General features: G+C 47.6%; 1 protein-coding gene and 1 pseudogene across 1 annotated transcript in view; one reads left to right on the top strand and one right to left on the bottom strand.

The window, feature by feature from the left end:
* Positions 1-339: 339 nt before the first annotated feature.
* LOC117438220 (putative sodium-coupled neutral amino acid transporter 7) lies at positions 340-33,372 on the bottom strand (annotated as a pseudogene).
* Positions 33,373-58,675: 25,303 nt separating this feature from the next.
* The window catches only part of LOC117438213 (putative sodium-coupled neutral amino acid transporter 7), a 9,193-nt gene continuing 6,920 nt past the window's right edge, over positions 58,676-60,948 (top strand). Inside the window, 4 exon segments of the mRNA XM_034073702.1 lie at positions 58,676-58,809; positions 59,993-60,413; positions 60,644-60,839; positions 60,925-60,948. The exon segment at positions 60,925-60,948 is cut by the window's right edge and continues 121 nt beyond it. Coding sequence (XP_033929593.1) covers positions 60,111-60,413; positions 60,644-60,839; positions 60,925-60,948 — 523 coding nt within the window. The 5' untranslated portion in view covers positions 58,676-58,809; positions 59,993-60,110.

Here is a 60,948-nt window from a genome sequence, read left to right as displayed (position 1 = left end):
GCATGCCTTGGCAAGCCCCAACTGTGACCCCTTAGTGATGTCTAAGGTAGTGATGTCTACCCTGGAGGGGCAGAAAGGGCTTGACCTAGACTACAGGTTTCCTTGTAGTGATGCTCTGGCTTCACCAGGGGAGTCAGGGCTGAGAGGAGAAGCCCAACTACCTGGTGTGTTAGGATGACAAGATACAAACCACCACAAGGCTCTCTCAGTCAAGCCCCAGATTACAACACTCCTCTTAGATCTTCCCAACATACCAATGGGTTTTCTTCCCACTTCCCTTTGGTCCTAGGGAAAATCTGCATCCCCTCAGCAGCAGCAGTGTGGTTCAGCCTGGAGGAATCAGGCTGTGAGATCCACAAAGATGGCATTGGCAGTAGTATGTCCAAGGGTAACCATGAACACCCTGTAGTCGACCTGGGCCCACCAGCTGTGGACACAGGAGGACAAGCCTTGTTTAGAGGGGACCTTCACCTCAGTATCCACAGGGGAAGAGGGGAGAAAGGAAGCACATTTTGGTTACCTGATTGTCCTGGTTTCTTGGATCTCAGAGAGCTTGGCTTGAATCAGGCAGAGCCCTGAAAGGCAGGGGAGGCAAATCAGACCTAGCTGAGGCCTGAGCAGACACCCCACAAGCCAGAGAGCCACACTGCCTGTTACGGAGCAGAGACTCCAGTCAAAATAGTTGGGCTGCTGACTGACCTCATGCCACACTTTTGTCCTCTAAAGACCTTCTGGTTCCTGTGTCTCCATCCAGCTCCCTCCCTCCTCAAGATACAAGGCCAAGAGATCTATGCTGGCCCCATAGCATCCCAGGATGCTCTAGCTGGAAAGATGAAGATGAAGCAGGCAGCCAAGCCCCCAATGACAGAGATGACTTTGCCAATGTCAAAGATGAAGAGAGCCAGGAGGAGTATCAGGAGGAACCAGCTAATGGTCTGAAGCAGGCACCTCCTCTGCTTCCAAACCATGTCCTCCTCCACTGTCACCCTGGTGTCAACAAAAGTCAGGAGAATAAAACTCCTTAATACCAATATAGCATTAAGAAGCAGGCATTGTGTTGCTGGATGCATGGGGGATAGCTCCTCCTAACGTGCATGCCAATTCTTACAGGTTTCTTGCTTATAAGCATTCATCTCATGTCGACACAGGAGTCCCAGACAATGCGGAGACGATTAATGTGATCAAGCGATTGCCAAAGTTTATTCAGATACAGTGCTCCTTTTATACCCTTACACCCTTAGGTTTCTTATGTAACAGCCCTGGATACTGAGCTCTAATTGGTTAGTCTAGAGGTTACTATCGTTTACAGAGCTAATGTGTATAACTTGTTATAATTGGGATTAAATACCTTACTCTAAAAATAAGTGGGAAACTACAACCTTGGCAGAGATCATTCTCTGCACGTTTTCAGTGGAAAATTACAGAGGCCTAACAAGACAATTGACCTTGCTTATGCCTGCCAAGAATCTTCTTCTTTACAGTAATAAGGCTCAGGGTATCGGGATCGCTCACTATATGGCCTTGGCTCTTTAAGAATTCCCACAAATCCCCCTCCTTGTTTTTGAGCGATCCAGATACTGAAACAAGGGGAACACAAAATCACAAAATGGAATATATAAACCTCTAGAATTAGTTTTAAGCAATGTTAAGTTCAATGGCTTTGTAACAGTAGCAGTGGAAAATTACTGAGGTGCATAATACATAGAAAAAAAATAGAGTACAGCTAGAGAACATACAGGCACAAGATAAATCCGTATAGTTGATGTGGTCTTAAGAAAAACAGTCTACAAGAACAGGACACAGGGATAAGGAGTATCTGGGGATGGCAGGTGTCCAGGATAGGCTACGGGTAAACTAACTGATAAGTAGGAGGATAGGACAGTTATTATGTCTTTGATGCTAACTAACCAATTAAACTGGTAGAAGCATCTACTGCGCATGCTTCAAAGGCTGCCTGAAGTGATGAAGATTGTTGGAAGAAGTAAACGACCCTCAGAGACCACCACCACAGTTCTGTACACATGCGGGGAGCTTTCTGGAAAATAACGTAATCCATACGTAGCCTCGTGAATATGTATGTGTGCCCAGGGACTATATAAGGATGACTTGTGTAGCAATAGAGAGACACATGTTAGGAGGAGCTATCCCCCGTGTCTCCCGGCGCCGCAATAAAGAATACCTGCTTGTCAGCTTGAAAACTTTGTTGGCAAGTTTGTTCCTGGAGTTTTCTCCGAATCCATTTGGCACCCCAGATGGGACCCTCTCTGCTCAGCTGCAGGACCTGCTGAGGGCAGGGCTCCCTAGGGCCCTCGGGAATTTTTCCCGGAGGGACCCCTCGACTCATTCGGATCACTGCGGGAGCAGACAAGGACCATCTTCATAAAAGGTATTCTTTTCTTTTGTATAGTCTGTAAGGTGCAGGGGGCATCTTGCATAAAGACTACATTGGTCATTGGGTTGGTTTGGTAAGCGTACGCAAGGTTTGGAAGCCTTCCATAAATCGAGATAAGAAATCTCGTAGGTAAAGGCGTATACCCGGCTGCTAGTGTCCATTTGGGATACACCCACAAGAAGCAGGGGGCTTCTTGTGGTTTGGGGCCTGCAAGATGCAGTGGGCGTCTTGTAGAAAAGGTTTTGGATTTTACTGGTATACACCCTCAAGAAGCAGGGGGCTTCTTGTGGTTTGGGTCCTGCAAGATGCAGGGGGTGTCTCGTGGAAATGGGTTTGGATCTTCTTGTGGCTTGTTACATTAAGGATTTTGGTCTTGTGATTTTGGTATTGGTGACAGGATGTTATAACTGTGTTATTAATTGTGGTTTGTTTGATAGAATTTTAGTCTCTGATTCAAGTGTTGTAACTGTGTGGAGTGTGTCTGTGGGATCCCGTGTGTGTGTGAGTGAGAGATTGATAATGGAAAATCAGCAGAGTGAAGAGATCATGCAAAAGAGTCCTTTAGGGTGCATTTTGGCACACTGGAAAGAACTGGGAGGGTCTCCTGGGGGCTCGGGAAATAAGAAAATGTTGTCCAGCTGTTTTGAAAAATATTGTAACCGATGGTGGCCTTTGTATACTTTGGAAAATCAGGAAAAATGGCCTAAAAATGGAAGCTGAACTATAATACATTGTTACAATTAATGTTGTTTTGAGGCTGCAAGGAAAATGGCATGAAGTAATGTATGCTGATATGTTCTTCACTTTAAGAGACCACATGGAGTGACAGACGCAATGCAAAATTAATATGGCTCCACCAGATCCCTTAATTTTGGCTTTGGAAAAGGACAGGGAAATCCTGAAAGTTAAGATGGAGAGATGTTGTTCAGCCTGTGATACTGGGGAAAGATGTTTAAAGTTAAAAAACAGTAATCAGGAAGATTGGCTGGAAAATTAGCTATCACAGGTACCTCCCAGAGGAGCACCCTCTGCATCTGTCCTATCTGATATTCATAAGGAGCAAGAGATCGCTGTCACTGGCACCAAGCGGCAGATGCACATTCCGAGTTCAGAAAGGGTTAAACCATCAGTGCTGTTGCAGAGGCATCTGCAGCCCCTGCAGAGCAGGGTGAGCAACTGTGAGGAAAAAAAAAAAGGAAAACCAAGGGGGAAAGGAGGGGAGCTCGCGCAGCTCCTGTGTCTGAGCATGGGATGGGTGCTGGGGCAGGCAAACAAGTGGGAACAGACATGTGCACGGACGGGACTGAGGGGTTGTTGAATAAATGTGGACAGGAGGAAGCATGGAGAGCGTATAGGAATCGGGAGCAGGTAGAAAAGAAAAAGCTGGGTCGTGCTATAGCCACAGCTGCGGTGGTTGCTTTGAAACTGGAGGGGGGAGAGTTCAGACGCTGGAAGTGAGACTGCCCTTGGGGGGGGTAGTGCCATGGTGTGGCTCCAGCGACTGAATTGGAACTAGACTGACTGGGACCTGGGGAATCTACCCTAGCAGATCCACTGGTTAAATTAAAAGCAAGGACTAGAGGAAATAAAGTGGAATTCTAGTGGATAGAGGAGCAACTTATTCAGTGTTAAATCTGAGAGAAAAGAATTTGTTACAGATGTGGGAGCTACTGGCCAACAAGAAAAAGAGGAAAAAAAACAACCCCAAACAAACAACCCGAGGCATTCTTTCTGAAACCCTTAAAGTACAAATTGGGAAAAAATAGGAATGCATAAATTTTTATGCATGCCAAATTCTCTAAAATCTTTCTTAGGGTGAGAAGCAACATTTAAAGAAGGCAGAATGGAATTTAGAGTTAAAAACAAGCAGTTAATTGCAGTTTTGAGTTTATCTTTAATTCAACAGAAAAGCAAACAGGAGGACCTCCCTGAAATAGAAGAAATCCTTAATCAGGTATATCTGGGAGTATGGGCATCTGAAGTTCCAGGTAAGGTGAAAAATGCTTTGCCTGTTAAAGTGGAAATAAAAAGGGGGGCCTGCCCAATTAGAATAAAACAATATCCCTGAAAATTAGAAGATCAAAGGGAATTAAAAAAAAAGTCATTGATAAATTTTAAAATATACATTATTAATTGAATGTGAATTGGAATATAATATTCTGGACAGTAAAGAAATAGGATGATAAAAGTTGCAGATTGATTCAAGATCTCAGAGCAGTCAACAAAACTGCAGAGGATATTTGTCCAGTAGTAGCTAATTTGTATGATTTATTGACTAAATTGAATAATAATCAGAAATGGTTTGCCATCTTGGATTTAAAGGATGCTTTCTTTTGCTTACCATTGGTCAAAGAAAGACAAAGTTTATTTGCTTTTGAATGGGAAAATACTGACACAGGAAGGGAAACTCAATTAACTTGGACAGTATTACCTAAAGGGTTTAAAACAGTCCAGCAATTTCTGGAAATCAGCGTGAGAACTAGGATCATGGAAGCCACCTGCTCAGATGGGGACTCTGTTACAATATGTGGATGACCTATTGATTGCTACAGAAATAAAGGAAGAATGTATCCAGTGGACAGTGGAATTATTAACTTTCCTGGGACTGAATGGTTATTGGGTATCCAGACAAAAGGCCCAACTAATCCAAACCCAAGTGTCCTACCTAGGATATGAAATAACAGGAGGACAGAGAGAACTTGGAGCTTCTAGAAAAGAAGCCATCTGTCAGACTCCACAACCATCAACTGGCAAGGAGCTCCGGACATTACTGGGAATGACTGGATGGTGCAGACTTTGGATCCATGATTACGGTGTTCTGGTAATACCACTATATGAACTGTTGAAGGGAAACCCTCCCTCTTTAGAATGGACTGATTCAGCAGAGGGGGCTTTTAGAAATATAAAATAGAGCTAATGAGAGCTGAAGCTCTGTGACTTCCGGATGGAACTAAATCCTTTTGGCTATATTCCTATGAAGAACAGGGAATAGCTTTGGGGGTCCTTGCTCGAAAACTAGGACCCTACAGAAGGGCAGTGACACGTTTTTCAAAACAGCTGGATGAAGCGAGCAAAGGATGGCCCAGAGGCCTAAGGGCTGTGGCAGCAGTTGTCATGAATATTGAAGAAGCTCGCAAATTCACCTTGGGACAAAAATTACTGTGCTAGTGTCCCACGTTGTATCAGCAGTCCTGGAACAGAAAGGAGCCCACTGGTTATCTCCTTCATGTTTTTTTAAATACCAGGCCACCCTTGTGGAACAAGATGATATAGAAAATGTGGTTACTAACGTTGTCAATCCAGCATCCTTTTGCAGGAACAATCGACAGAACCACTAACACAAGACTGCTTGGCCACCATAGAGACTGTATATTTGAGCCGACCACACTTGAAAGAAAAACCTCTGGAAGATGCTGATTCTTGGTTTACTGATGGTAGTAGCTTCATGAAAAATGGTAAACGAAAGGCAGGATATGCCATTAACACCACTTCACAGGTAACAGGGGCTAAACCTTTACCCTCAAACACCTCTGCCCAGAAGGCAGAAATAATAGCATTAACCAGAGCCCTGGAATTGGCTAAAGATAAAAGGATAAATATTTGGGCTGATGTCGTGGTTTAAACTAAATCTGCACAGTTCCCCCTTTGTTTCCCCTCCCCCCCCCCCCTCACCTTCCCACTCCCGGAGGGATGGGAAGGAGAGCCAGAGGAATACAACTCCCACGGATTGAGGTAAAATCAGTCCAGCAATCAAGGTATAACAGAAATAACTACCGGTACCAATAACAAATCAATGTTAGAGGAGACAAACAGGGAGAGAAAATACGATACCACCCGCCGCCACAAGGCCAGCCCCGAAAGAGAGAGAACTCCCCCCTCCCCTCCTGGCCAGCTTCCAGTTGCCTCCCCGAGCCCAGCCCGGAGTGTTAACCCCTTCCCTCCCGGCCAGCTTCCAGTCCCCTCCCCGAGCAGGACGTGCTGTGGTGTGGAATACCTCCCCGACTAGCCCAGACCAGGCGCCCTATCTCTCCCTCCTCCCTGGCAGAGCATGAGCTACTGCTGAACCCATGACATTATCCACCCCTTATTCCATACCATTCACGTCATGCTCAGATCCCACATTTTCAATATACCATCATATACATATACCATCATACACACACATATATATATACATCTGCGTACACCCAGACAGATAAAAAGAAATCATTTCTTAATACATGGACCAATCCCTATAATGCAATTGAGTCCATTTGGTCCATGATGTTAAGTTTGTAATAGTCTTTTGTAGCAGGAAAGTCTGTGTGCAGTGCTGGATTGTTGCCTGCCGATGTTGATCATCCCTTTACTGCAGAACTCATCTGGTTCTATCAAAGTTCATTCTCTGTTGGGACGATGGTTAGAGGGAAGTCAGGGCCAGTCGCTGGTGACCTGAAGACATCTAGTTGATGGACTATAAAAATATTACACAGCAAGCAACAACGTATAATTAAGTTCATTGGCTGTTTTCCCCTAAAATCAAATCCCCTTGAGGTATACATCGGACTTCCCCATCTTCCTGCATTACCCACCAAGTATATCCGGGTCCTTGAGCAAAAGCAATCCCACGAGTGGGTTTGCCTTGGCCTGAAACAGGAGTAACCCAGACTGTCTTCCCTAGCAAATTTCTCATGTGCACTACAGAAACCTTGTCCCCCTCTACAATATGTAAAAGTTCTGACTGGGCTGGGCCAGCCCTGTTAGCAGATCCTCTGGTGTTGACCAACCAGGTGGCCTTTGGTAAATGTGTATCCCAATGCTTGAAAGTTCCCCCACCCATTGCTCTCAGTGTAGTTTTTAACAGCCCATTGTACCGTTCAACTTTCCCAGAGGCTGGTGCATGGTAGGGGATGTGATATACCCACTCAATGCCATGTTCTTTGGCCCAAGTGCCTATAAGGTTGTTCCGAAAATGAGTCCCATTGTCTGACTCAATTCTCTCTGGGGTGCCATGTCGCCACAAAATCTGGTTCTCAAGGCCCAGGATAGTGTTCCGGGCAGTGGCGTGGGGCACAGCATATGTTTCCAGCCATCCTGTGGTTGTTTCCACCATGGTAAGCACATAGCGCTTGCCTCGGCGGGTTGGTGGGAGTGTGATATAGTCAATTTGCCAGGCCTCCCCATATTTATACTTCAGCCATCGTCCTCCATACCAAAGAGGTTTTAACCGTTTAGCTTGTTTAATTGCAGCACATGTCTCACACTCATGAATAACCTGGGCAATAGTGTCCATTGTTAAGTCCACCCCTCGGTCACGAGCCCATTTGTACGTTGCGTCTCTGCCCTGATGGCCTGAAGTGTCGTGGGCCCACCGGGCCAAAAATAATTTGACTTTATGTTGCCAATCTAAGTCCATCTGAGCTACTTCAATCTTAGCAGCTTTATCCACTTGTTGGTTATTGTGGTGTTCCTCAGTGGCCCGATTCTTAGGTATGTGGGCATCTACATGGCGTACCCTCACCACCAGCTTCTGCACCCGGGCAGCGATATCTTGCCATAATGCAGCAGCCCAAATGGGTTTACCTCTGCGTTGCCAGTTGCTCTGCTTCCATTGCTGCAACCACCCCCACAGGGCATTTGCCACCATCAATGAGTCAGTATAAAGATAGAGTACTGGCCACCTTTCTCGCTCAGCAATGTCCAGGGCCAGCTGGATGGCTTTCACCTCAGCAAACTAACTCGATTCACCCTCTCCTTCAGCAGTTTCAGCAACTTGTCGCTGAGGACTCCATACAGCTGCCTTCCATCTCCGATGCTTTCCCACAATACGGCAGGACCCATCAGTGAACAAGGCATACTGCTTTTCACTTTCTGACAATTTATTATATGGTGGTGCCTCTTCGGCACGCATCACCTCCTTCTCTGGTGACATTCAAAAATCTTTGCCCTCTGGCCAGTCTATGATGACTTCCAGAATGCCTGGACGACTGGGATTTCCTATCCGAGCTTGTTGTGTAATTAGTGCAGCCCATTTACTCCAAGTAGCATCATTTGCATGATGTGTAGAGGAGACCCTGCCTTTGAACATCCAGCCCAGCACTGGCAAGCGGGGTGCCAAAAGGAGCTGTGCATCAGTGCCAATCACCTCTGAAGCAGCTCAAACCCCTTCATAAGCTGCCAGTATCTCTTTCTCTGTTGGGGTATACCTGGCCTCCGAGCCTTTGTATCCCCGACTCCAAAAACCAAGGGGTCGACCTCGAGTCTCCCCTGGAGTTTTCTGCCAGAGACTCCAGGTAGGACCACTCTCCCCAGCTGCAGTGTACAGTACATTTTTCACATCTGGACAGGTCCGGACTGGTCCAAGGGCTACTGCATGAACTATCTCGCGTTTAATTTGCTCGAAGACTTGTTGTTGCTCAGGACCCCATTTGAAATCATTCTTTTTCCGGGTCACATGATAGAGAGGGCTTATGATTGAACTGTAATTTGGGATGTGCATTCTCCAGAACCCCACAGCACCCAAGAAAGCTTGTGTTTCTTTCTTATCAGTTGGTGGAGACATTGCTGTTATCTTATTGATTACTTCTGTAGGGATATGTCTACATCCATCTTGCCATTTTATTCCCAAAAATTGAATTTCCCGTGCAGGTCCCTTGACTTTATTCCGTTTTATGGCAAAACCGGCTTTCAGCAGGATTTGGATTATTTCCCTCCCTTTCTCAAAAACTTCTTCAGCTGTATCACCCCACACAATAATGTCATCGATGTATTGCAAGTGTTCTGGAGCTTGCCCCTCTTCCAGTGCAGTCTGGATCAGTCCTTGGCAGATGGTGGGGCTGTGTTTCCACCCCTGGGGCAGTCGGTTCCAAGTGAACTGGACACCCCTCCAATTAAAAGCGAACTGTGGCCTGCACTCTGCCGACAAAGGAATTGAGAAAAATGCATTGGCAATATCAATCGTGGCATACCACTTGGCTGCCTTTGACTCTAATTCGTACTGCAGCTCTAACATATCCGGCACGGCAGCACTCAATGGTGGTGTGACTTCATTCAGGCCACGATAGTCTACTGTTAGTCTCCACTCTCCATTAGATTTTCGCACTGGCCATATGGGGCTATTAAAAGGTGAGCGGGTCCCGCTGATCACTCCCTGCCTCTCCAGTCTACGGATCAGATAATGGATGGGAATCAGGGAGTCTCGACTGGGGCGATATTGCCGCCGGTGCACTGTTGTGGTCGCAATTGGCACTTGTTGTTCTTCGACTTTCAGCAACCCCACAACAGAAGGATCCTCTGAGAGACCAGGCAAGGTGGACAGCTGCTCAATTTCCTCAGTCTCCAAAGCAGCAATACCAAAAGCCCACCGGTACCCTTTTGGGTCTTTGAAGTACCCTCTCCTGAGGTAGTCCATGCCGAGGATGCATGGAGCCTCTGGACCAGTCACAATGGGGTGCTTCTGCCATTTCTTCCCAGTCAGGCTAATTTCAGCCTCTAGTACAGTCAACTCTTGGGACACTCCTGTCACTCCAGAAATATAGATGGGTTCCACCCCTTGACAGTGTGATGGCATCAGGGTACACTGTGCACCGGTGTCAACTAGAGCCTTATACTTCTGTGGGGCTGATGTGCCAGGCCATTTGATCCACACAGTCCAGTAAATACGATTGTCCCCTACCTCCACCTGGCTGGAGGCAGGGCCCCTCTAATAATCATCGTCGTCACAATCTTGGACACCTAAGTCGTGTTGAAAGGGATTACTCTTCTTTATCACAGGAGCTGGAGTAAAATCAGCTCTTCCGCTCCATCTGGGAACCTGTTCACCAGAGACTGAAGCTGCAGCTCTCATGGGGCGATCAGTCATGGCCCTTGCTCCTCTCTTCAATTCCCTCACACGTTCCTCCAAGGCTGAAGTAGGTTTTCCATCCCACTTTGTCATGTCTTCTCTGTGATCCCGCAGGTAAAACCATAGGGTGGCCCGTGGTGTGTATCTTATATATTTTCTCTCTCGAGCAATAGGACGCCTTTTGTTAATAGCTGAAACGCGTATTGGCACACGTGAGGAGCTAGATAAATCAGACAGATTGTCCCTCAACTGTTTGAGATCATGAGACAGTTTTTCCACAGCTGAGATGATGGAAGGGGTAAGATTGTCTTCGAATTCTTGGAGTTTATGAACCATTTCATCCACTGTTAGTGGTGCTATGTCATTCCAGGTTACCGTTGCCAATGGATGGGCATATGACAACAGTGCGTTTCGTGTAAGCTTTCGCCACATGGGTCGTGTGCATTCGACTTCATCTGGGTCTATGGGTACATTCCCATTATTCGGCTTGGTGTGGTAGATCATCTCTACGATAGCTGATTCCCTCAGGGACTGGATGCCTTTGTCTATAGTAGTCCACTTGGCCGAATGACTCATAACATCATCCTTGTATGGGAACCTTTCTTTCACAGCTGCCAAAAGCCGCCTCCAAAGACTGAGGGACTTTTTCTCTCTTGCAATTGCTTTGTCAATTCCCCCTTCTCTAGCAAGTGACCCCAGCTGCTTGGCTTCTGTACCTGCTACTTCGTGACCATCGGCCCCATTATCCCAACATCGGAGCAGCCAGGTGATGATGTGCTCCCCTGATTGACGGGTGAAATCTTTTCGCATATTCCGCAGCCCAGTTGAGGTCCGAGATCGAGAAGTCACCTCTTCTTCTTCGTCATGTGATGATGACCCCTGATCAGATACTAGACCAGGTAGTGGATGCATAGTTTCTTCATCCTGCCTCTTCCTTCTTACCTCCTTTCTGGTTTTTCTCTTGTGTACAGAAGCAACCGATATTGGTACGAATTGGTCCTCTAGTTCAGCTGCAGTGATTATCACTGTAGTTTGGGTAGCAACTGTACTTGTTGCTGGGGTAGCTGCACTGTCTGTCACAGTCGAGGGTTGAATAGCCACTGTACTCGTTACTGGGGTAGCTGCACTGTCTGTCACAGCTGAAGTTTGGGTAGCAACTGTACTTGCCGCTGGGGATGGTGTAGCTGCTGTACTTGGAGTTGGAACAGCTGCGCTGACTTCTGTGTTGCTCTCAGATCCAGGGGCATTTTTTTCCTTTTGAAGGTGTTGGATAATATCGATCAAGGCCCTATAAGCATAGGCCAAGCCCCAGCACGTTGCTGTAATTTGTCCATCTCTGGTAAGGCCAGGACGACAACACACCTCATTTAGGTGTTTTACTAATTCTTCCGGATTCTTCACTTGTTCAGGAGTAAAATTCGAAAGTACTTCAGGGGCCCACTGACCTAGATGCTTGCCCATACTATCCCACACACCCTGCCACTCATGGCTGTCCAGCCTCTGGGAAGATCTCCTGGTCCTCCTATTTCGTCGTCTAACCCCAATACAGGACCAGACCTGACTCCGCTTAACTCTTGAAATCAGATGAAATAACTGTGGGCAAAACACACTCTGTATGCGTGCTACTATGGTGATCCCCATCACAATCAGCATACAAGTCTCAAAAACTTCAAAACCCTCAAATGATGTTGTAGACCATCTGGGGAGAACACTGGGAGGATAGCAGAATGTCTCCTTCACAGGTTGACCACCCGAGAAGGAGAAAAAAAATGTGAAATTCCTAAGCACTTCTATTATATACCTCCCAAAATATAAAGTTGTTGACCATACCGGGAGCATAAACCAGATCAGTTTCATGATCAATGCTTCTATTGTATTACAAGTCATTAACATAAAGTACAATGAGACCAGAACATTAGCCCAAACCCCATACTTGATAAGCACTAACACAGCTAATATATATGAAAAGTAATTGGTAAAATCCTGAAACCGTGAGATCAAGAGAAAAAACTGTGAGAGCCAATAAAACAGCATTGTGACAAATGACTATAAATCCTGTCAGATTTGTTGTTATTTCGTGGGTTTGTGCCCCACGTTGGGCAACAAAAACTGTCGTGGTTTAAACTAAATCTGCACAGTTCCCCCTTTGTTTCCCCTCCCCCCCTCACCTTCCCACTCCCGGAGGGATGGGAAGGAGAGCCAGAGGAATACAACTCCCACGGATTGAGGTAAAATCAGTCCAGCAATCAAGGTATAACAGAATCGCTAACGGTACCAATAACAAATCAATGTTAGAGGAGACAAACAGGGAGAGAGAGTACGATACCACCCGCCGTCAGGAGGCCAGCCCGGAAGAGAGAGAGAGCTTCCCCCCTCCCCTCCCGGCCAGCTTCCAGTCCCCTCCCCGAGCAGGACGTGCTGTGGTATGGAATACCTCCCGGACTAGCCCAGACCAGGCGCCCTATCTCTCCCTCCTCCCTGGCAGAGCATGAGCTACTGCTGAACCCATGACAGCTGATTATGCACATGGTGCTATCTGGAAAGAATGAGGACTTTTGAACAAACATGCTACAGGAATTCTACAATTACTGGAGGCTGTTCAGCCGCCTGAAGAAGTAGCTGTTATGTACTGTAGAGGACATCAACAAGGTGACTCTGATCAGGAAATTGGAAATAATTTGGCCAATTTTGAAGCCAAACGAGCAGTTGAACAATCACAAATCATGTCCTTAATCCCTGATGGCAAACTAACAACTGAAAAATCTAAACCTAGGTATTCTATATAGAAAATTGATTGAGGATCTAAAAGGACAGGAAAATAAAGAGGATTGGGTTCAGATACCTGATGGGTGAATTGTAATCCCCTATAACCAACTCTGGAAGTTAGTTCAGGGAGAACATAATAGAACTCATTGGGGTAGCAACTCTTTATATAAATATTTAGACAAACAAATTGTAGGAAGAAATCTATACACCACAGTTCAATCAGTGACAAAACAATGTCAGTTATGTCTTAAGAATAATCCTAAAACTGAAAATAGAAATAAAATTGGGACAATTGTGAGAGGAAGTTTCCTGGGACAGCAGCGGCAAATAGATTTTTCTGAATCACCAAGAAAAGGGGGTTATCGATATTTGTTGGGGTTAACAGATACTTTTTCTGGCTGGCCAGAAGCATTCCCTTGTAGGATAAATAATGCAAGACAACTGATTAAAACATTATTTAACGAGATAATACCTTGCTTTGGAGTACCAGTGGCAATTTCTTCTAACCAAGGTTCGCAGTTTAGTGCAAAATTGTTACAAGAAATTAGCAAAAATTGGAAATTGATTGGCAAGTACATGTTCCATACAGGCCTCGGTCCAGTGGGCACATAGAAAAGATAAACCATCTGATCAAACAACAAATTAGTAAAATATGTCAGGAAATGAAATTATATTAGTACCAAGCCTTACCACTGGCTCTATTAAGAATTCGAACTAAACCTCGGTCGAAAGAAGAGGTTAGCCCATTTGAAATTTTATATGGAAGACCATAACAGTCCCAGTTTAAAGGAGAAAGTCTTCAGGAAGTGAGGGAAGGCTATCTCTGACAGGTTTTGGTCAATCTGGGAAAAGAATTGGAGGAGATAATTTGCTGAGGTGAGTAGCTTGAGAGAGGACGTCTGCAACACCGGAGCGGGGGGAGATCAGCATCCAGGAGCTTCACCTCAGAGCAACAAGACCCACCGAGGAGGGAGCCCCAAGTCCTCAACAGGACTTGCCCAGGAGCCGCAGCTCAGCTCCCGCGAGGAGGTGACTCACCGGGGGCGGAGCCAGGAGGAGTGGCACCAGCTGTGAGTGGTTAAAAGCCTACCCAGGGAGCGCGGCGAACAGAGTGGGCAGACAGAGTGGGTGGGGGCAGGCAAGCGGGCTGGCAAGCGGGCTGGCAAGCGGGCTGACAAGCGGGCTGGCAAGCGGGCTGGCAAGCGGGCTGGCAAGCGGGCTAACCGCCTTATCAACAGGACTTGCCTGGAGCTCAAGAGGGAGAGGAGAGCTTGCTTGTGTGGAGAGACATAGATGGATCGACTGACCAGATAGGTCATGGTCACAACATGATCAAAAGTGGTAGTGAGTAATAATGTGGGTATCCAAACTGAGCCTTCCTGCAGACATGTGGCCGTGCAGGTCTCTGGCTGCAGTGAATGCCTGAGCCCAGCACTTGTATTGAAGGAAGCCAGTGACACTGCTTGTGTTTGCTGTGAGCAAATAAATGATCTGCTCAGGCAGGTGGTTGAACTGAGGGAGGAGGTAGAAAGGTTGAGAGCCATGAGGGAATGCGAAAGTGAAATAGATTGGTGGAGCCACACCCTAAGGCAGGGGCAGAGGGAAGTGGTTGAACAAGTGATGGATCCCCTTCCCTCCTACCATCAGACAGAAGGAGAGAACTTAAGGGGCAAGGATGTATGGAGGGAGGTCCCTCCTCGGAGAGGTAAGCGAAAACCCTCGCAATCCCTTCCTCCCTCCCAATTGCCCTTGAATAACAGGTATGAGGTCTTGGAACTAGAGGGCCAGGTAAATGGAGATGGAGAGGTACATCTATCTAGTGAGTCACCTAGGGCTTGTCACTCACCCCCATGCCTTAGAACTTCCCCAACCAAGAGTAAAGAAGAGTAATTATGGTGGGTGACTCCCTTCTGAGAGGACCAGAAGGGCCCATTTGTCGACCGGATCCATCCCACAGGGAAGTCTGCTGCCTACCTGGGGCTCAGATTAGAGATGTTAAAAAGAAACTCTTTGATCTGGTGCAGCCCTCTGACTACTATCCGCTGCTGGTTTTTCAGGTTGGCAGTGATGAAATTATTATGAGGGCAAGGGCAATGAAGAGAGACTTCAGGGCCCTGGGACAGATGGTTAAAGGGTCTGGAGCGCAAGTGGTGTTTGCCTCCATACCTGTTACAAGCAAGGGTGAAGAGATAAATAGGAAGAGTCTGCAGATTAATGTATGGCTATGTGACTGGTGCCATAGGCAGGGTTTTGGGTTTTTCAGTCATGGGCTGCTGTATGAGACACCTGGTTTGCTGGTGGCAGGTGAGATACACCAGTCCCAGAGGGGGAAAAGGGTTTTGGGGCAGGGGTTAGCAGGGCTTATTGACAGGGCTTTAAACTAGATATGAAGGGGGGAGGGGGTTTAACTGAGCCTTTTGGGGACAAGCCCAAGAGAAACATGCTAGGGCTTGGAGGATGGCAGACTAGGGAGGACTATCAATCTATTGTTTCATTTGTGGGAAAGGACAGTTTAGACCCTGTCCCGCAGGGGGAAAAGGGTACTAGGACAAGAGTTAGCAGAGCTCGCTCACAGAGCTTCAGGTTAGATTCAAAGTGTGAGGGGGTCGTAGCTGAACTAGTGGGGCATTGTTCTACTATTAATGAAGACCAAAAGGCATCCCACCTCCCAAGGGTGCCATCAACGTGCTCTGCTCGCTCCCTGAAATGCCTGTACACCAATGCACGCAGCATGGGGAATAAACAGGAGGAGTTAGAAGTCTGTGTGCAGTCTAAAGGTTATGACCTAGTGGCAATTACAGAGACATGGTGGGACAGCTCACATGACTGGAATGTGGTCATGGATGGCTATGTCCTTTTTAGGAAAGATAGGTCAGCAAAGCGAGGTGGTGGAGTTGCTCTTTATGTGAGAGAGCGACTAGAATGTATTGAGTTCTGTCCAGGGGCAGATGAGGAGAAAGTGGAATGTCTGTGGGTACAAATTAAGGGACAGGCTGGTACAGGTGATACAGTTGTGGGAGTCTATTATAGACCTCCTGATCAGGACGAAGGAGTTGATGGGGCTTTCTACAGCCAACTGGAAGTAGCCTCGCGACTACATGCCTTAGTCCTCATGGGGGATTTTAACTACCCTGATATTTGCTGGAAGACTCACACAGCCGATCATTCACAATCTAGGAGGTTCCTCCAGTGCATTGATGATAACTTCTTAATGCAAATGGTGGACAAACCAACTAGGAGAGGAGCGCTGCTAGATTTAGTACTCACCAACAAGGAGGGTTTGGTTAAAGTGGTGATGGTCAATGGCAGCCTTGGCTGCAGTGACCATGAGATGGTGGAGTTTAGGATCCTGTGTGGGAGGAATAGAATACCTAGCAAGGCCACAGTTCTGGATTTCCAAAGGGCCAACTTTGGCCTCTTCAATCAACTGCTAAGGGAAGTCCCATGGGAAAGGGTACTAGGGGGTAAAAGGGGCTCATGATAGTTGTTCAGCATTCAAGGACCACTTCTTCCAAGCTCAGGATCAGAGCGTCCCAATGGGTAGGAAATCAAGTAAGGGAGCTAGAAGACCAGCGTGGTTAAGCAAGGAGCTGCTGGGCAAACTCATGTGGAAAAGGAGAATCTATGGATTATGGAAAGAGGGGCTGGCCACTTGGGAGGAATATAGGACAGTTGTTAGAGGATGTAGGGAGGCAATTAGGACAGCTAAGGCCTCCTTGGAAATGAATCTTGCTAGTCGGGTTAAGGACAATAGAAAGGGCTTCTTCAAATACATAGGGGATAATACTAACACAAGGGGCAATATAGGCCCACTGTTGAACGAGGTGGGTGCCCTGGAGACAGAGGATACAAAGAAGGCAGAAGTGCTGAATGCCTTCTTTGCCTCTGTCTTTACTCCTGCAGACTCTCCCCAGGTGCCCCAGATTCCTGTAGCCCCAGAAGGAATCAGGACAAAGGAGGAGTTTGCTTTGGTAGATGAGGATTGGGTTAGGGATCAGCTAAGCAATCTGGACATCTATAAATCAGGGGTCCTGATGGAATGCACCCATGGGTGCTGAGGGAGCTGGCGGAGGTCATTGCTAGGCCACTCTCCATAACCTTTGGTAAATTGTGGGAAATGGGAGAGGTACCTGAGGATTGGAAGATGGCAAATGTCACACCAGTCTATAAGAAAGGCAAGAAGGAGGACCCGGGTAATTATAGACCGGTCAGCCTTACCTCTGTCCCTGGAAAGGTGATGGAACAACTCATTCTTGACTCCATCTCTAGGCATATCAAGGATGAGGGGGTTATTAAGAACAGCCAACATGGTTTTATGAAGGGGAAGTCATGTTTGACCAACCTTATAGCCTTCTATGAGGAAGTGACTAGGTGGAGGGATGATGGTAGAGCGGTAGATGGGGTTTTTCTTGATTTCAGTAAGGCATCTGATACTGTCTCCCACAGTATTCTCATAGATAAGCTAAGAAAGTGTGGGCTTGACAATCAGGTAGTGAGGTGGATCAAGAACTGGTTGAAAGGAAGAAGGCAGAGAGTTGTGGTCAGTGGCACAGAATCTAGCTGGAGGTCTGTGACTAGTGGAGTCCCTCAGGGGTCGGTGCTGGGACCAGTGCTGTTTAATATTTTCATCAACGACCTGGATGAGGGAACTGAGTGTACCCTCAGCAAGTTTGCTGATGACACTAAATTGGGAGGAGTGGCTGACACACCAGAAGGCTGTGTTGCCATTCAGCGAGACCTGGACAGGCTGGAGAGTTGGGCAGGGAGAAACTTGATGAAATTCAACAAGAGCAAATGTAGAGTCTTGCATCTGGGGAAGAACAACCCCATGTACCAGTACAGGTTGGGGGTTGACCTGCTGGAAAGGAGTGAAGGGGAAAGGGACCTGGGGGTTCTGGTGGATAGGAGGATGACCATGAACCAGCAATGTGCCCTTGTGGCCAAGAAGGCAAATGGCATCCTAGGGTGCATTAGAAAGGGTGTGGTTAGTAGGGCAAGAGAGGTTCTCCTCCCCCTCTACTCTGCCTTGGTGAGGCCACATCTGGAATATTGAGTCCAGTTCTGGGCCCCTCAGTTCAAGGACAGGGAATTGCTTGAAAGAGTCCAGCACAGAGCCACAAAGATGATTAAAGGAGTGGAACACCTCCCTTATGAGGAGAGGCTGAGGGACCTGGGTCTCTTTAGCTTGGAGAAGAGGAGACTGAGGGGTGATCTCATCAGTGTTTACAAATATGTAAAGGGTGGGTGTCAGGATGATGGATAGAACAAGGGGCAATGGGTGTAAACTGGAGCATAGGAGGTTCCACGTTAACATCAGGAAGAACTTCTTTACTGTAAGAGTGACAGAGCACTGGAACAGGTTGCCCAGGGGGGTTGTGGAGTCTCCTACGTTGGAAATATTCAAGGCCCGCCTGGACAAGTTCCTGTGTGATGTACTCTAGGCTACCCTGCTCTTGCAGGGGGGTTGGACTAGATGATCTTTCGAGGTCCCTTCCAACCCTTTGGGTTCTGTGATTCTGTGATTCTGAGATAAATAAGATAATAGCAGGGAGAAGGCAAGAGGTTTGGATTATCTGATTCACCCTTTCAGATCTGGAGACTGGGTTTATGTTAAGAATTTTTCAGGAGATCCTCTACAGGAGAACTGGAGTGGACTGTACCAGATATTGCTGACCACCTTTACAGCGGTGAAGATAAAGGAACAACCTGCTTGGATATATTATTCAAGAATAAAGAAAGCACCAGAACCAGAGAACACATGGCAGATGGATCCTTCAGGACCCTTACGTATGAAATTGCGTCGGTCATAATTTGGACTCATATGATAACTGGTGCACGAGCTTGGGACCAGAACTTATACCTGAAATTAATGCAAAATGTCACTGAAGTTTTTAATCGTAGTGACTGTTGGGGGTGTGCACAGTTGCCTAAATCAGGAGAAAGCCTGGAACTCCCATTAATTGGAGTTCCAATTGCTAACACTGTCTCATGGACAAACCTGTGGGTGAACACTAGCAATTTGTATTCAAATGAAAGGTTAAAATTTGGAATAGTTAATCCTAATCCAGGCAATAAATATTACACCTGTGCACGAAGACGTATTATACCAAGAAGCAGGGTAGGAGACTATACTTGCTTAAATGCCACAGATGTAGGTCACCATTCAAACTGCAATCACACTATTAATATAGATGGTATCGTAGTTCACTGGTGGCCCGTTCCTAAAGGGAAAGGATGGTATTGGTTATGTGGAGAAAATGCTTATAAGACTTTACCCCCCAGCTGGAAAGGGGCATACACCTTAGGTGCTGTAATACCCAATTTTACTATTATTGACAGGTATCCTTCCGGAACCTGGATTAGAAGTTTTGTTAAACGGAGTAAGAGAAGCTTTAACCCTATTATTGAACGGCACACTGCATTTCATAGTTTTGTGAGAGGGCTAATTCCATCTTTGGGAGTAAGTGAATTAGAGAAAGCAATTGTAAATATCTCAGCAACCATAAAGGAAATGGAAAGTAAAGACATTGATATGATGCAGGCAGAACAACAAGACATAATGAGCCTATCTAAAGTGGTATAAAACCGAATGGCTCCAGACATGTTATTGGCATCACAAGGAGGAGTTTGTTCCATAAACAATGAAAGTTGTTGTTCCTACATAGACCAAAGTGGCAGAATTGAAACACATCAGGAGGAAATTTGGAAACAAACTAAGATATTTCATAAGACGGCTACGGATGACACCTCCTATGGTTTCGAAGAAATATGGAAAAAGTTAACTACATGGTTACCTAATCTCTCCTGGTTGAGGCAACTGATTGCAAGAATATTGATGTTAATTATTTTAATATTGATTACTTGTGGTATGATACAATGTTCCCTCTGGTGTTGTAAACTATCTATGATAAATTATGAAGATTGGAAAAGGAATGAAATTAAGCACCGAGTAGAAATGGGAAATTATTTCAAAGGACTTTTGATGGTAATGGTAATATATAAAATGTTGCAAAAGAATTTGCAAAAGGGCAGAAAAAGGGGGGAATTGAAACAGGGGGAACACAAAATCACAAAATGGAATATATAAACCTCTAGAATTAGTTTTAAGCAATGTTAAGTTCGATGGCTTTGTAACAGTAGCATTGGTAAATTACTGAGGTGCATAATACATAGAAAGAAAATAGAGTACAGCTAGAGAACATACTGACACAAGATAAATCGTTATAGTTGATGTAGTTTTAAGAAAAACAGTCTAGAAGAACAGGACACAGGGATAAGGAGTATCTGGGAATAGCAGGTGTCCAGGATAGGCTACAGTTAAACTAACTGATAAGTAGGAGAATAGGAGGGTTATTATGTCTCTGATGCTAACGAACCAATTAAACTGGTACAAGCATCTACTGCGCGTGCTTCAGAGGCTGCCAGAAGTGATGAAGATTGTTGGAAGAAGTAAACGACCCTCAGAGACCACCACCACAATTCTGTATGCATGCGGGGAGCTTTCTGGAAAATGATGTAATCCATACGTAGCCTCATGAATATGTATGTGTGCCCAGGGACTATATAAGGATGGCTTGTGTAGCGATAGAGAGACACACATTAGGAGGAGCTATCCCCTGTGTCTCCCAGTGCTACAATAAAGAATACCTGCTTGTCAGCTTGAAAACTTTGTTGGCAAGTTTGTTCCTGGAGTTTTCTCCGAATCAGTACCCTTTACAGCTTTTCCTGCTAGCAGTTCTCATTTCAACTGAACTGCTTTTCAAAGTCTTGGATTTACCCCCAGGTTACAAAGTGCCCCAATACTTTTTTTTTTCCCACTCCTCGGCTCCAGTGTCCATCCCGGCCGTTCCACCGGGGGGGGCACTGGGAGCTGAATTGGAGGGCAGCTTCATCTGAACATGGATACCAAACTTTTTTCAGAAGTCGCTCACCCTGTTTTATGCAGCTACAAACGCTAGCCTGCTCAGCAGTAGCTATACATGCCTGCCTGCTTCACCAGCAACCGTAAATATCTGCAAGCAACTGCACTTTTGCATTAACCCTTTCTTCTACAAAGTGCTAAACTGCTGCTCATGAAAACTTCTACATGAACTCTACAACAAAAAATATACATAACACCATCTGCCCTCAACACACACACACATGTTTATGGGATCCTGCAAGCACAGTCCACACAACTACAGTATTTGAAACACAAAATCCAGATAATCATTACTCCCTCTACACAGTCCTACATGCAGAGCATGGCACAAAGACCTTGTGAAGACTATCAGGAATCTAGCTCCGAGAAGCATCATTGCAGTGCAAGGCGGCAGGCTCAACTTTAGCGGGCATCCCCACAGAGGCTCTGCCTCGCTCACATCGCATGAGGCTTGGGCTTTTATACTGACCAAAATGCACACTCATTCCGGCACAGGTGGCCAGCTATGTCAGAAGAAGTTGCCAGCAATATCTATAAAAGTCTACAAAGGTCACTAGAAACATGGGCATACTTATATTTACCAACTTCTAGTACATGAGTATCACAGAGAGACTGTATCAAAGGAGTTGTATATGGGGTCCCAACTCCACGGTCTGACACATTCTGCCCGATACCCCTGATAAGAGCATACAAGAGACCTTCCCATCTAGGGTGGGAAGCACACACACCACGGGATACCGTGCAATACATCTGCATCCCCCACCTGTCTTTCTTCTCCCTTTACAGCTGCTCATTTATCATGAGGATCTGGGGGATATAAATCAGGCTTCTTTTCTGGATGAATAGGATCCAGGTCAAAAGGACTATCCAGATCAGCATCGGCATTATCAGGCATCAGAATCTCAGGAGCAGCAACAGCAAACTGATGAACGTGCACAGGCTCCTTCTTGGGGTCAATAGGACCCGGGTCAAAAGGACCGTCTTCATCCCTGTTCTCAATCTTCACTGGTGCGGTGGCAACTGGCAGAGGTTCGAGGAGGGGGGGCACACTGGTCTCCGTGATCTCATTTTTTGACTTTAACGTCTCTAAAACAGTTCTCCAAATGACTAACAAACCTTTCACGGTGTCATTGCCTTTTGTGGCCACATTCCACAGTTTAACTTCTGCCTCATTCCACAAAGAGATCTCAAGTACGGTAGACTCATCAGTCTCTGGGTAATGCATCTTCAACCATTTCAACATTAAGTCTGTCTCTTTAAAGGTTGCTCCCTTCACCTTAAGAAGGACTGGAAACATCCATAAATCAGAGGCTTCTACCTTAGTAATTTTCTCCCAAGTCTCGAGATTAAAAGCTTCGCCGACTCCCACAATTAACTCCTTACTCCAGAGCAACAATCTTTCTAGCATAGGCTCCGTTCCGAGGCTTCCACCTCTGAGTACGTTCCCATTACTGATCTTGTCCCACAGCGTCTGTCCTATATGTTCCCATTCAGAAACTTTAAACGCTGCCTGCACAGTGAGCAGAAGATCACGGTCTCAGGACAATTTTAACAGCCTTTCTAAGGTGGCACTATCGTATTCTAGTCCTCCCTTAGAGAGAAAATGCTGGAGGAGCTTCATTACTGCCTGTTCATCTTTGGATAGCGAGTGCCCCATCTCCTGCCCGGCCGCTCACCTGATCAGGGCGAGATCCCAACATTGCAGCTAGCTGACTTCCGCAGCGCCGGGGCAGCGCCGATTTCGGCTGGCTCCTACCCCCTCATTCCCTCTGTGAAGGTTACTGATCTGAGGGTCCCTGTTCGGGCGCCACTTGTCGATGCAGGAGTCCCGGACAACACGGAGATGATCAATGTGATCAAGCGATTGCCAAAGTTTATTCAGATACAGTGCTCCTAACCCTAACCTTAACCCTAACCCTAACCCTTACACCCTTAGGTAACAGCCCTGGATACTGAGCTCTAATTGGTTAGTCTAGAGGTTACTACCGTTTACAAAGCTAATGTTTATAACTTGTTATAATTGGGATTAAATACCTTACTCTAAAAATACAGTGGGAAACTACAACCTTGGCAGAGATCATTCTCTGCACGTTTTCAGTGGAAAATTACAGAGGCCTAACAAGACAACTGACTTTGCTTATGCCTGCCAAGAATCTTCTTACTTTACAGTAATAAGGCTCAGGGTATCGGGATCACTCACTACATGGCCTTGGCTCTTTAAGAATTCCCACAATCTCATGCATACACATTTTAATTCCAAGACATCACATACATATTATCATTTTCTCCATAACTAATTAACATAGATTACCACCCACTAGAGTACACACAGTTTATTTTGAGTGAGGGTCCCAAGGGTCTTTGGGATCCTTGGTGGTTGTATCTTTGTTGACTTTTGGCTGAACTTCTTGTTGTCTTCCTTTTATGGTCTTAGGTTGGCTTCTCTTCTGACTTTGTGAGGAACGGTTCTCAGTTCACTGAGCTGGAGAGGCACTTCATAAAGAATGGTTCCTACTTCAGTGAGCTGGATAGGTAAAGAATGTTTTTTACCTTTTGTTTTATTCCTTCTTGACATGTGCATTGTTTTGTTTAGCTAAAGTTTAACTTGGTTTGTCTCAGTTAGTAAAATGAGTCCTCTCCTATAACTGGTGTAGTGGAGCCAGAGACTCTCCAAGACAGCCCTGTGGGCACAGACGCAGGGCAGGGGGGTTCCCCATGCTGCCCCTCCTGCCCACACCAGCTCCTGCCTTCTCCCAGCTCTCAGCAGCCACAAAAGTTCAAGATGGGGTAAGATGTCAGCACACAGAGGATGATTAAGGCCTGGGCAAGGGCAATGGGGATGTCATTGGAGGGGTAGGACATCAAGACATCCTGTTCCACACCAACTCCAAAGGTCAGGAAGCCACAGACACCTGCTGGGAAAGGAGCAGTCAGCAGGGGATGGCGACAATCCTTTTGCACATGTGTTTGAGGGACCAGACTTGGATGGATATGGAATAGGGCATATTGCAAGGGGGGAGTAGATAGACTCCACTCCCTTCCTGCTCTGTCCCTCTGCTGACAAAAGGGTCATAGAATCATAGAATGATTTGGGTTGGAAGGGACCTTAAAGATCATCTAGATCCACCCCCCTGCCATGAGCAGGGATACCTTCCACTAGACCAGGTTGCTTCAAGCCCTGTCCAACCTGGCCTTGAACACTGCCAGGGATAGGGCAGCCACAGTTTCTCTGGGCACCCTGTGCCAGGGCCTCACCACCCTCACAGGGAAGAACTTCTTCCTAATGTCCAATCTACATTTCCTTGCCCTCCAGAAGCTCACAGCCCCTCCGAGGACCATAACACACTCACACAGCACCCCCTCACTTAACAGTGCTGGTATAGACAAAGAGGATGATCACCATATCTACCATCACCACCACCACCCAGGTCTTCACCTCTGGCTGCTTCATGCTGCTCATGTGGCACTGCCAGTGACATGGAGAGAGAGTGGGTACATGGGCTGAACTGGAGTCATAGGGATCCCCCTGGGTTTGTCATGATATCATGATATCCCAGGTTTGTCACTGGAGAACAAAAGGGGGGCAACAGGCTGTCTTGTACTTCCTAGCTGGGGTAAAATTGATTCATCTCCATCAAGGGGTGGTGAGATGTCAAACTGGCTTCAGCCCCCTCACAAAGCCGTGTGGTGAGCACACAGAGAAGGTTTTGGCTGATCACCCAAGGACCTGGATCATCCCTGGACCATGCCGGTCCCCCACCCAGGTGGCCACAGGGTGGAAGGGGAGCACCATGCTTGTGGCCTTACCTGGAACCCAAAGCAGATGGTGGGCATGGCATTGAAGACAACGGTCCAGGTGGAGGGGCTGATGGGAGAGAAACACCCACTGGTCAGACCAGGGCCCCCCACCCAGTGACCTGGGGCAGGAACATAGAATCATAGAATCAACCAGGTTGGAAAACACCTTCAAGATCATCAAGTTCAACTGTTCCCCAGCACTGCCAGGGCCACCACTAAACCATGTCACTGAGGGCCTCATCTACATGGTTTGTGAACACTTCCAGGGACAGCAATTCCACCACTGCCCTGGGCAGCCTGTTCCAATGCCTGACCACCCTCTCGGGGAAGAAATTGTTCCTAATCTTCAGTATCAGTATTCAGAAATTGTTCCTAATCTTCAGTTTGAGGCCGTTTCCTCTTGTCCTATCACTTGTTCCTTGAGAGAACAGACCAGCCACCTCCTAGTTTCATCCTCCTTTCAGGTAGTCGTAGAGAGAGATAAGGTCCCCACTGAGCCTTCTCTTCAAGGAGCTGGAGGTGCTCAGTTATGGGCTCACTCCTCTGCTGTTACCATGTCCCCCCTACCCAAGATGATGCTTTTTCATGGAGCAAGGTTTTTCTGGGACCTGGCACAACAATAAAAGCATCAGTAAAAAAATAAGGATCTACTTAGGCAGCGCCAAGAACTGGTCTGAACTTTGCCTGCCCTAAAATTCACACTGCCCACACTGGGTCCAGAAATATCCAGACACCATGAAGGAGGGGACAAGCCACAGGGGCTGTGGTGGCCAAGGGAATAACCAAAATCATCCTAAAATGGGCACAGCCCTTGTTGCTAGATGAGCACAAGCACTGCATAGGAAACTCCGGGCCCGGCTGGCTGTAATGGAGCTAAAAGTCAATCTGTGCTCCTCAAAACCTGCAATGGAGCTGTGGGGATCTCCAAGACACCTCTTTGTTCTCCATCACCACTTGCTCTTCTGAGACACGCAGCAATGCAGGAAAAAAGAGGCTTATAAAAGGTGGAAGCAAGGACAGGTGGCCTGGGATGAAAACAGGGATGTTGTCCAGGAAGCTAGGGACCAGGTTAGGAAAGCTAAGGCCCAATTAGAGCTAAACTTGCCTAGGGATGTTAAAAATAATAGGAAGGGATTTTATAGGTATGTAGCGGCTAAAAAACAGACTAGGGACAACGTAGGCCCCCTCCAGAAACTTTCAGGAAAACTGGATACACAGGACTTGGAGAAGGCTGAGGTTCTGAATGGCTTCTTTGCCTCGGTCTTCACTGGCAAAGGCTCTGACCACACCACCCAAGTCTTGGAAGGTGGACGCAGGGACTGTGAAAACCTAGACCTTGGGCCCACTGTACATGAGGATCTGGTTCAAGACCATCTTAAGAACCTGTACGTACACAAGTCCATGGGACCTGATGAAATCCATCTGCGGGTCCTGAAGGAGCTGGTGAATGAAGTTGCAAAGCCACTGGCCATCATATTTGAAAAATCATGGCAGTCAGGTGAAGTTCCTGATGACTAGAAAAAGGGAAATATAACCCCCATTTTCAAGAAGGGGAACATGGATGACCTGGGGAATTACAGACCACTCAGTCTCACCTCTGTGCCTGGCAAAATCTGGGAGCAGATTCTTTTGGAAGGCATGCTAGGGCACATGAAAAACAACAAGGTGCTTGGTGACAGCCAGCATGGCTTCACTAGGGGGAAATCCTGCCTGACCAATTTGGTGGCCTTCTATGACGGGGCTACAAAAGTGATGGACAGGGGTGGAGCAGTTGATGTCATCTACCTGGACTTGTGTAAAGCGTTCGACACTGTCCCACATGACATCCTTGTCTCTAAATTGGAGAGACATCAATTTGATAGGTGGACTACTCGGTGGATAATGAACTGGCTGGATGGTCACACTCAAAGAGTTGTGGTCAACAGTTCAATGTCCGGCTGGAGACCAATAATGAGTGGTGTCCCTCAGGGATCGGTGTTGGGACCGGTCTTGTTTAACATCTTTGTCAGTGACATGGACAGTTGTCAACGCAGGAGTCACGGACAATGCGGAGACGATCAATGTGATCAAGCGATTGCCAAACATTATTAGATACAGTGCTCTTCTTATACCCTTACACCCTTATGTAACAGCCTTGGATACTGAGCTCTAATTGGTTAGTCTAGAGGTTACTATCGTTTAGAGCTAATGTTTATAACTTGTTATAATTGCGATTAAATACCTTACTCTAAAAATACAGTGGGAAACTACAACCTTGGCAGAGATCATTCTCTGCACGTTTTAAGTGGAAAATTACAGAGGCCTATCAAGACAATTGACCTTGGCTCTTTAAGAATTCACACAGACAGTGGGATTGTGCCCTCAGCAAGTTTGCCGATGACACCAAGCTGTTTGGTTCCGTTGATATGCTGGAGGGAAGGAATGCCATTCAGAGGGACCTTGACACGCTTGTGAGGTGGGCTGATGCCAACCTCATGAAGTTTAACCATGCCAAGTGCAAGGTCCTACACCTGGGTCGGAGCAATCCCAGGCACAGCTACAGGTTGGGCAGAGAAGAAATTCAGAACAGCCCTACAGAGAAGGACTTGGGGCTGTTAGTCAATGAGAAAACGAACATGAGCCAGCAGTGTGCGCTCACAGCCCAGAAAGCCAATCATATCCTGGGCTGCTTCAAGAGGAGCGTGACCAGCAGGTCAAAGGAGGTGATCCTGACCCTCTACTCTGCTCTCCTGAGACCCCACTTGGAGTATTGTGTGCAGTTCTGGTGTCCTCAACATAAAAAGGACATGGTACTGTTAGAACAAGTCCAGAGGAGGGCCACGAGGATGATCAGGGGACTGGAGCACTTCCCGTATGAAGACAGGCTGAGAAAGTTGGGGCTGTTCAGCCTGGAGAAGAGAAGGCTGCGTGGAGACCTCATAGCAGCCTTCCAGTATCTGAAGGGGTGTACAGGGTTGCTGGTGAGGAACTATTCATTAGGTACCGTAGTGATAGGACAAGGGGTAATGGGTTGAAACTTAAACAGCAGAGGTTTAGACTGGATATAAAGAAGAAATTCTTTACTGTTAGGGTAGTGAGGTACTGGAATGCGTTGCCCAGGGAGGTTGTGAATGCTCCATCCCTGGCAGTGTTCAAGACCAGGTTGGATGAAGCCTTGGGTGATATGGTTTAGTGTGAGGTGTCCCTGCCCATGGCAGGGGGGTTGGAACTAGATGATCTTAAGGTCCTTTCCAACCCTAACTATTCTATGATTCTATGATTCTAATGCAGCCACTTGAGAGCTTCTGGCAGCAACATGCGGCATCCCCAGGTGTAGGGATGGGACTCGTGAAGGATTTGGCCCCAGGCTCTGCAGCCCTCACTCCCACACCCCTACATGGCTCTGCAGTGCTGTGATGGCCACTGTCACTTGTGCTTACCTGGTGGGGATCTCCACAGGCACCAGCTCTTTGTTCGGCCAGATGTACTTGATGATAATGACTGCTGTGACATATCAGGTGCCAATCACACTTAGGGAGCAGCAAGAAGGGACAGGAGACCATCAGCATGCTCTCTCCCTGCTCCATGGAGGATCTCCTCCAAGCATCTCCAGCCCCAGGCCACCCTAGCCCTCCCATCAAGACCAGCCCTGCTCTCCCTTCCCATGGTATTATGCCAGGCACCATCACCCACTCTCCCCAGAGCTGGGAGCAGCAGACCTGGCAGCAAGGGGTTTGGGCAGGAGTAAGAGTCAAGTGTTAAAGCAGTAACACTCCTTGGTAGTCCTGGTCCAGCTCCAGCAACCAAGTTACACAGAGATGCTTGGTGGAGCAGGCCTGGCCTGCAGACCCCCAGCCTGGGGACCCTTACTGTCTCTGCTTTCTGCTGGATGGCCATTGTCATGGGTTGAGCAGTGGCAGTCATTTTTTTCTCCTTCTTGTAGCTGGTGCAGTGCTGTGTTTTGACTTCTGGGCTGGGAACAGTTGCTTGATAGCAAGCATGTTTTGAGGGTGTTTTTGTTCAAGGCCTTTTCTGAGCATATGCTCTGCCAGGGAGGAGGGGAGGCCGGGAGGAGAGGAGAGACAGGACACCTGACCCAGGCTAGCCAATGAGGTATTCCATACCATAGCACGTGATGCCCAGGATGCAACTGGGGGAGAGAGCTGGAAGGGTGGAGCTCTGGAGGAAAATGGATGAGGGAGCACGCGGTGCTCGGCTGGGCAGGGTGGAGTGAGTTATGGGTCGGTGGCTGGTGGGGTGTTGTATTCTTTTCGCTTGTTATTGGCTTTATCATTATTATTTGTAGTAGTAATGGCAGTAGTGATTTGTGTTGTGCCTTAGCAATTAAACCGTCCTTATCTCAACCCGTGGGGGCTACATTCTTTGTATTCTCCTTCCTAACTCTCCAGGAGTTGGGGGACTTGGTTTAAACCACGACAATTTTGGCACCCAATGTGGGGCACGAGGGTTTGAGATAAGAACAGATCTGAGCGGATTTATGGTCTCTTGTCACAATGCTGATTTATTGGCTCTTAGAGGTTTTTCTCTGGATCTCACAGTTTCAGGATTTTGCCAGGTACTTTGGGTATGGATTAGCTGCGTTCGTGTTTATCAATAATGGCGCTTGGGCTGAAGTTTTTGTTTCACTGTACTTTCTGTCAGAGGCTTGTAATATGGTGGGGCTCCGGCAGCAGGGGGGATGGACGTGGCCGTGGACTTGGACTTGTACCAGGCCGTCCCGCTGCTCTTCGCCGTCCTTGCCCTTGTCCTCGCCTCCGTCTGCATGAGGCTGCGTGAAGCCAGGAAGGAGCGGCCCTGGGAGCTGCCGGCAGCTGAGGCTGCCAGGGAGAGCGGCACGGGGAACCAAACGGCTGCGGCAGAGCAGCGGGAACAGGCGGGGGAGGAGCGGAGCAGGACGGTAGCTGAGCAGCAGGACCAGGCAGCGGGGGGGGTGAGTCCCGCGGCCGTTCCCAACCCCGCGACGGCCGAGAGTGTTCCCCGGAAGTCGCCCACCGAGCCCCAGCAGGATACAGGAGACCACGCAACACTTCCCAGCAAGGCAGAGAAGGAAGATCCGGACTCAGGAGAAGAGAAGCTGGTGGTGGGAGAACTGGCAAGCAGGGCAGCTACATCAGCCCCGATCCCAAAAGTTAAGCAGAGTCAGGTTTGGGTCTTGTCTAAGGTTAGACAAGTACATTGGAGCACCAGGAGACTGTCCCCCGGGGCTGGACAGTCATGAGTGGCAGGGCTTGTGGGACAGTATGGCCAGGTATCTGGTCCACTGGGTCCCTCCGGTGCTTTGGAAGCATTGGAAGTGGAAGGCAGCTGTATGGAGTCCCCAGCAGCAAGCTGTAGAACTGCTGAAGGGGATGGTGAATAATTTTGAGCCTGGTGGGCCCAGATACTTCAGGCCATCATTCCAGAGATGTAACATAGAGATTGACTCATGATCGAGGGGTGGACTTAAGAGTGATGGTGTATTGAAAATGTGGGATCTGGGCATGATGTGAATGGTATGGAATAAGGGGTGGACAATGTCATGGGTTGAGCAGTGGCAGTCATTTTTTTCTCCTTCTTGTAGCTGGTGCAGTGCTGTGTTTTGACTTCTGGGCTGGGAACAGTTGCTTGATAGCAAGCATGTTTTGAGGGTGTTTTTATTCAAGGCCTTTTCTGAGCATATGCTCTGCCAGGGAGGAGAGGAGGCCGGGAGGAAGGAGAGACAGGACACCTGACCCAGGCTAGCCAATGAGGTATTCCATACCATAGCACGTGATGCCCAGGATGCAACTGGGGGAGAGAGCTGGAAGGGTGGAGCTCTGGAGGAAAATGGATGAGGGAGCACGCGGTGCTCGGCCGGGCAGGGTGGAGTGAGTTATGGGTCGGTGGCTGATGGGGTGTTGTATTCTTTTCGTTTGTTATTGGTTTTATCATTATTATTTGTAGTAGTAATGGCAGTAGTGATTGGTGTTGTGCCTTAGCAATTAAACCGTTCTTATCTCAACCCGTGGGGGCTACATTCTTTGGATTTTCCTTCCTAACTTTCCGGGAGTTGGGGGACTTGGTTTAAACCACGACAGCCATCTCCAAAGACAGGGCACAACACAGCTGAAAGCATCTCTCCCCACTTCCTCCAGCGAGCAGAAGGGAGGGACACAAGCCCATACTACAACAGTGTGGCCACATGGTGCTCAGCAGTCTCAGTGTTTCCCAGATGGGGAAACTGAGGCACGGGAAGGCGGAGGAGATGTCCAACCCCTCAGGGGTGAGCAGGCAGATATGGTGATGGAACCATAGCATTTCCACTCCCCATCCCCTGGGATGGTGCTTAGGTGGGTGCTGGCTGGCCCACCCTGGCCACTAGCCCCAGAGGACTCTCCCCACCCACCTGGTGTATTTTTGGAAGCTGATTTCCTTGGGGATGGAGAGAGGCAGGATGAGGAGGAAGGCCGTGATGCTGATGGTGAACTTGCAGTCTGTGTACCAGCAGCTGCTCCCAGCTTTCTTGGGCTCTGTCACCAGAGCACCAATGACTGTGGGGACAACCAGAATGGTCAGGTTGTCCCTTCCAGATGAAGGGACAGCAAGTGGTTGGATTTGTTCCCCTATGGGACACACTCTTGTCTTCCTGGTCTCCAATGATGATGAGGAAAGTGATGCAGATACCGAAGGTGTAGACGGCTATGGCCACCTCGCACAGCATGTAGGGCACCTTCCTGCAGATGGCCCACACCACCTCTTGGCAGGTTCACTCATTGCTGGCCTGTGAGCAGTACACCAGGATGACCAAGCCTCTGATGATGATCAACATGCACTGGGGTGGGGAAGAGACAGGGAGGTGACACTGAGGCAACAGCATGAAGAAGTCCCCAAAGCCACCCCAGGCAGCCACCCCCGAACACACTGAGCATCTCTGGTGCACATCACCCAACAGCTCTTCTTCCCAGGAGCTGGGTCCTCCCCGAGCCCCATCTGGGGCTCCACATGTCACCCCATGCCCCCTCCCTGGGTGGAACAAGGGACTGTGCCTTCCCTACCTCTCACCATCTGCAGTGTGATGCCTGTAGCCACGCTGCTTATCATGCTGAAGGCAGCAGGAAAGTTGAGCAGCCCAGCCCCAAGGGCAGTGCTGACCATGATGAAGACGGCTCTCAAAGCCGACATGGCCCCCAGACCATTCCTTTTGCTCTCTCTGTTCTCTGGCACTGTCTCCATGCTGGGGCTCTGCAGGAGCCTGGCCCATTCCCTGGTGTTGGAGCTCCACTCCCAGTCCTTGTAGTCGCAGTTGATGCTCCCAGTGCCCTGAGCCATTGTGCCTCCCAGGGTGGCACATGCCACCATCCACATCCCACTAGTGCTCCTGCACCAGGCTCCACTGGCTGCCTTGAGGAGGGTCCTGTGCCAGCGCTGGCTCCATCAGGCAGGGAGGGCAGGGAACGAGCAGGCAGTGTGAGGTGCTTCACTACTAGAAGCAATGAAGAAGGACATGGTACGTGTTAATTAAGGTCCATTAACAAGAAACAACCTGAGCATCAGATGGGGGCATGGTGGAAATGAGTTCCTTGGGTCTCAGCTCTGTCACAGCATGCAGGTGTCCTTACACCAGCAGAGATACAGCAGAACTCACCTCTCATACCCCAAATGCAGGGTGAGAACACTGCTGACATCAGATGGGGGACTGAGTTGTGGCTGCAGGGCCGGGGAGCTGCAGCCTCATGGCAAGACTCGCCTTCCTGCAGGCCCAGTGTCACGGCTCTCACTTCCCAATTTCCATCCCCATTTCCTGCAAGCTCTGCAAGAGCCACAGTGCATATGCTCCTGGATAAAGGTCAAGCCTGGGCTCAACTGGACAACCCAGACCTGCAGCAGAAACACCGTGTCACTAGGAAAAGAGCTGACCAATTCCAGTGCACCCCATGGTGCCACCAGCATGAGACATCTTGGAAGCTTTTGGACCTGAAGACCTGGTGTTTCCAGCACTGCAGCCCTTGGGGGTTATACAGTCCAGATCTCATCCCAGTGCCTCTGAGCTGGAGATGAACCCTCACAGCCCGGCAGGAATGATCTACTTAGCCAAGGGAAATCTATTTTCGAGGGAAATCTCTTTATTTTCCCCTAGACAATGTCTCCAAAGACCCTTCCAGACCAGCCCGCCTTTAGCCTGCAGGCTGCTCAAATCCCAAGCTTGTGCCGGGAATCCTCTTCAAAGCCTTAGGGGCTGGGGAACCTCGCAGGCCTGTGGGGAAGAGTCCCCAGGCCGGTGAGTCCTCGGCGGCCTCGGTAAACCCCGACCCTGCGAGCCGGGGCCGCTCCGAGGGTGACTCCACAGCTCCACGCCTGCCCCGCTCCGGGAGGGGCATGTTCCAGGGGCGATGTGGAGCACCCCGCTGTTCCCAGGGATGCCACAGCAGATCGCTGAGCCTCCCGAACCCCCTACTCTGGTTACCTCCGTGTCCCGGCCCTCTCACCATCCACTCCATTCCACTCCAGACCCTCCCACCACCCACTCCACTCCGCCCCCACCCCACCCATAGCACCCTTCTCCTGGAGGAAGAACTGTGTACCGGGGCTCATTCTGGCACCTGCAGTCAAGATTTTACTGACAAGGATTGCAAATGACACCTTGAGTCCATGGGAACTTCATTTACCTGCTCAGGCTTCAGCCCTGTGAAGCAGAACATGCTGATTTTGTCAGTGATGTGCTGCCAGTTGTGGGAAGATCCCTCTTTCTTGAGGTTGGACACCAGCTGAGTCCGCATACTGATGATCCAGTCAGCCATGCCCTTCACCTCTGTGAGCCTGAGAAGCCAACCCAGGAACTGCTCAGAGCAGGGCTGGGATGCACCCATGCTGTTCCCCCCACCCCAACTACTGGGAATCAGCTCTCTCCACCTGGAAGAGCCTCATTCAGGGATGCAGATGAGCAACGACCAGGGAGCATGAGCCTGTGGCTCCACCTGGGGAGCTGTTTCCCTCTCTTGCTACCTGAAGGTGACTGCTATTTATTTACTCCATAGCTGTTGGACACTACTACAAAATCATAGGAATCTCTCACTTCTGAAAGCCACGGGTCCAGTAGGAGGCCTGGTGGCAGCACTGCCCAAACCCAGATAAAATAATATCTGCAGATAAATAAAGAGTGCAGGGATACCTCCAGGGTAGGCAGGCATTCCCTGATCCAAGGCAGCACAGCTAGGAGGTGTGTCTGCTTATCCCTGGATCAGGCAGAAGCATCAGCCTGCCAAAGGAACCCTGCTGCTGGCCATGGTTCTGCAGGCAGTAAGCACAGCACAGGGCTGACACAGAGACCTCACGTCTTGCTGTCATGAGCATTAGGGGTTCCTTCTTACCACTCCTTCCATATGGCAGGGGTGTTGAGGATGATGGAGGCGATGAGGGCTCCGTTCAGGGATGGGTTGGAGTACATGGGATGGATGAGGATCTTCAGCTGTGACTCGGCCCTCTTGGCTTTGTCTGCATCACTGCAGATCACCGTGGAGGCACCTGCATGCACTCCTGAAAGATGGTTTTCAGGTCGCAGCCTCAGCCCTTTGAATACACAGGGCTGAGGTGGGACTTATCCAAGAACCACATACCTTTATCAGAGCCCTGTTGTCTAGCAGGGTCTCCACCAGCTCCCAGCGGGTAATCTCTTGTGCCCTATCACTACTGCAGGATGACCATGGGCAACATAAGACATTGGCTGCTAAACCCCAGAGGCAGCCTGGATGAAGCCATCTTCATACCACTTGCCCTATTCAACATAAAGCCCAATGTTCTTGGCATAGGACTGTGATATGAGTATGTTAATGCCCTGGTTGATGAAGTACCGCACAGCCCAGGCATCTCGGTTGAAGTCCCCACTGGCAAAGCCCTGGTAGGCCATGTCAAAGTACACGAGGAGGTTTTGTTTCTGCCAGCAAAGAGGGGAGAGAACGTCTATCCTGGGTTCAGCAGTAGCAGTCATTTTCTCCTTTTTAGTAGCTGGTGCAGTGCTGTGTTTTGGACTTTCAGCCTGGGAACAACACTGATAACACTGATGTTTTTCATAGAATCATAGAATAGTTAGGGTTGGAAAGGACCTTAAGATCATCTAGTTCTAACCCTCCTGCCGTGGGCAGGGACACCTTACACTAAACCATGTCACCTAAGGCTCTGTCCAGATAGGCCTTGAACACTGCTGGGGATGGAGCATTCACAACTTCCTTGGGCAACCTGTTCTGGTGTCTCACCACCCTCACAGTAAAGAAATTCCTCCTTATATCTAATCTAAACTTCCCGTTTAAGTTTGAACCCATTACCCCTTCTTCTATCAAAACAGTCCCTAATGAAGAGTCCTACCCCAGCAGTCCTATAAGCCCCCTTCAGATAGTGGAAGTCTGCTTTTTAGTTGTTGCTAAGTAATGTTTACTCTGATCAAGGACTTTTCTCAGTCTCATGCTCTGCCAGGGAGGAGGGGAAGCTGGGAGGAAGCAGAGACAGGTCACCTGACTCAAACTAGCCAAAGGGGTATTCCATACCACAGCACATCATGCCCAGTATAGAAACTGGGGGAGGGGGGAGTTACATGGAAGTCCCAAATCACTGCTCAGGTCATGATGGGCATCAGTCGGCGGGTGGTGAGCAGTTGTATTCTCTTCCCTTGTTATTCCCCTTATCATTATTATTATTGGTGGTAGCAGTAGTAGTTTTGTATTATACCTTCGTTACTGGACTGTTCTTACCTCAACCTATGGGATTTACATTCTTTCAATTCTCTTCCCCATTCCTCCGGGAGTGGGGGGAGGAAGAAGAAGGGGGAGTGAGCGAGCAGCTGCATGGTTCTGGTTTGCCGGCTGGGCTTAAACCATGACAGTTTTTTTGTGGTGCCCAACTTGGGGCACGAAGGGTTGAAATAATGACAGATCTGACCAGAGCATGTCTAATCGTATTTGTGATAAGCATTTATTGTTTTGGATTAATAGTCGCTCGTCACAACGTTGATTTATTGGCTCTCAGAGTTGTTGTGCTTGGTCTCAGAGATTCAACATGTCATACCTTACTTACAGCCAGTATTTGCTGTTTTAGTGTTTATCAGCTGGGGGGCCTTGGCTAAGGTTATTGTTTCACTGTACTTTATGGTAATGAATTGTAATACAATAGACTCATTGATCATGAAGCTGATCTGGCTTGTGTTCCCAGTGTGGTCATCACCTCTATACTTTGGGGGGTATATAACTGGATTGTTTAGCAATTACACATCTTTTTTTTTCCTCCTCGGTTGGTCAACCTAGGAAGGAGACATTCCCTTACACGCCCAGCTCCCACACCAGACTATTTACAGCCTCATTTGAGAGTTCTGAAGGTTTTGAAGGCCTTTGGGTACGCGTGAAACCTGCCTTCTGATTGTGATGGGTATCAGCATGTTGGCACACATACAGCGTGTGTTTTACCCATGACCATTTTGTCTGATCTCGAAAGTTAAGCAGAGTCAGGTTTGGGCCTTGTCTAGGGTTAGACAATGATATAGGAGGACCAAGAGATTTTCCCTGAGGCTGGAGAGTCATGAGTGGCAGGGTGTGTGGGATAGTATGGACAAGTATCTAGGCCAATGGGCCCCTCCAGTGCTTTGGAACTTCACCAATGAACAAGTGCACAATCCAGAAAAATTCATAAAACACTTAAATGAGGTGTGTTGTCATCCTGGTCATATCAGAGAGGGACAAATCATGGCAACATGCTGGGGCTTGATCTATGCTTACAGAGCCCTGTTCAACAGTGTCCGGCACCTTCAAAGGAAAAAAGATGTCTCTGGATCTGATGGCAAAGCAAGAGACAACGCAGCTACTCTAGCTCCAAGCACAGCAGCTACACCAACCCCAGTGACAAGTACAGCAGCTACTCAAACCTGAACAGCAACAGACAACGCAGCTGCTGGTGCTACTCAACCCCCAAGCACAGCGGCTGCACCAACCCCTACAACAGATACTGCAGCCACTTCAACCCTAGTGGCAGAGACTGCAGCCACTCCAACCACAGTGACAGACACTGCAGATAAACCAAAGAACCAATCCATGCCAATTTTGGATGCCCCTGTGAGCAAGGGGAAAAATAAACAAGAAGCACAAAAAGCAACCCCTACAGTGAAGAAAGATAAAAAACCAATGCACTTACTACAGGGGACAGCATCTGTACAAGAGTCATTATCACATGAATCAGAGGAAGAAGAAGAAGAGGTGACTTCTGGATGCTGGACCTTGACCGAGCTACAGAATATGCAAAAAGATTTAACCTATCATCCAGGTGAGCACATCATCACCTGGTTGCTCCGATGCTGAGGCAATGGGGCTGACGGTCACAAACTAGAAAATAGGGAAGCCAAGCAGCTGGGATCACTTGCTAGGGAAGGGGGAACTGGCAAAGCAATTGCAAAAAAAGATATGGTCCCTAAGCCTTTGGAGGTGGCTCTTGGCAGCTATGAAGGAAAGGTTTCCCTACAAGGACGATGTTATGTATCGCTGTCATGGTTTGAGCATGTTTTGAGGGTGTTTTTGTTCAAGGTTTTTTCCAGCCAGGGGGAGTCTGGGAGGAAGGAGAGACAGGACACCTGACCCAGGCTAGCCAATGAGGTATTCCATACGATAGCACGTGATGCCCAGGATGCATACTGGGAAGGAGAAAGCTGGAGGGGTAGAGCTGTGGAGGAAAATGGAGGAGGGAGCACATGGTGCTTGGCCAGGCAGGGTGGAGTGAGTTATGGGTCGGTGGCTGGTGGGGTGTTGTATTCTTTTCACTTGCTGTTTGCTGTATCATTATTATTTGTAGTAGTAAATGGCAGTAGGGGTTTTGTGTTATGCCTTAGCAATTAAACCGTTCTTATCTCAATCCGTGGGGGCTACATTCTTTGGATTCTCCTTCCTAACTCTCCGGGAGTTGGGGGACTTGGTTTAAACCACGACAATCGCTCAGCCAAGTGGACCATGAGAGAGAGAGACATCCAGCCCCTAAGGGAATCAGCCATTCTACAGATGATCCAGGTAGGCTGGATACCAGGAATGTACCAGATGAAGATGGATCCAGATGAAGTCAAATGTAAATGACCCATGTGGCGGAAACTTACAAAGAATATGCCATCATCATATGCTCACTCATTGGCATCAGTGACCTGGAGAGACATAGTACCACCAACAGTGGGTGAAGTGACTCATCAACTCCGAGAGTTCAGAGACAATCTCAGCCCTTCCATAATTTCAGCAGTGGAAAAACTGTCCCATGGAGTTCAAACAATTGAGAGACGATCTATCTAATCTATCCACCTCCCCAAGTGTAACAACCCATGTCTCAGCTATTAACAGAAGTTGCCCTACTGCTAGAGAGAGAAGACAGAAGGTACACGCCACGATCCACCCTATAGTTTTACCTGTGGGATAACGGAGACGACATGAGAAAGCGGGATGGAAAACCTGCCTCTGTTCTGGAGGAACAGGTGTGTGAATTGGAGAAAAATGGTCAAAGATGATCATTCCATGAAAGCTGTGGCTTCAGTCTCTGGTGAGCAGGTTCCCAGATGGAGTGGAAGAGCTGATTTTACTCCAGCTCCTGTGATAAAGAAGACTAATCCCTTTCTACCATACATAAGTGACCAATGTTGTGATCACTATTAGAGGGGCCCTGCCTCCAGCCAGGTGGAGGTAGGGGACAGTTGGATTTACTGGACTGTGTGGATCAGATGGCCTGGCACATCAGTCCCACAAGAGTATAAGGCTCTAGTAGATACCAGTGTGCAGTGTACCCTGATGCCATCACACTGTCAAGGGGTGGAAGGATGGAGTGACAGGAGGATCCCAAGACTTGACTGTCCTGGAGGCTGAAATGAGCCTAACTGGGAAGGAGGGACAAAAGCACCCCATTGTGACTGGTCCAGAGGTTCCATGCATCCTTGGCATAGACTACCTCAGGAGAGGGTACTTCAAGGACCCAAAAGGGTACCAATGGACTTTTGGTATAGCTGACTTGGAGGGAGAGGAAACTGAGCAGCTGTCCACCTTGCCTGGTCTCTCAGAGGATCCTTCTGTTGTGGGGGGGGCTGAAGGTCGAAGAACAACAAGTGCCAATCTCGACCACAACAGCGCACCGGCGGCAATATGGCACCAACTGAGACTCCCTGACTCCCATCCGTAAGCTGATCCATAGACTGGAGAGCCAAGGAGTGATAAACAGGACACGCTCACTCCTTAATAGCCCCATATGGCCAGTGCGAAAGTCTAACAGAGGGAGAAGACTAACAGTAGACTGTCATGGCCTGAATGAAGTCACACCACCCTTGAGTGCTGCCATACCAGACATGCTAGAACTCCAACATGAACTGGAGTCAAAAGCATCCACGTGGGATGCCACAGTTGATATTGCCAATGCATTTTTCTCAATTCCTTTGGCAGCAGAGTGCAGGCCACAGTTGTCTGTTATTTGCAAGGGCGTCCAGTACACTTGGAATCAATTGTGTTAGGGGTGGAAACACAGCCCTACCATCTGCCATGGACTGATCCAGACTGCACTGGAACAGGGGCAAGCTCCAGAAAACCTGCAATACATTGATGACATCATCGTGTGGGATTCTATAGGTATGTAGTGGCTAAAAAACAGACTAGGGACAATGTAGGCAACCTCCAGAAGCTATTGGGAGAACTGGCTACATAGGATTTGGAGAAGGCTGAGGTTCTAAATGACTTCTTTGCCTCGGTCTTCACTGGCAAAGGCTCTGACCACACCACCCAAGACTTGGAAGGCAGACACAGGGACTGTGAGAATAAAGAATTTGTAAAGGTAAAAGAAAAAGGGGGGGGGGGGGGGGGGTGGAAAGGGGGGCTTGATATAAGAAAAGCTAGTGCCTGGAAAACATAGAGTTAAAGTACCTTTAGCCTAACTTAGGTCGAAGATAAAGAACAATGTTTGTGTTGTAAGTCTGTGGAATATAATCACTAAACATGAAGGAGTTATTTCACACCATCCTTCTACTTATCAGTTAGTTTAGAGACAGTGCCTCCCAAACATCTACTAGCTTGGGATACTCCTTGTCTGCCCATCCTGCAATAAATTTTGCAGGAAGGTCACACTGTTTTAAATCTTTGCCAGTGTCGTGGTTTAAACCAAGTCCCCCTACTCCCGGAGAGTTAGGAAGGAGAATCCAAAGAATGTAGCCCCCACGGATTAAGATAAAAACGGTTTAAACTAAATCTGCACAGTTCCCCCTTTGTTTCCCCTCCCCCCCCCTCACCTTCCCACTCCCGGAGGGATGGGAAGGAGAGCCGGAGGGATACAACTCCCACAGATCGAGGTAAAATCAGTCCAGCAATCAAGGCATAACAGAAATAACTACCGGTACCAATAACAAATCAATGTTAGAGGAGACAAACAGGGAGAGAGAATACGATACCACCCGCCGCCACGAGGCCAGCCCCCGGAAGAAAGAGAGAGAGCTTCCCCCCTCCCCTCACAGCCAGCTTCCCGTTGCCTCCCCGAGCCCAGCCTGGCGTGTTAACTCCTTCCCTCCCGGCCAGCTTCCAGTCCCCTCCCCGAGCAGGACGTGCTGTGGCATGGAATACCTCCCCGACTAGCCCAGACCAGGCGCCCTATCTCTCCCTCCTCCCTGGCAGAGCATGAACTACTGCTGAACCCATGACATTATCCACCCCTTATTCCATACCATTCACGTCATGCTCAGATCCCACATTTTCAATATACCATCATATACATATACCATCATACACACATATATATATATACATCTGCGTACACCCAGACAGATAAAAAGAAATCATTTCTTAATACATGGACCAATCCCTATAATGCAATTGAGTCCATTTGGTCCATGATGTTAAGTTTGTAATAGTCTTTTGTAGCAGGAAAGTCTGTGTGCAGTGCTGGATTGTTGCCTGCCGATGTTGATCATCCCTTTACTGCAGAACTCATCTGGTTCTATCAAAGTTCATTCTCTGTTGGGACGATGGTTAGAGGGAAGTCAGGGCCAGTCGCTGGTGACCTGAAGACATCTAGTTGATGGACTATAAAAATATTACACAGCAAGCAACAACGTATAATTAAGTTCATTGGCTGTTTTCCCCTAAAATCAAATCCCCTTGAGGTATACATCGGACTTCCCCATCTTCCTGCATTACCCACCAAGTATATCCGGGTCCTTGAGCAAAAGCAATCCCACGAGTGGGTTTGCCTTGGCCTGAAACAGGAGTAACCCAGACTGTCTTCCCTAGCAAATTTCTCATGTGCACTACAGAAACCTTGTCCCCCTCTACAATATGTAAAAGTTCTGACTGGGCTGGGCCAGCCCTGTTAGCAGATCCTCTGGTGTTGACCAACCAGGTGGCCTTTGGTAAATGTGTATCCCAATGCTTGAAAGTTCCCCCACCCATTGCTCTCAGTGTAGTTTTTAACAGCCCATTGTACCGTTCAACTTTCCCAGAGGCTGGTGCATGGTAGGGGATGTGATATACCCACTCAGTGCCATGTTCTTTGGCCCAAGTGCCTATAAGGTTGTTCCGAAAATGAGTCCCATTGTCTGACTCAATTCTCTCTGGGGTGCCATGTCGCCACAAAATCTGGTTCTCAAGGCCCAGGATAGTGTTCCGGGCAGTGGCGTGGGGCACAGCATATGTTTCCAGCCATCCTGTGGTTGTTTCCACCATGGTAAGCACATAGCGCTTGCCTCGGCGGGTTGGTGGGAGTGTGATATAGTCAATTTGCCAGGCCTCCCCATATTTATACTTCAGCCATCGTCCTCCATACCAAAGAGGTTTTAACCGTTTAGCTTGTTTAATTGCAGCACATGTCTCACACTCATGAATAACCTGGGCAATAGTGTCCATTGTTAAGTCCACCCCTCGGTCACGAGCCCATTTGTACGTTGCGTCTCTGCCCTGATGGCCTGAAGTGTCGTGGGCCCACCGGGCCAAAAATAATTTGACTTTATGTTGCCAATCTAAGTCCATCTGAGCTACTTCAATCTTAGCAGCTTTATCCACTTGTTGGTTATTGTGGTGTTCCTCAGTGGCCCGATTCTTAGGTATGTGGGCATCTACATGGCGTACCCTCACCACCAGCTTCTGCACCCGGGCAGCGATATCTTGCCATAATGCAGCAGCCCAAATGGGTTTACCTCTGCGTTGCCAGTTGCTCTGCTTCCATTGCTGCAACCACCCCCACAGGGCATTTGCCACCATCCATGAGTCAGTATAAAGATAGAGTACTGGCCACCTTTCTCGCTCAGCAATGTCCAGGGCCAGCTGAATGGCCTTTTAATACTGTTGAGACTTGTATGCTGATTGTGATGGGGATCACCATAGTAGCACGCATACAGAGTGTGTTTTGCCCACAGTTATTTCATCTGATTTCAAGAGTTAAGCGGAGTCAGGTCTGATCCTGTATTGGGGTTAAACGACGGAATAGGAGGACCAGGAGATCTTCCCAGAGGCTGGACAGCCATGAGTGGCAGGGTGTGTGGGATAGTATGGGCAAGCATCTAGGTCAGTGGGCCCCTGAAGTACTTTCGAATTTTACTCCTGAACAAGTGAAGAATCCGGAAGAATTAGTAAAACACCTAAATGAGGTGTGTTGTCGTCCTGGCCATACCAGAGATGGACAAATTACAGCAACGTGTTGGGGCTTGGCCTATGCTTATAGGGCCTTGATCGACACTATTCAACACCTTCAAAAGGAAAAAAATGTCCCTGGATCTGAGAGCAACACAGAAGTCAGCGCAGCTGTTCCAACTCCAAGTACAGCAGCTACACCATCCCCAGCGGCAAGTACAGTTGCTACCCAAACTTCAGCTGCGACAGACAGTGCAGCTACCCCAGCAACAAGTACAGCAGCTATTCAAACCTCGACTGCGACAGACAGTGCAGCTACCCCAGCAACAAGTACAGTTGCTACTCAAACTACAGTGATAATCACTGCAGCTGAACTAGAGGACCAATTCGTACCAATATCGGTTGCTCCTGTACACAAGAGAAAAACCAAAAGAGAGGCAAGAAGAAGGAGGCAAGATGAAGAAACTACATATTCACCACCTGGTCTAGTATCTGATCAGGGGTCATCATCACATGACGAAGAAGAAGAGGTGACTTCTCGATCTCGGACCTCAACTGAGCTGTGGAATATGCGAAAAGATTTCACCCGTCAATCAGGGGAGCACATCATCACCTGGCTGCTCCGATGTTGGGATAATGGGGCCGATGGTCACGAACTAGCAGGTACAGAAGCCAAGCAGCTGGGGTCACTTGCTAAAGAAGGGGGAATTGACAAAGCAATTGCAAGAGAGAAAAAGTCCCTCAGTCTTTGGAGGTGGCTTTTGGCAGCTGTGAAAGAAAGGTTCCCATACAAGGATGATGTTATGAGTCATTCGGCCAAGTGGACTACTATAGACAAAGGCATCCAGTCCCTGAGGGAATCAGCTATCGTAGAGATGATCTATCACATCAAGCCGAATAATGGGGATATACCCATAGACGCAGATGAAGTCGAATGCACACGACCCATGTGGCGAAAGCTTACACGAAACGCACTGTCGTCATATGCCCATCCATTGGCAACGGTAACCTGGAATGACATAGCACCACTAACAGTGGATGAAATGGTTCATAAACTCCGAGAATTTGAAGACAATCTTACCCCTTCCGTCATCTCAGCTGTGGAAAAACTGTCTCATGATTTCAAACAGTTGAGGGATGATCTGTCTGATTTATCTAGCTCCTCACGTGTGCCAATGAACTTAATTATACATTGTTGCTTGCTGTGTAATATTTTTTATAGTCCATGTGAAAAACTAAAGAATAAGGTATTGTTTATTAAGATATATGTTAGGTATATATATGTTAAGCCCAATATAAAGGTTAGACAACAAAAGATATGAAATTGCTTATGCACACAGTTAACGGACACAGTTTTTGCAAGATAAGATAACTGCAATCGCTTACACCAATTAAACCACAATCGCTTACACCAAATAAACCAGAAACCGTTTATGCAAACATAAGATGACCACAAGGTGTTACAGAAACTGGCTTGCAAGATGTTCCAGGAACTGGCAGAAATAAGACAAACCACTCCATATAAGGACATAAATGAAGGGTCAACTATGGAACAAAGGAGGAAGACTTCTTACTTCGGCCTCACCGACCACCGGGAGGCAGAAGTCGACCCCCTAGCAACAGCTGAAGCATGCGCAGAGTACCTCAACTACGTCATGAACACGGAAGTAAAAGATGTATAAGGGAGGACTTTTTGAACTGCTCAGCACGGCAGTAGGCGGAGCGCAGACTCCCCTGCCGTCCAGCGCTGTCTTTGCTCATATTCTACTTGCTATAATTAATAAAATTCTAATTGGATTATGATCCGTTGTGGTCTCAATTTATAACAATTTCTGGTGCCGTGACTCGGATAAGGAACGGTGGGCTTTGGTCCTCCGGGGAGGCGCCCCGCGACATTTCGCGGCCCCGCGACCAACAGCTTACCTCAACCTTACCGACGAACCTAAATTCTAGAATAATGAGCAAAGGAAAAACCGGTAAAAATCCCATAAAAATTCTGTGCACGGGAGTCCAGACGAAGACGCAGGACGCGTAAGTATATTGCGAAGTTGTTCGCAGGTTTGCCGTTCGGGCGGGATTGGGTTTCCTGGAATATAACGAATGAGAGGTTCGATATACTGAACCAAGCGAGTGTGGACCCTTAAGTACTGCGTTTTCCATCTCCCGCGAGGGACTGGGCCAGGAACAAGGGGGAGCGAGTGAGTGTATATTTGTGGATATTCCAGAAGATGGGGGGCGAAGGGCAGCAAGCCTTCGACTCACATGAATACCCCTTAGATAATTGGAGAGATTTCCCTGGAACCCTAGGGAAAGATAAGCAAAAAATGATAGAATATTGTACTAAGATATGGGGAGGGAAGACGGGTCCCAGTAGAGGTCCCAGTCCCGGGGGCCCAGGCAGAGGTCCCCGGAGTAAGACAATGGGTCAGAGTAAGAGTCGTAATTATAACCCAGGAAAGGATCCAAGGAGAGATCCTAAGAATAAAGCAGGGAGCAGCCCACCGGATGCACCACCGGACGGTCCCCTGGGGTTAATGATAAAGTACTGGGACATTCAGCTGTCCCAGGAAGGAAAAAAGAGTAAGGAAAAAATGGTCCATTACTGTATGGAAGTATGGGGAAAAAAAAATCGACCCGATATTTGGGTCCGCAAGACACAGTGGGTGTCTTGTACAAAAAGGATTTATGCGCAAGAGGCAGCGGGCGTCCTATGGTTTACAATCACAGGAGGCAGTGGGCATCTTGTAGTTAGGATCCTGCAAGACACAGTGGGTGTCTCGTAGAAAAAGTTTTGTTTTTTAGGCAGCAGACATCTGATGGTCTGAATCCTGCAAGATATAGTGGGTGTCTTGCAGAAAAGGTTTTGAGGATTTCAAAGGTATGTGCTGCATGAAAGTAATCTGACCATTCTGAATCAATCCATACTAAGCTGGGAAAACTGCAGGAGAATATGCAAAAGCTTAAAATTGTTGGAAGTGGATTGGATGAGGAGTAACTGGATGGTTCAGAGATATACTTAACCAAGGCCTTCTCCAGGTAACATGGATAAGTCTGTCATAAATAATAGAGTAAAAGAATTTACTCACTTTATAGAAAAAGGGGGAACTGATACACGGGTAACCAATGTACAGGGAGGTAATACAGAGAAATTGTATAAGGGAGTTAAAGGAATTCCTATGCTTAAACAAAAGTATTGTCTGTCCTAAATACCTGCCATTGCCATCTTGCCAAGGCATTGATTACTGCTGGAGGGGAAGAAGCAGATGCTAATTCTATTGACAAAAGCAGATGAAAGATCCTGCTGATAAGCCGGGGAGAGGCAGACTGGGCGATCAAGCCCTAAGACCATGATAAAAGCACAGATGTTTGGTCCTATTAATAAGCGGCAGGAGAAGCAGACTGGGCACCGACTAACCCTAAGTCCATGTCTGAAGATTAAAAGGTGTAAAGGTTAAAAAGAGGGAGACTCATTTACTTCATCCTGAAACCCCTGCCCATGATCAGAAGGGGCACTGCGCAAGTGCAAAGGACCTTCTGGCTCATTATAATACGAAGCGGGGATAGATAATACATATGTATAGGCGGATCGGGTGAGCCCGGGTTTTCGCTATATCCCAAGTTTTGGGAGCCAGGACGGACCTGCTAGGGGGGGCAGGTGAAGGGTAAGCGAACCCACCAGGTTTCTGCTGTATCTCAAATTCTGAGAACCGTGAGGAGAGTAAGCAGAACCATAGTCTGAGTGGGGGATCCCATGTGTAACTTTGTGTTTCTGTGTGACTGAGACGTAGCATAGCTACGAAGCAAGTGTGGAGTCCCAATCCGCGGTTCCGTGTCTCCGCGAGGAGAGCGGCCGGAGACGGACGAAGCGTCTATATTTTTTTGGACCTGTGTGTCCTGTCTGTGAGCGGGGGGCCTGGCTGCCCTCCCGCTGTCCTGTCTGTGTAACCCTGTGTGTGTCCTGTCTGTGAGCAGGGGCCTGGCTGCCCTCCCGCTGTCCTTTCCGTGTAACCCTGTGTGTGTCCTGTCTGTGAGCAGCTTAGAAAAGGGCGGAGGGGGAGTGTCCGGCTGCCCCTCTCGCTGCTTTTTTTTTTCTATCCTGTGCATCTTCTTGTATGTGTACAGCCATTAAATTATAGATACCCAATCGGTAATTCTCTGAGAACAGAAATAAAATGATTATTTTGTGGAAAAAGCCACAAAAGTTCTGGAGGACCTCTGGGAGGTTAAAAGAAAAACTGGGAAAGGGTTTGTAAAAAAAAAGTATCAAAGAAAATTTGAAGAGGCATGATTGTAAAGGAAATTTTGCTGTAACCGAAACTATGATCTAACAACAGGGGAGCTGATCTTCAGAACCCAGAGATATTATTGTACTGACCCCCTTAAGAATATCATACAACTTGAGTGTAGGTGCTCTCATTTTCATAAGTGCATTCGCAGAGCACTGGGAAAGAGAAGCTATAGAGATCTGTAAAAGATTGGCTGAAATGGGAGCCGGTCAAGACAAGGAAATTCTGAAGAAAAGCCCATTGGGTTACATTTTGGCACATTGGAAAGAACTGAGAGGGTCTTCTGGGGCCTCTGTAAACAAGAAAACGTTGGTAAAATATTATAACCAATGCTGACCTTCATACACTTTAGAAGATCAGGAAAAATGACCTAAAATGGAACTTTGAATTATTATACATTGTTATAATTAATGTTGTTTTTGAGGTGATAAGGAAAATGGAATGAAGTAATATATGCAAATATGACAGAGTGCAAAATTAATATACCTCTTCCTGATCCCTTAATTTTGGCTTTGGAAAAGGACAGGAAAAACTAAAAGCTAAAGAGATGTTGTTCAGATTGTGATACTGGGGAAAGATGTTAAGAAGTTAAGATGTTAAAAGGAGGAAGCTCGAGCAGCTCCTGTGTTTGAGCATGGGATGGGTGCCGGGATAGGCAAACAAATGGAAACAGACATGTTGATAGATGGGACTGAAGGGTTGTTGGATAAATGTGGACTGGGAGTAAAGGAGGAAACATGGAAAGTGGATAAAAAGAAAGCGGTTGCTTTAAAACTGGTGGAGAAGGAATGTTGAACAGACGTGGGGGAGTAGGCTCTTCTGTGGAACCGGATCTGTGTGTGTGCTATGGGGAATCTGGACCCTGGAAGTGAGACTGCCCTGGAGGGGAGTGCCATGGGGCGGCTGCAGTGAATGAATTAGAACTAGAATGACATAAAAGCTGAAAAGAAGAGAGTTTATCCCCTCGTTGGGAGGGACCATTTCTTGTTCTTTTAACTACAGAAACGGCAATAAGAGCTGCTGGAAAAAAAAAAAAAAAAAAAAAAAGGTGGACACACGCGTCTCGAGTAAAAGGACCCATAAAAGAATGGAAAGTTGTGACTGAACCCAGAGACGCCAAGCTGACCCTCAAGAGGACTTGGATAAGTGTTATAAATTGAGACCACAACGGATCATAATCCAATTAGAATTTTATTAATTATAGCAAGTAGAATATGAGCAAAGACAGCGCTGGACGGCAGGGGAGTCTGCGCTCCGCCTACTGCCGTACTGAGCAGTTCAAAAAGCCCTCCCTTATACATCTTTTACTTCCGTGTTCATGACGTAGTTGAGGTACTCTGCGCATGCTTCAGCTGTTGCTAGGGGGTCGACCTCTGCCTCCCGGTGGTCGGTGAGGCCAAAGTAAGAAGTCTTCCTCCTTTGTTCCATAGTTGACCCTTCATTTATGTCCTTATATGGAGTGGTTTGTCTTATTTCTGCCAGTTCCTGGAACATCTTGCAAGCCAGTTTCTGTAACACCTTGTGGTCATCTTATGTTTGCATAAACGGTTTCTGGTTTAATTGGTGTAAGCGATTGTGGTTTATCTTATCTTGCATAAACTGTGTCCGTTAACTGTGTGCATAAGCAATTTCATATCTTTTGTTGTCTAACCTTTATATTGGGCTTAACATATATATATACCTAACATATATCTTAATAAACAATACCTTATTCTTTAGTTTTTCACATAAGTAACTGAGAGAATTCATATTGACTCCTGTAAATCTGATATGGGAAATGAAGATACAGTTGAAATTATTTTAAGAACCCATAGGATAAGGGCCAGTACCAGTCCATGTCCTCCTATATGCAAACACTGCAATTTGTATATTAGAGCCAAGTGTCCCAATTATTTGAAGTATATTATTACTCATAGGAGAGACCATGAACAATTTTTGAGAAATCAATTACAGTTCTTTTTGCATTCGGTGTGAAATTACCACTTCGTTGGAGCAGTTGTTGTGGGTCAAATACTACTGCCATAGTAGCCGACGGGGAATATACCTTTAACCTACCAGAGAGGGCAAGACCGGAGGGAATTGGTGCTAGAGCTGAAAAGGTCTGCCGAGGGCTGCAACCCCTAGGGCTGTGACCGCTGAGCACTATGATCCTGACCGGACCTCTTTTGGTGTCGGTTCTGATAGGAACCATATGGGAAAGTGCCGTGGCTTCTAAAAACATTCACAACAACTGTAGTTGAATGTATTACCACAACTAGATGAGGGAGAATAACCTCTAAAACCTTGGTATATCACACTATTTATGAATGCAAAGGAACAAAGATAGGCAGTTGCATATATAATCAAACCCAGTATGAATTGTGTCAAGAAAAACAAGCAAAACTGTGTGTTATGATCCAAAGGAACTTCCAACCTTGTACTGGGTAGAAATGAGAACAAATTCAGAAGAAGGGAGATTAATTGGAATAAGTGAAGTTATAACCAATTTGAGTACCTCACTGCCAATGATTTTTGATGCATGTGATATTATAGGTGAGGATTTAGATACTAATTGTGGAAGTTTAGAGTGGAGGCAATACTACAGTAGCCAACCAAAATATATTTGCCCAGGTGGATACCAATGTCATATAAATCCTGATTATGTACCTAATCAAACAGCTAGGTATCAGTCATCACACCTCTGTGGAAGAAAAGGATGGTCTTGTGTATGCTGGGATACTGCAGGCTAGGGATGTGATTATCAATGTAAGACTTTACAAGCTTCAATAGCAAGAATGCAAACAAACAATAACTGTACAACCCGTGCCTGCAATCCAATAAATTTAACTCTCATAGATTTGAAAAAAATTGGAAACAGAAGCAAGTAACTAAAATTGGACTTAAAATATATGGAACTGGGGAAGACCCAGCTGTGATTATTAGTATTAAGATAAAAAAAAAAACAAACTGGAGTCCAATATGAAATTCTCACAGTTGCTAAAAATCTCCTTGTAAATCTTGCTGAAAATATATCTAAAGCATTGAATGTAACTAACTGCTATGTTTGTAGGGGAACTAACCAGGGAAAGAGATGGGCCTGGGAGGCAATGGAGAGTAATACAAGCGACCCTACAATCTGGAAAAATCGAAAAGGAAACAAAAGGAGACAACAATGGATCTTGCAGACGGGTATAATCTGAAAAAGTTGTTGGCAAAATTTAGAAAATGGTGTAAAACCAATAAGAAATTTACTTTGTGAAGGGGGTTATATGTGGAAGAGAGCAAAAAAAGACTGGGGAAGATGGGGAAATCCCATAGAAATAAATCACCAATTCAGTAACTGAACTAATGGAACTAACATACCAAACAGTTGGCCTACTGTATATTAGGAATGATCAGACCTAATTTCTTCTTATTAAGGAGAAAACAATATAAAAGAGAGTTACAAAATGAAAAGACAATGAGTGGCCACCTGAATGAATAATCTATTATGATTTGGCAACTTGGGCCGAAGATGCATCCTGGGGATACAGAACTCCTATATGGATGTTGAATAGAATTATAAAGTCACAAGCTGTGGTAGAAATAGTAGTAAATAAAACAGAAAATGCATTAGGATTAATTGCAAAGCAAAATACTAAAATGAAAACTGCAATATATCAGAATCGTGTGGTTTTAGATTACCTGTTGGCTCAAGAAGGAGTGGTCTGTGGAAAATTTAATCTTAGTGATTGCTGTTTAGGATTAGATCTATTGTTCTTAAAAGAAGGAGGGTTATGTGTAGCTCTCAATGAAGAATGTTGTTCTTTTGCTGACCATACTGGAGTAGTCCAGGACACCATGTCTGAACTCCGGAAAAGGTTAGATCAACGTAAGAAAGATCGTGAGGCGGGCAGGTCATGGTATGAAAACTGATTTAATGTTTCACCTTGGCTAACCACTTTGTTGTCCACTTTAGCAGGACCGCTTATCATGTTGATTTTGGGAATTATATTTGGGCCTTGTATATTATGCTATATTTTACACTTTATTAGGGAACGATTTGACATAGCTAAACTGCTTATTTTAACTATGAGGTCTGGGGCAAAATATAAAAGTGTATCTATTGATGAGGATGAAGATTGTTGTGAATATATTATGTCACGTAGGGACTACACTGATTGTAATTGTGAGATATTACCCTGTGAGTGTTCTGATAAATGTTGGGATTGTGAAAAAAGGTTTATTTGCAGTGCTGAGAATGAAAGCAGCATCTAATAAACAATAATAGGATAAAAAGAAAAAGGGGGGATTGTGAAAAACTAAAGAATAAGGTATTGTTTATTAAGATATATGTTAGGTATATATATGTTAAGCCCAATATAAAGGTTAGACAACAAAAGATATGAAATTGCTTATGCACACAGTTAACGGACACAGTTTTTGCAAGATAAGATAACCGCAATCGCTTACACCAATTAAACCACAATCGCTTACACCAATTAAACCAGAAACCGTTTATGCAAACATAAGATGACCACAAGGTGTTACAGAAACTGGCTTGCAAGATGTTCCAGGAACTGGCAGAAATAAGACAAACCACTCCATATAAGGACATATAAATGAAGGGTCAACTATGGAACAAAGGAGGAAGACTTCTTACTTCGGCCTCACCGACCACCGGGAGGCAGAAGTCGACCCCCTAGCAACAGCTGAAGCATGCGCAGAGTACCTCAACTACGTCATGAACACGGAAGTAAAAGATGTATAAGGGAGGGCTTTTTGAACTGCTCAGCACGGCAGTAGGCGGAGCGCAGACTCCCCTGCCGTCCAGCGCTGTCTTTGCTCATATTCTACTTGCTATAATTAATAAAATTCTAATTGGATTATGATCCGTTGTGGTCTCAATTTATAACAGTCCATCAACTAGATGTCTTCAGGTCACCAGCGACTGGCCCTGACTTCCCTCTAACCATCGTCCCAACAGAGAATGAACTTTGATAGAACCAGATGAGTTCTGCAGTAAAGGGATGATCAACATCGGCAGGCAACAATCCAGCACTGCACACAGACTTTCCTGCTACAAAAGACTATTACAAACTTAACATCATGGACCAAATGGACTCAATTGCATTATAGGGATTGGTCCATGTATTAAGAAATGATTTCTTTTTATCTGTCTGGGTGTACGCAGATGTATATATATATATGTGTGTATGATGGTATATGTATATGATGGTATATTGAAAATGTGGGATCTGAGCATGACGTGAATGGTATGGAATAAGGGGTGGATAATGTCATGGGTTCAGCAGTAGCTCATGCTCTGCCAGGGAGGAGGGAGAGATAGGGCGCCTGGTCTGGGCTAGTCGGGGAGGTATTCCATGCCACAGCACGTCCTGCTCGGGGAGGGGACTGGAAGCTGGCCGGGAGGGAAGGAGTTAACACGCCAGGCTGGGCTCGGGGAGGCAACGGGAAGCTGGCTGTGAGGGGAGGGGGGAAGCTCTCTCTCTTTCTTCCGGGGGCTGGCCTCGTGGCGGCGGGTGGTATCGTATTCTCTCTCCCTGTTTGTCTCCTCTAACATTGATTTGTTATTGGTACCGGTAGTTATTTCTGTTATGCCTTGATTGCTGGACTGATTTTACCTCGATCTGTGGGAGTTGTATCCCTCCGGCTCTCCTTCCCATCCCTCCGGGAGTGGGAAGGTGAGGGGGGGGGAGGGGAAACAAAGGGGGAACTGTGCAGATTTAGTTTAAACCGTTTTTATCTTAATCCGTGGGGGCTACATTCTTTGGATTCTCCTTCCTAACTCTCCGGGAGTAGGGGGACTTGGTTTAAACCACGACACTGGCAAAGATTTAAAACAGTGTGACCTTCCTGCAAAATTTATTGCAGGATGGGCAGACAAGGAGTATCCCAAGCTAGTAGATGTTTGGGAGGCACTGTCTCTAAACTAACTGATAAGTAGAAGGATGGTGTGAAATAACTCCTTCATGTTTAGTGATTATATTCCACAGACTTACAACACAAACATTGTTCTTTATCTTCGACCTAAGTTAGGCTAAAGGTACTTTAACTCTATGTTTTCCAGGCACTAGCTTTTCTTATATCAAGCCCCCCTTTCCACCCCCCCCCCCCCCCCTTTTTCTTTTACCTTTACAAATTCTTTATTCTCACAGTCCCTGTGTCTGCCTTCCAAGTCTTGGGTGGTGTGGTCAGAGCCTTTGCCAGTGAAGACCGAGGCAAAGAAGTCATTTAGAACCTCAGCCTTCTCCAAATCCTATGTAGCCAGTTCTCCCAATAGCTTCTGGAGGTTGCCTACATTGTCCCTAGTCTGTTTTTTAGCCACTACATACCTATAGAATCCCACACGATGATGTCATCAATGTATTGCAGGTTTTCTGGAGCTTGCCCCTGTTCCAGTGCAGTCTGGATCAGTCCATGGCAGATGGTAGGGCTGTGTTTCCACCCCTAACACAATTGATTCCAAGTGTACTGGACGCCCTTGCAAATAACAGACAACTGTGGCCTGCACTCTGCTGCCAAAGGAATTGAGAAAAATGCATTGGCAATATCAACTGTGGCATCCCACGTGGATGCTTTTGACTCCAGTTCATGTTGGAGTTCTAGCATGTCTGGTATGGCAGCACTCAAGGGTGGTGTGACTTCATTCAGGCCATGACAGTCTACTGTTAGTCTTCTCCCTCTGTTAGACTTTCGCACTGGCCATATGGGGCTATTAAGGAGTGAGCGTGTCCTGTTTATCACTCCTTGGCTCTCCAGTCTATGGATCAGCTTACGGATGGGAGTCAGGGAGTCTCAGTTGGTGCCATATTGCCGCCGGTGCGCTGTTGTGGTCGAGATTGGCACTTGTTGTTCTTCGACCTTCAGCCCCCCCCACAACAGAAGGATCCTCTGAGAGACCAGGCAAGGTGGACAGCTGCTCAGTTTCCTCTCCCTCCAAGTCAGCTATACCAAAAGTCCATTGGTACCCTTTTGGGTCCTTGAAGTACCCTCTCCTGAGGTAGTCTATGCCAAGGATGCATGGAACCTCTGGACCAGTCACAATGGGGTGCTTTTGTCCCTCCTTCCCAGTTAGGCTCATTTCAGCCTCCAGGACAGTCAAGTCTTGGGATCCTCCTGTCACTCCATCCTTCCACCCCTTGACAGTGTGATGGCATCAGGGTACACTGCACACTGGTATCTACTAGAGCCTTATACTCTTGTGGGACTGATGTGCCAGGCCATCTGATCCACACAGTCCAGTAAATCCAACTGTCCCCTACCTCCACCTGGCTGGAGGCAGGGCCCCTCTAATAGTGATCACAACATTGGTCACTTATGTATGGTAGAAAGGGATTAGTCTTCTTTATCACAGGAGCTGGAGTAAAATCAGCTCTTCCACTCCATCTGGGAACCTGCTCACCAGAGACTGAAGCCACAGCTTTCATGGAATGATCATCTTTGACCATTTTTCTCCAATTCACACACCTGTTCCTCCAGAACAGAGGCAGGTTTTCCATCCCGCTTTCTCATGTCGTCTCCGTTATCCCACAGGTAAAACTATAGGGTGGATCGTGGCGTGTACCTTCTGTCTTCTCTCTCTAGCAGTAGGGCAACTTCTGTTAATAGCTGAGACATGGGTTGTTACACTTGGGGAGGTGGATAGATTAGATAGATCGTCTCTCAATTGTTTGAACTCCATGGGACAGTTTTTCCACTGCTGAAATTATGGAAGGGCTGAGATTGTCTCTGAACTCTCGGAGTTGATGAGTCACTTCACCCACTGTTGGTGGTACTATGTCTCTCCAGGTCACTGATGCCAATGAGTGAGCATATGATGATGGCATATTCTTTGTAAGTTTCCGCCACATGGGTCATTTACATTTGACTTCATCTGGATCCATCTTCATCTGGTACATTCCTGGTATCCAGCCTACCTGGATCATCTGTAGAATGGCTGATTCCCTTAGGGGCTGGATGTCTCTCTCTCTCATGGTCCACTTGGCTGAGCGATTGTCGTGGTTTAAACCAAGTCCCCCAACTCCCGGAGAGTTAGGAAGGAGAATCCAAAGAATGTAGCCCCCACGGATTGAGATAAGAACGGTTTAATTGCTAAGGCATAACACAAAACCCCTACTGCCATTTACTACTACAAATAATAATGATACAGCAAACAGCAAGTGAAAAGAATACAACACCCCACCAGCCACCGACCCATAACTCACTCCACCCTGCCTGGCCAAGCACCATGTGCTCCCTCCTCCATTTTCCTCCACAGCTCTACCCCTCCAGCTTTCTCCTTCCCAGTATGCATCCTGGGCATCACGTGCTATCGTATGGAATACCTCATTGGCTAGCCTGGGTCAGGTGTCCTGTCTCTCCTTCCTCCCAGACTCCCCCTGGCTGGAAAAAACCTTGAACAAAAACACCCTCAAAACATGCTCAAACCATGACAGCGATACATAACATCGTCCTTGTAGGGAAACCTTTCCTTCATAGCTGCCAAGAGCCACCTCCAAAGGCTTAGGGACCATATCTTTTTTTGCAATTGCTTTGCCAGTTCCCCCTTCCCTAGCAAGTGATCCCAGCTGCTTGGCTTCCCTATTTTCTAGTTTGTGACCGTCAGCCCCATTGCCTCAGCATCGGAGCAACCAGGTGATGATGTGCTCACCTGGATGATAGGTTAAATCTTTTTGCATATTCTGTAGCTCGGTCAAGGTCCAGCATCCAGAAGTCACCTCTTCTTCTTCTTCCTCTGATTCATGTGATAATGACTCTTGTACAGATGCTGTCCCCTGTAGTAAGTGCATTGGTTTTTTATCTTTCTTCACTGTAGGGGTTGCTTTTTGTGCTTCTTGTTTATTTTTCCCCTTGCTCACAGGGGCATCCAAAATTGGCATGGATTGGTTCTTTGGTTTATCTGCAGTGTCTGTCACTGTGGTTGGAGTGGCTGCAGTCTCTGCCACTAGGGTTGAAGTGGCTGCAGTATCTGTTGTAGGGGTTGGTGCAGCCGCTGTGCTTGGGGGTTGAGTAGCACCAGCAGCTGCGTTGTCTGTTGCTGTTCAGGTTTGAGTAGCTGCTGTACTTGTCACTGGGGTTGGTGTAGCTGCTGTGCTTGGAGCTAGAGTAGCTGCGTTGTCTCTTGCTTTGCCATCAGATCCAGAGACATCTTTTTTCCTTTGAAGGTGCCGGACACTGTTGAACAGGGCTCTGTAAGCATAGATCAAGCCCCAGCATGTTGCCATGATTTGTCCCTCTCTGATATGACCAGGATGACAACACACCTCATTTAAGTGTTTTATGAATTTTTCTGGATTGTGCACTTGTTCATTGGTGAAGTTCCAAAGCACTGGAGGGGCCCATTGGCCTAGATACTTGTCCATACTATCCCACACACCCTGCCACTCATGACTCTCCAGCCTCAGGGAAAATCTCTTGGTCCTCCTATATCATTGTCTAACCCTAGACAAGGCCCAAACCTGACTCTGCTTAACTTTCGAGATCAGACAAAATGGTCATGGGTAAAACACACGCTGTATGTGTGCCAACATGCTGATACCCATCACAATCAGAAGGCAGGTTTCACGCGTACCCAAAGGCCTTCAAAACCTTCAGAACTCTCAAATGAGGCTGTAAATAGTCTGGTGTGGGAGCTGGGCGTGTAAGGGAATGTCTCCTTCCTAGGTTGACCAACCGAGGAGGAAAAAAAAAGATGTGTAATTGCTAAACAATCCAGTTATATACCCCCCAAAGTATAGAGGTGATGACCACACTGGGAACACAAGCCAGATCAGCTTCATGATCAATGAGTCTATTGTATTACAATTCATTACCATAAAGTACAGTGAAACAATAACCTTAGCCAAGGCCCCCCAGCTGATAAACACTAAAACAGCAAATACTGGCTGTAAGTAAGGTATGACATGTTGAATCTCTGAGACCAAGCACAACAACTCTGAGAGCCAATAAATCAACGTTGTGACGAGCGACTATTAATCCAAAACAATAAATGCTTATCACAAATACGATTAGACATGCTCTGGTCAGATCTGTCATTATTTCAACCCTTCGTGCCCCAAGTTGGGCACCACAAAAAAACTGTCATGGTTTAAGCCCAGCCGGCAAACCAGAACCATGCAGCTGCTCGCTCACTCCCCCTTCTTCTTCCTCCCCCCACTCCCGGAGGAATGGGGAAGAGAATTGAAAGAATGTAAATCCCATAGGTTGAGGTAAGAACAGTCCAGTAACGAAGGTATAATACAAAACTACTACTGCTACCACCAATAATAATAATGATAAGGGGAATAACAAGGGAAGAGAATACAACTGCTCACCACCCGCCGACTGATGCCCATCATGACCTGAGCAGTGATTTGGGACTTCCATGTAACTCCCCCCTCCCCCAGTTTCTATACTGGGCATGATGTGCTGTGGTATGGAATACCCCTTTGGCTAGTTTGAGTCAGGTGACCTGTCTCTGCTTCCTCCCAGCTTCCCCTCCTCCCTGGCAGAGCATGAGACTGAGAAAAGTCCTTGATCAGAGTAAACATTACTTAGCAACAACTAAAAAGCAGACTTCCACTATCTGAAGGGGGCTTATAGGACTGCTGGGGTAGGACTCTTCATTAGGGACTGTTTTGATAGAAGAAGGGGTAATGGGTTCAAACTTAAACGGGAAGTTTAGATTAGATATAAGGAGGAATTTCTTTACTGTGAGGGTGGTGAGACACCAGAACAGGTTGCCCAAGGAAGTTGTGAATGCTCCATCCCCAGCAGTGTTCAAGGCCTATCTGGACAGAGCCTTAGGTGACATGGTTTAGTGTAAGGTGTCCCTGCCCACGGCAGGAGGGTTAGAACTAGATGATCTTAAGGTCCTTTCCAACCCTAACTATTCTATGATTCTATGAAAAACATCAGTGTTATCAGTGTTGTTCCCAGGCTGAAAGTCCAAAACACAGCACTGCACCAGCTACTAAAAAGGAGAAAATGACTGCTACTGCTGAACCCAGGATAGACGTTCTCTCCCCTCTTTGCTGGCAGAAACAAAACCTCCTCGTGTACTTTGACATGGCCTACCAGGGCTTTGCCAGTGGGGACTTCAACCGAGATGCCTGGGCTGTGCGGTACTTCATCAACCAGGGCATTAACATACTCATATCACAGTCCTATGCCAAGAACATTGGGCTTTATGTTGAATAGGGCAAGTGGTATGAAGATGGCTTCATCCAGGCTGCCTCTGGGGTTTAGCAGCCAATGTCTTATGTTGCCCATGGTCATCCTGCAGTAGTGATAGGGCACAAGAGATTACCCGCTGGGAGCTGGTGGAGACCCTGCTAGACAACAGGGCTCTGATAAAGGTATGTGGTTCTTGGATAAGTCCCACCTCAGCCCTGTGTATTCAAAGGGCTGAGGCTGCGACCTGAAAACCATCTTTCAGGAGAGCATGCAGGTGCCTCCACGGTGATCTGCAGTGATGCAGACAAAGCCAAGAGGGCCGAGTCACAGCTGAAGATCCTCATCCATCCCATGTACTCCAACCCATCCCTGAACGGAGCCCTCATCGCCTCCATCATCCTCAACACCCCTGCCATATGGAAGGAGTGGTAAGAAGGAACCCCTAATGCTCATGACAGCAAGACGTGAGGTCTCTGTGTCAGCCCTGTGCTGTGCTTACTGCCTGCAGAACCATGGCCAGCAGCAGGGTTCCTTTGGCAGGCTGATGCTTCTGCCTGATCCAGGGATAAGCAGACACACCTCCTAGCTGTGCTGCCTTGGATCAGGGAATGCCTGCCTACCCTGGAGGTATCCCTGCACTCTTTATTTATCTGCAGATATTATTTTATCTGGGTTTGGGCAGTGCTGCCACCAGGCCTCCTACTGGACCCGTGGCTTTCAGAAGTGAGAGATTCCTATGATTTTGTAGTAGTGTCCAACAGCTATGGAGTAAATAAATAGCAGTCACCTTCAGGTAGCAAGAGAGGGAAACAGCTCCCCAGGTGGAGCCACAGGCTCATGCTCCCTGGTCGTTGCTCATCTGCATCCCTGAATGAGGCTCTTCCAGGTGGAGAGAGCTGATTCCCAGTAGTTGGGGTGGGGGGAACAGCATGGGTGCATCCCAGCCCTGCTCTGAGCAGTTCCTGGGTTGGCTTCTCAGGCTCACAGAGGTGAAGGGCATGGCTGACTGGATCATCAGTATGCGGACTCAGCTGGTGTCCAACCTCAAGAAAGAGGGATCTTCCCACAACTGGCAGCACATCACTGACAAAATCAGCATGTTCTGCTTCACAGGGCTGAAGCCTGAGCAGGTAAATGAAGTTCCCATGGACTCAAGGTGTCATTTGCAATCCTTGTCAGTAAAATCTTGACTGCAGGTGCCAGAATGAGCCCCGGTACACAGTTCTTCCTCCAGGAGAAGGGTGCTATGGGTGGGGTGGGGGCGGAGTGGAGTGGGTGGTGGGAGGGTCTGGAGTGGAATGGAGTGGATGGTGAGAGGGCCGGGACACGGAGGTAACCAGAGTAGGGGGTTCGGGAGGCTCAGCGATCTGCTGTGGCATCCCTGGGAACAGCGGGGTGCTCCACATCGCCCCTGGAACATGCCCCTCCCGGAGCGGGGCAGGCGTGGAGCTGTGGAGTCACCCTCGGAGCGGCCCCGGCTCGCAGGGTCGGGGTTTACCGAGGCCGCCGAGGACTCACCGGCCTGGGGACTCTTCCCCACAGGCCTGCGAGGTTCCCCAGCCCCTAAGGCTTTGAAGAGGATTCCCGGCACAAGCTTGGGATTTGAGCAGCCTGCAGGCTAAAGGCGGGCTGGTCTGGAAGGGTCTTTGGAGACATTGTCTAGGGGAAAATAAAGAGATTTCCCTCGAAAATAGATTTCCCTTGGCTAAGTAGATCATTCCTGCCGGGCTGTGAGGGTTCATCTCCAGCTCAGAGGCACTGGGATGAGATCTGGACTGTATAACCCCCAAGGGCTGCAGTGCTGGAAACACCAGGTCTTCAGGTCCAAAAGCTTCCAAGATGTCTCATGCTGGTGGCACCATGGGGTGCACTGGAATTGGTCAGCTCTTTTCCTAGTGACACGGTGTTTCTGCTGCAGGTCTGGGTTGTCCAGTTGAGCCCAGGCTTGACCTTTATCCAGGAGCATATGCACTGTGGCTCTTGCAGAGCTTGCAGGAAATGGGGATGGAAATTGGGAAGTGAGAGCCGTGACACTGGGCCTGCAGGAAGGCGAGTCTTGCCATGAGGCTGCAGCTCCCCGGCCCTGCAGCCACAACTCAGTCCCCCATCTGATGTCAGCAGTGTTCTCACCCTGCATTTGGGGTATGAGAGGTGAGTTCTGCTGTATCTCTGCTGGTGTAAGGACACCTGCATGCTGTGACAGAGCTGAGACCCAAGGAACTCATTTCCACCATGCCCCCATCTGATGCTCAGGTTGTTTCTTGTTAATGGACCTTAATTAACACGTACCATGTCCTTCTTCATTGCTTCTAGTAGTGAAGCACCTCACACTGCCTGCTCGTTCCCTGCCCTCCCTGCCTGATGGAGCCAGCGCTGGCACAGGACCCTCCTCAAGGCAGCCAGTGGAGCCTGGTGCAGGAGCACTAGTGGGATGTGGATGGTGGCATGTGCCACCCTGGGAGGCACAATGGCTCAGGGCACTGGGAGCATCAACTGCGACTACAAGGACTGGGAGTGGAGCTCCAACACCAGGGAATGGGCCAGGCTCCTGCAGAGCCCCAGCATGGAGACAGTGCCAGAGAACAGAGAGAGCAAAAGGAATGGTCTGGGGGCCATGTCGGCTTTGAGAGCCGTCTTCATCATGGTCAGCACTGCCCTTGGGGCTGGGCTGCTCAACTTTCCTGCTGCCTTCAGCATGATAAGCAGCGTGGCTACAGGCATCACACTGCAGATGGTGAGAGGTAGGGAAGGCACAGTCCCTTGTTCCACCCAGGGAGGGGGCATGGGGTGACATGTGGAGCCCCAGATGGGGCTCGGGGAGGACCCAGCTCCTGGGAAGAAGAGCTGTTGGGTGATGTGCACCAGAGATGCTCAGTGTGTTCGGGGGTGGCTGCCTGGGGTGGCTTTGGGGACTTCTTCATGCTGTTGCCTCAGTGTCACCTCCCTGTCTCTTCCCCACCCCAGTGCATGTTGATCATCATCAGAGGCTTGGTCATCCTGGTGTACTGCTCACAGGCCAGCAATGAGTGAACCTGCCAAGAGGTGGTGTGGGCCATCTGCAGGAAGGTGCCCTACATGCTGTGCGAGGTGGCCATAGCCGTCTACACCTTCGGTATCTGCATCACTTTCCTCATCATCATTGGAGACCAGGAAGACAAGAGTGTGTCCCATAGGGGAACAAATCCAACCACTTGCTGTCCCTTCATCTGGAAGGGACAACCTGACCATTCTGGTTGTCCCCACAGTCATTGGTGCTCTGGTGACAGAGC

The sequence above is a fragment of the Melopsittacus undulatus genome, assembly GCF_012275295.1.
Source record: "Melopsittacus undulatus isolate bMelUnd1 chromosome W unlocalized genomic scaffold, bMelUnd1.mat.Z SUPER_W_unloc_2, whole genome shotgun sequence".
Taxonomy (NCBI): domain Eukaryota; kingdom Metazoa; phylum Chordata; class Aves; order Psittaciformes; family Psittaculidae; genus Melopsittacus; species Melopsittacus undulatus.
This window is presented reverse-complemented; position numbering and strand designations above follow the sequence as displayed.